General features: G+C 37.7%; 5 protein-coding genes, 1 long non-coding RNA gene and 1 pseudogene across 6 annotated transcripts in view; 5 read left to right on the forward strand and 2 right to left on the reverse strand.

The window, feature by feature from the left end:
- Positions 1 to 1953: 1953 nt before the first annotated feature.
- Positions 1954 to 4601, reverse strand: LOC110760135 (uncharacterized; annotated as a pseudogene).
- Positions 4602 to 5201: 600 nt separating this feature from the next.
- Positions 5202 to 7499, forward strand: LOC110759963 (pentatricopeptide repeat-containing protein At3g02490, mitochondrial). The gene has a single exon (XM_021962113.2). The coding sequence runs from the start codon at positions 5297 to 5299 to the stop codon at positions 7322 to 7324; it is 2028 nt and encodes a 675-aa protein (XP_021817805.1). The 5' UTR covers positions 5202 to 5296; the 3' UTR covers positions 7325 to 7499.
- A 9770-nt stretch (positions 7500 to 17269) lies between these two features.
- LOC110759741 (protein CLAVATA3 INSENSITIVE RECEPTOR KINASE 5) lies at positions 17270 to 20716 on the forward strand. The gene is made up of 11 exons (XM_021961857.2): positions 17270 to 17711; positions 17834 to 17966; positions 18096 to 18167; positions 18255 to 18398; positions 18487 to 18558; positions 18662 to 18721; positions 18818 to 18915; positions 19045 to 19191; positions 19312 to 19653; positions 19746 to 20125; positions 20204 to 20716. The coding sequence occupies exons 1-11, from the start codon at positions 17609 to 17611 to the stop codon at positions 20522 to 20524; spliced, it is 1872 nt and encodes a 623-aa protein (XP_021817549.2). The 5' UTR covers positions 17270 to 17608; the 3' UTR covers positions 20525 to 20716.
- A 132-nt stretch (positions 20717 to 20848) lies between these two features.
- LOC110759749 (F-box/FBD/LRR-repeat protein At1g13570-like) lies at positions 20849 to 23063 on the reverse strand. Its single transcript, XM_021961870.2, has 4 exons — positions 22866 to 23063; positions 21615 to 22552; positions 21333 to 21491; positions 20849 to 21203 (listed from the first exon to the last, which is right to left on the reverse strand). Exons 2-4 carry the CDS (start codon positions 22428 to 22430, stop codon positions 20928 to 20930), a joined length of 1251 nt encoding a protein of 416 aa, XP_021817562.2. The 5' UTR covers positions 22431 to 22552; positions 22866 to 23063; the 3' UTR covers positions 20849 to 20927.
- Positions 23064 to 26481: 3418 nt separating this feature from the next.
- COL2 (CONSTANS-like 2) lies at positions 26482 to 28865 on the forward strand. The gene is made up of 2 exons (XM_021961881.2): positions 26482 to 27365; positions 28272 to 28865. The coding sequence occupies exons 1-2, from the start codon at positions 26565 to 26567 to the stop codon at positions 28629 to 28631; spliced, it is 1161 nt and encodes a 386-aa protein (XP_021817573.1). The 5' UTR covers positions 26482 to 26564; the 3' UTR covers positions 28632 to 28865.
- A 21569-nt stretch (positions 28866 to 50434) lies between these two features.
- On the forward strand, positions 50435 to 51595 carry LOC148296066 (uncharacterized). Its single transcript, XR_015834770.1, has 2 exons — positions 50435 to 50633; positions 50978 to 51595. It is a non-coding gene; the product is annotated as an uncharacterized LOC148296066 (long non-coding RNA).
- Positions 51596 to 71889: 20294 nt separating this feature from the next.
- Positions 71890 to 71899, forward strand: part of LOC148296067 (uncharacterized) — a 378-nt gene continuing 368 nt past the window's right edge. Inside the window, exon 1 of the mRNA XM_088250094.1 lies at positions 71890 to 71899. This exon is cut by the window's right edge and continues 368 nt beyond it. Coding sequence (XP_088106220.1) covers positions 71890 to 71899 — 10 coding nt within the window.

A 71899-nucleotide genomic window follows, 5' to 3' on the forward strand; every position in this document is an offset into this window, starting at 1 on the left:
TAAAGATTATGTAAGTACGGGGTCGATCCCACGAAGAACTTGTCGGCTTCCTATAAGTTCTAGTTTGAGTACGTAAAGAACACTAATTTAACACACCACAAATGCACAAATGCAAATTGGAAACTAAAAAAGAGTAAAGAAATGTAAAAGAAATGAAACAACACAAGAAACCAAAGAAAAACATAAACAGCACTTTCTATCACCCTTTTATCACCTATTTATCACCTGTGAACAGTGCCATGAACAGTGAAAATGAACAGTGACGACCGGTCGTGAACAGTGATGACCGGTCGTTTTTGGGCAGATTCATGTGCGACCGGTCGCCTGAACAGTAACGACCGGTCGTTTTTGGGCAGATTCGTTTCTCTGTTTTTCCAGTTTCGACCTCTGTCCAGTGTTTTGCCTATAACTTTCCAACCGTTTATCCAAATTTCACGTTCTTTATACGGTTAGATTCAGCACACAAAAACAAAGAACACAAAGCGGACCAAGACCAGTACGAGTGGCTCAAGACGCATTAATTCTCTCTAATATACGTAAAGTGCAGTACGAGTGCTACAATGCTTGTGCCTTCCCTATAACCGAATCTAGGTGTGCTTAGTACTTTGATTCAATTACAAGAAAAACCCATTAAGCTCAAAGAGAATATGAACACCACAAGAACCCTAATAGCATGGTGTTTACATTAGGTATTCAAGAAACCAATTCCACATGGATGATTCTTACTTCATCCATTTATTGCTTAGGATAACATGAAGATACACATAATCCCAACAACCTCAAGAAGCATGCTTTCAAAGGTGATCAATCAAAAAAGAACATACATTAAGGATAGATTAATTTGGTGAATTGGAATTCATCAACAATATATAGAAATTCATACACTCAAGCATCAAAACAATAAGGTTTTCATGTTTAGGGCTTCAACCTAAGCCCTAGCTAAATAAGAAGTTACATTGAGACTAAGAAATTACAAGAAACAAATAAAATGAAAGAAACTAAGAACAAAGAGGAGAAAGAGAATGCATCTTCAACCCCTTGGATCCTTGCCTCAAGGCTCCCCAAGGTTCTCTCTAATTGTTATGCCATTCTTCCCTCCCCTTAGTTGCTCCTTGCTCTCCTCCTTCTTGCTCTCTAGCTCTCAAAATCTCTGCAAAGTTTGGAATGATAGATGAATCAAATCCCCCACGTTCAAAAGCCTCTCATACTTCAGATTGCACTCACCTTTCCCTTGCCCATCAATTTACAGCTCACACTTTGAATATAAAATTCATTCTTTCCTCCAAAGCCTTCACCCATTGTCCCCTTGCCATGATGAAGCTTTGTCATTGAAAATATGCTCTTTGCCTCTGAAAATATCTCTTAACCAAGGTAATTTCTTGTTACCAAGTGTTATGGTAACAAGAAGAATCAAGATAACAATATGGAGGTAAAAGCTGGAGCACTTCGGATTTCTAGAGCTGTGGTAACATGCTGGATTGGTTGGATAGGCAATACTTGTCCAATGGAGCTCAAATTTGGATATGTTGTAGTTAACATCCATTGGAACAAGTTTCATGAAGATCTTCATCTCATCCGAGCACCAGAGCATGTTGATCCCAGGCCAAGAAGTTGACCTACGAAAATGAACAAAAACAGAATTTATAACCAATAATGCACTTTTAGCTCAGTTTCATTCTAACCAAGGTAAAATCTAAGAAAACACAAAAAGGAAGTAAAAAGCTATAAAATGTCAAGAACTAACTCAAAATAATAGGTGAATAACATGAAAAATCATGTGTAAAAATGAACCGAACAATTAACAGGTTGTTTAGGCTCATCAAAAGCTTGTTTTCTTGTCTTCTTAGGCCTACCAGGCTGCTTGTGGTATTTTGGAGGGAGTAATGGAGCTAAATTAATCTTCATCCACTGATCTTGGCTAGTCATAGGCATAATCATTGGTTCATAGGCTCTCTAATAAGCCTTTTTCTTGTACACTGCGTCACAAAAGTCCTTTGGATTCCCATGGAACCAACTTATTGCAGCACAAGCATGCAAACATGGTATTCCATTCAAATCCCAGCCACGGCATGAACAAGAGTGGGCATTCAAATCAACAGCAAAGTTGCGGCCACTATGGTGCATCACTTCAAACCTATTCTGTCCAGCAGCCTTAGGAATGCACCACTGAGCTTTTCCTTTGTTTTTCTCTAATATTTTTCTAATTCTTGGCCCAACTTGTCCATGCCATTTTTCACAGAAAACCCTTCTTCCAGCACATCAACAACATTATGTACAAACGAATTCTTTCTAGCATAGTCAAAACAGGCTTTTCTCTGGCATCCATTATGCTATGGTTGAATGCCTCATAGAGGTTGTTCATAAGCATGTCACACTTGGGATCAGTCTTGAAATATGCCCTACTCCAATGCCTAGGATCTTTCTCTGCAAGCCAATCATGTGCAGGTTTAGACAATTCCAACATCTTTCTCATCTCTGCATGAAACCATGGCACTGTTGTTGCCCTAGCAATTGCTTCCATTTGATGTTGCAAAGCAAGACCTCTATGTTCCAAATAGAAGTTTCCATATAGATGTTTCAAACAATGTCTATGCTCTGCATGAGGGAATAGAGCATCCACAGCATCTATTAAACCCTTTTGTTTGTAAGTCATAAATACATAACCATGGCTATTCCTAATATTCAGATCACCACTCAATAATTCTAAAAACCACAGCCATGTTGAATTGCTCTCATTCTCTACATATGCATAGGCAAGTGGAAACATACCGTTGTTTGCATCAACTCACATTGCAGAAAGCACTTGCCCGGGGTGAGGCCCTTTGACATGACACCCATCCAAGCAAACCACAGGCCTACAACCATATAAAAACCCCTTCTTGCAGGCTGCAAGACAGATGTAAATCCTCTGAAATCGAGGCCTATCACCTTCCATTTCAGATTTAATGATAACTGTACTTCCAGGATTTCTGGTTCTTAACTCATGACAATAATCCCACAAAACTTCATATTGTTTACTGTAAGACCCCTCTACAATGTCAACTGCCATGACTCTTGCTCTGTACACAGTTGCTCTAGATGGTCTGTAACCATAGTCTTGGTAAACTTGCTCTGCAAAAGAAGAAGCAGTCCAATTTGGATTAAGCCTTAACTACCCAGAATATCTTTCAGCCAACCAGCTAGCAGTGGCATGTATATTTTTACTCCCTTTACTACAAACATGTGTAGGATTAAAGGTTTTCACCTGCAGATAAGTGCTACCACTAACACTTGAAGCATGGATAACAAAAGGACAGCCCTCTTCACAAACTACTCTTATTTTGTTACGGTCATTACTCATAAATATCAACTCCCTTCCACAATTAATGGAGTATATCCTCACAGCTTTTCTAAATATCTCGGCAGTTGCAAACTTCAAACCTGTTTTGAAACTTGGGTTTGCCATATCAATTTCAGGTCTGAAATCTTCACCTTTTGGCATTTTATTCTTCTTCCTTCTTAGTTCACCTACTGCTTCATCTTCACTTGAAGAGCTATTTGGGCAGGTAAGTGTAGGTGACTCTTCTCCATTGTCTGACTCATCATTTTCCTCTGCATTTGGATCATTGTCAGTACAACTATGATCCACATAACCTTCGAACCACTTATCATCCTTCTTCAATAAGTCAATCTCTTCATCACTCTGTGCATAGTCACTGTCTACAAAGTCTGGATCACTGCTATCATCATCCTCAGAACAACAATATTCTGGATCACTGCTATCATTCCCCACTTGGCTTGAAGTCAGACTCACTACTTTCAAGTACAAAACTATCACCCTGCTATTGCTTTTAGGTACCATGCTCATACAAGCTAAAAACATACTATCTGATATTATTTGAATAAGTCTTCCAGCTCCAAACTCTTCACCAAAAAAACTCACATCATACCCATCGCCATATCCCAAATCTTTAGCCATTCCAAATAGCTCTAACATGGACATATAGTCAACCTCACAATAATCAAACCAACTGACTTCACCACCCAAATAAGACCATTCACTGTCCCTTCTATTTTTAACTAGTTTACCTCCATGGAAAAACTTAAATGTAACAACCTCGTCAGCATCTTTATCTGTGTAAGAGGAAGAGTCACTTAACAAGTCGATAAAGGTAACAAAGACAAAACAACTATAATATTTGGCAGATTTTAGTTCAATCTGAATACCAAGGTGTTTGCAAGGTGCAATCTAAATAAGCCATAGCACAGAGTAAAAAAGTACACCATAAAACAAAAATTATATTTGGCAGATTTTAGTTCAGTCTGAATACCAAGGTGCTTTGTAAGGTGTTTGTAAGGTTCAGTCTAAATAAGCCATAGCACAGAGTAAAAAAGTATACCAAAAAACAAAACAAAATCCAGCAACACACAAAGACCAGACAAGGAACACACAAGGGACCACACAATGCTACACCAGACCAGCACAGAGTCAAAAAGTATACAATAAAACAAAAAAAACTCCAACAATAGTCCAATGCACATGCCAAAATCAAGAAAATCGACTGAGAATGGGTCCACTTACATATGGGTTGACAACCTCCAGATTCTGTAAGCACCACCATCTTTGCACTTTCTAGCCTTAAAGTCTAACGCCAAAGAGTGATTTCTTCTCCAGATTCTCCAAAATTCGAACCCCACCTCAGATTTTGCAAAAGCCCTAGTTTCACAGAGACAACAACTGAACCTCCAAAATCGTGCGACCCAGTTCCCCATTTTCTCCCAAATCGTGCGACCCGTGATTTCTTCTCCAAATTCTCCCAAATTTCGAACCCCACCACAGATTTTGATAAGCCCTAGCCTCCTTCTCACCCAAATACCCTATTTCCTCTCTTCATCTGAAAGTGAAAAAGCCCTTATTCGCAGAGGTTAAAGATTAAAACGAAGTGGGGCCCAAAGCTTGTAACGGAACGTCAATAATCCTGACGGAAAGGGTAACGTGAGACCATTTTTAAAAGGTTGGGGGGTACTTTGAGACGTTTTAAAACCCGGGTGGTAATCTGAGACAAGTTGCAAAGCACAGGTGGCATGTAGCTAAATAAGCCTTTTTGTTTGTTGTGTGAGTGGACATTTCAAACTTAAATGAGGTTACTTTTGGTATTTCAAAAACTTTGCTATTTTATTTGAATATTACAAAATAAAAAATTTCAAAAATAAAAAACTTTGCGATTTTATCAACAAACAAAAAAAGGGTTAACCAAAAACCCTAATCTCCGTCAGACGCACAATTCATCCTCATCCGGAAACCCTGATCCTAGCAATGAGACACCAATGGCGTCTGCTTCTTCTCCGAGCTCACCACCGCTCTTCGCCTAACGTGTTCGTAAAGTCTTCTTTCTCTCAGGTACACTCCCAACCCAATCTCCATTCACTTAGCTCTCTCACTTCTCACTTCCACACTCACACTCTCGACCCAAAGCTTTCACCTTCACACCCCATTTTCAATTCCCGTCTCACGAACCCAATAAACCCTAGAAACCCCTTGTCCCGCAACCTCTCATCTGAACCAGCACTTGAGCTTAAAGACTCCGATCACGGGGCCATAGCTGAGATTTTCGCTAAACCCAGGGGTGTGGATGATATTAGGAAAGACTTGGAATTGAACAATGTTGTGATTAGCCATGATTTGGTTTTGAGGGTTTTGAAGAGCCTCGAATCGAACCCTGATGTTGCAAGGAGGTTTTTTGATTGGGTTTTGGCATGTGAAGGTGAGAGATTGAGCTCCAAGTCGTATAATTTTATGCTGGGTATTTTTGGTGTTAATGGGTCTGTGAGTGAATTCTGGGATTTGGTTGATGTTATGAAGAAAAAAGGGTATGGTGTATCGAAATGGGTGCATGATAAAGCTTTAGAAAAATTTGAGAAGGATGGGTTGGGTGGTGATGTTGAGAAGTTGAGAGCGGTGTTTGCATCAGGGTCTACTGACAATTCCCCAGATAAGATTTGTTCAAGAGTGTGCAAGATTGTTAGAAATGAGGTGTGGAGTGATGATGTTGAGAGGAAAATACTTGATTTGAATGTTGCATTGTCTAGCGATATGGTTAAAGTGGTTTTGGAAAATCTTAGTACGGAACCAATGAAAGCACTGATATTTTTCCGGTGGATGGAGGAGAGTGGGTTTTTGAAGCATGATCAACAGACTTATAATGCTATGGCAAGGGTATTGGGAAGGGAAGATTGTAAAGACAGGTTTTGGAAAGTTGTTGATGAAATGAGAAGCAATGGATATGAACTGGAGTTGGAGACATATGTTAAGGTTTTAGGGCGATTTTGCAAGAGGAAAATGATTAAGGATGCTGTGGACTTGTATGAGTTTGCACTGACTGGTGCAAATAAACCTTCGGTGCACTGTTGTACCTTTCTGCTGAGGAAAATAGCGGGTGGTAAGCAGCTGGATATGAGTCTATTTTCTAGAGTTGTTAGGGTTTTTACAGAGAATGGGAATGTGTTGACAGATTCAATGCTCAATGCAGTCCTTAAGGCTCTAAACGGTGTTGGTAGACATGGAGAGTGCAATAAGGTTTTCAAAGCAATGGAGGAAGGTGGGCTTGTAGCTAGTGGTAGTTTACAGAGTAAGATTGCATTCCGACTTAGTAGTGCTGGCAAAAAGGAGCAATCAAGTGAATTTATTAACAATATGGAAGCTTCTGGGCGCAGCTCAGATTACAAGATATGGGCGTCCTTAATTGAGGGTCATTGTGTAGCTGGTAATCTCAACAATGCTTCCAATTGTTTCCAAAAGATGCTTGAAAAAGAGGGGGCCGCCTATGCTGGTTATGCTTTTGAATTATTGGTAAATGCATATTGCAGAAAGAACAGGGCAACAGATGCATACAAGTTACTCCACGATTCAGTCAATGAAAGGCAGCTCAAGCCATGGCATACTACATACAAATTGTTGATTAGTAAGTTGTTGGTTCAGGGTGGATTTAAAGATGCTCTGAATATTCTGGGTCTGATGAAAAATGATGGGTTTCCTCCTTTTGTTGATCCTTTCATCGAGTATGTATCAAAGTCTGGAACAGGTGATGATGCTATAGCTTTTCTGAAGGCGATGACTTCAAATAGATTTCCATCTACCTCTGTGTTTCTCAGTGTATTTAAAGCCTATTTCAAGGCTGGACGGCATACTGAAGCACAAAATTTCCTTTCAAAATGCCCGCGATTCATTCGTAACCATGCTGATGTTTTGGATCTCTTCCTTTGCGCTCAATCCGGAGAAGGTGCTGCTTCCCCTGCGTCTGCGGTTGCTACCCCTGCAGCAGCTACCCCTGTGGTGGCTGCTTAGGTTTTTTTGGATTGTATCTTGTACTGTATTTCACGAGGTTAATGTAGCAGAGAATTTGTTCAAAAAATTTTGGTTTGAATATTGTCTTTGCTCCTACCATTGATATTAATGATTATGGGAGTATTTTCAAGTCTTTTGGCGGAGGAAAATAAAATATATGGTATTCAAGTTTCCAGATGTTCTTTAAATTTTTCTTGTCTTTTTCTTATGATATGAGCATGGCTATGGCATTTCAAGTTCTTATTGAATGACCGGATTGCTGATGATATCACATAGATCTAATGTGCCTCAGTGGTCTATGGCATCACACTTTTTTGGGTCAAGTTATGTTGTGTGTATTAAGTCCAGTCGTTATGGTTCTGTTTTGTGGGTTTGAGTTGTCTTGGATTAGGCTTTCAAGACTTTTCATCTCCGTCGAATGCTTACCTCTTGCAAAAGCTCTTTAGCCAGTACCTTATATGTTTTCAGCGATGCTTTACAAAGGGAAGTTAAAATGACAATGACAAGTTCTTACTCTTCTGTGAGAGGCTGCAGGAGAAGGTTGCAGACTTAACAGTCTCAAATTTTTATAGTAAGATGCCGAATTCCTAACTTGATTCATTTCTACTCGGTTGTTTTCTAGAGCTTATGGAAGTTGTTTACAAGCTGGTTATATATGCATTAGAAATCAACAATTAAAATTCAAGTTGGGAACATCTGCATTTTTAATTGCACACGCATGTAATCTTGATATGCCTTTCTTATTCGTACTGAAACAAGTTCCTGTCCTGCTGCCTTTTTTACTTGTGCTCTTATTCTTTTTGTTCATTTCAAGGCCATGCAATTTATTATTCTTTTCTGTTTCCGGTTTCGTCTTCGAGATGTTAAATCTGCTCTATTTTTTCCTTCTTCCTTTTGTATTCTATAAGATCTTTTTCAGTTGAAGACAGGCATGCCAATCTGGTAGCCAAATGGATTGAAAAGACTTTTCAGTGAGCAAAACGTGATGACTGCGACTGAACATGCCATTCAGTGGATTCTTGGAGTTTTGTCTCAGTTTGCACATTATAAATTGATACACTTGAGCTATCTTCATGAAAATGAGAAAATTTTTGTTGGAGTTTTCTGTTTGAATTCTTCAACCCAGGAAAGAAACAAGACAACTGATATTCGTACACCCAATGTGACAAAATACCATCTTCTTGTGATTTACAACAAGTTTTGTGCAGTGAAGGGACCAAGATGTGGACAATTGAAGCCTGCCTTTTTATCTTTTCTGCAGAATTATTGAGCCACAACTTTGGTGCTCCCTTATTCTGCTGACTTTGCAGGAGACGTGCCATATCTCTCAGTCGAGGTGCCAAAGCCCAAAGCTTCCACATCAAATGCAATGCAGAGCAGTTTTACTGTTTATCCACACAAACACACATCTCTTTTTAGGCCCATTAACTCAGCAATAACGGCTATAATCTTCAAACCCCTTTGACACAAGCAATATTGGGGGAGGGAGAATCGAACCCAGGACCTCGAATGCAAAAATAAATACTCTTAATCACTTGAGCTACAAGCCCGCCAACTCCATAACTTATTAAAGTGCCAGTAACTATTTGGGAGGCAAATTTTCCCACCCAAAAAGGAAAAAGAAGCCACAGTCAAGGTGGGGTTGAAACCAACATTATTATTTGAACAGTTTTTTACAGAGATAAAGAGTAAAGAGAGACGCATGGGCTCATAGACAAAATAATTTTCGTAAAAGGAAAAAAAAAAAAAAAAAAGTAGGATGATCAGATCACTGATGAATCTATCAGGTTCTTAAAGATGTTAAAAACACCATCCATCACAAAAAACACAAAGTGGAAAAAGATGGGGCATCGTGTTCCCTCAAACTTAACTTTATCTAAGCTATTTTGTACCATGAATGTCTTTCATCTTGTGAACATTTTGATCGCTTTAGATTTCTTGTGAACGACCCCACTTCAAATAACTTCAGGAAATCACCTTCTAGAGCCTTTGGAGTTTTAGAGTTTCGCATAAGGCCATGTTGATTCAATCAGTGAGAAAACCAGATGACAATAAAAATATCGTCTCAGAATCTAGACGACAGTGCAATGCTGTCGTTGTTAACGTATCTATCAATTTTATAATATACGTATAATACCAAAGTAGTGCATGTTGAAGGATAATGTTTTCTTTTCATAGCGTGGTATCTTATGTTGTCCGACGCTGAATCGTAGACCATATATTCAAGCAAGAATTCTATCTAACGGGACAACATAATCAACTCAATACCTTCATATGATACGAATAAAGGGAGGGGGGGTCTCTAGGGTCTCTTGTTTGCTATTCATTTGGAAATTTCAGAAAAAAAGAGTTTGGTTTTCTTCAAGATCAAACCATTCCTTACAACAGAAAACACAAGTGGAAAAGGGGAGAGAAAAAGAAAGAGCTTATCGCAATTTGAAACAATTGTTAATGGGAATCATTATTGTAATGAGGAGGGCCAAAGGGCTCTCTCTTAGGGCCACACAAAAGATGCCCATTGTCCCTCAGAAAAAGCACTTTTAATACCTTCACACAGCATGATTGCTAGTCTTCTGCACAATATACAACTCTATCAAGATGTTTCTAATAGCACTTCTGATATCAGCCATTAATTATACATTTAGGGCTCATTAATATAATCCTGTCAATGAAGCATGAGCATTGCCATCATTAGTTTGCTCTTGGATTCTATAGCTTAGACACTAAAAAAAATATGAAATCATGAACCCACAATTTTCTTTTTGGTGACCATTTGTAGTGGGCATCAGATTTCTACTGTCATAAGTACAAAGCTTGTGATATATGGAGACATGCCATATAGGTCTAAATTTTCTGAACCCTAGCTTGTTTGCTCTGTAATTTCGCATACTCAATGGCATTAGCCAAAATCACAAAAGCGAGAAGCATGTGGGCTTGTACTTTGCTTGGAGATCAAAAGGGGCTCTTCTTCTTCCATTGAATTTGTTCAAACCTCACCAACTAACAATTATTTCCTACTCATTTGGCTGATGCACTTGTTTCACTCTCTCTGTTTGCAAACCACCACACCACATAAAAACAAAAGATAAAATATTTAAACATTTTTCCATATCAAAATATTATAATTCTTGTTTGAAAATTCTCATGGGTTTAGTTTATGAATAAGGAATTAAAAGAATGACCAAATTTTTATTTTTTTTTATATTTTTTTTCCAGAATTTTCTTCCCATGGGCATAGAAACAGTAAACAATGAAAGTCGGATTTTGTTTTTGGTTGCAAAATCATGAAACACGTTAATTTTCGTAATGGTTTGAACGTGTTCAAATTAATGATGGTTTTGAGAAAAAATGGGGGTTGTTGCTAATGATATTGTAAAACCCTTGCGGAGTGCATAAGCAAACAAAGTAGGCACAACAAGACAGCTTGCCCACAATTTAAAAGGGACCCTACCTAGGTGATGATCTTTATAAGAGAATCGTACTAAGTTAGATTATTACTTTACACAAAATCGTAAATGATAGATTATTAAAACAAATGACAGATTAGCACTAGACACGAATAATTAGATTTTGGCACAGAATATTTGGTTAACTTGGCCAATGATCATTCGAATTAGTATCATTTATGAATTCAAATTTCACGAACGATATTCAATTTGGCCTAAACCTAATTAGGTCGCAAACATAAAAGATATACGGCTAATTGCCTTTATCATGCAAATATACATATCTTGTTCAATCAGCGTCACACAACTAAATGCCCATTTCATGCCCAAAGTTATTCAACTATGTCTGCGATCCTCATGACTATGCTTTCCTCTTGATGGAATTCCAATTGCTGATTGTGATTAACCTTCACCAAAGCCAATCACAGGATGCCACATGTAAAGACTAGCAGCCAAATCACCTTTCTGTGCACTTGTCCAGTTTCTGTGGGCTGTTCTTGATCCAGTATCATAGAGCACCCGCATTGTATCATTGTCTCAATGTCAATTTTCCGAAAGGAAAAATAAAGGGAGAAAAGGGCATGCAATGCAGACAAAGGGTGGGTTAAAACTTTATCTTGAGGTATTTGGATTCAAAATCTGAGGTTATGGTCCTGAGCAATGAGAATCTACTACTACTAGTGGGTATGCCTTTTTTGGGGGATTGAGGTGATGTCAAGAAAGGGACAATAATGCCTTATGTCACGGATCGCACTTGAGCGTGTGCTTTCGTGACTCCGTTGGGACATCCATGCGCTTATGAGGTAGTCCAAGTGTGGAAGGGGCAAGGACTTAAGAGCTAGAATGGTTGGTGTTGGCCGGGTTGTGCGTGTGAGGGGTATTTTGGGTATTTCGGAAGGTTACGGGAGGAACCTGAAGAAACTCAGAACACGAAAGATGTTCGTAATGACGAGATACACGCTATGCAACTGACGGTTCGCCATTCGGAGTTCGTATGAAGAAGTTATGCCCAATTATGACTCCTCGTGCATAGGTGATGTTTCCTCCTGGCAGAAGGCTAAATGCATAAAATGCTATATAGGGGGTGACATGGTGTCATGCTCTCCACCACCCCTGGTGCTTACACCCTTGTGGCACTAAGCGAGCATCCTTATGACATTGGAGGTTGTCATAAGGGCGGGCATGAGATTGTTGAAGGATAATCTATGTCTCCGAGGGAAAGGACTTCCCGAGGACAGTACGAACACGCGGGGCCGTTCGTATTGCGCATCGTTGGAAAGAGTGAGGTCAACGTATGGCATTCGCTATGCCGTCGGCTAGCGAGGCATTTGACGAGACTCGATGGACTTGGCTTGGGTTCGGCCTTGTCCAAGATGGAAGGAAGATATTCGGATGCCGGTACGCATGGGTTGCGACTCCATGCAAAGCATAGATGGTTATGTGGGACATTCGGAATACATATGTCGCCAAGGCTTGGGCGACATGCGAGTGTGACAGCTTGCGTGGATAGCTTGAGGATGTGGGCTATCGTGGTTGCTAACGGATGACCGACAGAAGTGTGGGTAAACCGATGGTGTGTTGGATCGCCATGTCTCGACTTGGACATGAGCGAGCCACGAGTTTGGCATGCGACGTGGTCGATGCAGTTGACGTGTCTTATGCAACGCTTGATGTATGGGCGTCGAGGGTTCGTTGCCGGATGCGGGGTGATTGTGTTGTCACAAGGAAGTGTGACTCGTTGTCTAGCCATAGGGCTTGGCGCCTATGGGAGACGACACATGATGGCGAACCTCTCGCGGAGTTGTGAGAGTCATGAAGTGGGGAGAAGGCTGACTGGGATTCGAAGGGATCCTGGGCCGCACGGGAGCGTTTGTGCGAGCGAAATCTGTGATTTGCTTCCGCCGCGCCGCGTCGCACGCTCGTCCCGTGACAAGTGGTATCAGAGCCGATCGATTTAGATGGTGGCTTCTGCTCAAACGATTCGCACCTTGGATACAAACAGTGAAGCTCTGATCCCGTGACAAGTGGTATCAGAGCCGATCGATTCCGAAGGTGGTTTCTGTGTGAGGGACTCGTACCTAGAAGAGATTGGTGATGGAGGAACTTTGATAGCAAGGTAGCATGTCATTGCCTGTGATGGGTAGTGGACTTGCGAAGTTGGAAGAAGACCCCAACGTCACTGTGGATGATTGTTGGAATCAGGTTGTGTGACGGTTGTTGGAAACCCGTCCTGGTGCTGGATCCTATGGAAGGGTGAAGGTATCCAAAAGTTTGTCTCGAAGTTGTGAGAAGACATCAAGCAGGATGACTCTAAGATGGGGGATGATGGTTGGTTTTGCTGCTCGGTTGCCTAGTTTTCTAATCCGTGCACCAAGCGCCCGGAAGTCGGGTAGGCAGGGGTTCTGGCTTGTGACGAAGTGATGTTGCTTGTTCAGTTCAGGATGTGGGGAGGATGGGAGCGCGAGTTTGGTGAGAGTGTCAAAGATTGGCTTATACTCGAACCATAGCATACCATTGAAGGTTGTGGTAAACCGAGTTGGTGACGTGTGTTGGATGGAAGGTGCAAGACCTTTGTTCAGGGAAGAGTTGTGGGAGCTGAAGACCGAAATGGTGCAGTCTTCGAAGGGAGTAAGTCGCTGACGGACTGGGCTCCATTGAGGGAGTGAGTCGCTGACGGGCTAGGCTTTAATGAAGGAGTCACTTAAGTGGTTGCTCTTGCAATTGTGGAGGACGTGTGGGTTACGCATAGTGTTCGACACAAGGCTGCTGACTAACATTCGGAACGAGGGAAGTGTTCCAAAGGTTGATCCCAGAGTTTTTCTTGTGAGGATGGTGGCTAAGGACGTAGGATGTCCGCACTTAAGGGCATGCAAAGAGTTGGAGTAGCTTTGGGGAGGATGTCTTACTTGTTCCCTTGTGGATGCTGCGGAAGTAGGTTCTGCCAAGTCCAAGTGTGGGCGTTGGTTAGGTGGTTCTACTCGTAGTAGGGAGGATGTCTTACCATGGTGAATTGTGAATGCCTAAGTGTTATGGAGCTAAGCTTCGGAGGCACGTTGACGTGAGGGTGCGTTGACGAGATAAGTGGGGGAGACCCACGAACGCCATTGAGGTATGGCAGCGCATATGCGCAAGGGAGTTGGTGACGATTGTTGGACAAGGAGGTGCGGGACCTTGTTCGGGGGAAAACTGGTAGGAGCTCAAGACCGAAATGGTGCAGTCTTCGAAAAGAGTATGTCGCTGACGGACTAGGCTCTATTGAGGGAGTAAGTCGCTGACGGACTAGGCTTTAATGAAGGAGTCACTTAAGTGGTTGTTCCTACAATTGTTGAGAACAGATGGGTGGGGCACAAGGTTCGACATATGGTTGCTAACTGAGATTTGGAAGAGAGTGTTCCAGAGAGGTGGATCCGGAAGTCTCACTAAAGGCATGGGTTCCGAGGACATGGGGTATGTCCGCACTCGATGGCAGAGGGCCTAAGTGTTGCGGGGCTTTGCTGTGGTGGCACCTCGAGGTGGGGGTGTGCCAACGAGACAAGTAGGGGGAGAACCTCGAATGCCAGGAAGTGGCAGTACAGGAGCACAAACAAATGGAGGTGCCGTGGAGGACACACGGTTGGCTTCCGAGTCACACCCAGGTGGGGTGCATCTCTTTGAATGTGGAAAATGTGGAGGTACTTGACCAGCGGGCTATGTGGTTGTTCAGTGGTCGAGTGCGACAAGAGACGGAGGTCTCGGCCCAAAGAGGGAAAGACGTAGGACTTTGAAAGAGAAGTTCAAAAGGGTGAACACAGTGGTGCATTGTGGTCCATGGAGCGAAGAGAAGAGGATATTCCTATATGGTGTTGTTATGCGGCAGTGCAGTGGGCACGTCGACGAGGGCGTCGACACTATCAGTGGGGGAGAATGTCACGGATCGCACTTGAGCGTGTGCTTTCGTGACTCCGTTGGGACATCCATGCGCTTATGAGGTAGTCCAAGTGTGGAAGGGGCAAGGACTTAAGAGCTAGAATGGTTGGTGTTGGCCGGGTTGTGCGTGTGAGGGGTATTTTGGGTATTTCGGAAGGTTACGGGAGGAACCTGAAGAAACTCAGAACACGAAAGATGTTCGTAATGACGAGATACACGCTATGCAACTGACGGTTCGCCATTCGGAGTTCGTATGAAGAAGTTATGCCCAATTATGACTCCTCGTGCATAGGTGATGTTTCCTCCTGGCAGAAGGCTAAATGCATAAAATGCTATATAGGGGGTGACATGGTGTCATGCTCTCCACCACCCCTGGTGCTTACACCCTTGTGGCACTAAGCGAGCATCCTTATGACATTGGAGGTTGTCATAAGGGCGGGCATGAGATTGTTGAAGGATAATCTATGTCTCCGAGGGAAAGGACTTCCCGAGGACAGTACGAACACGCGGGGCCGTTCGTATTGCGCATCGTTGGAAAGAGTGAGGTCAACGTATGGCATTCGCTATGCCGTCGGCTAGCGAGGCATTTGACGAGACTCGATGGACTTGGCTTGGGTTCGGCCTTGTCCAAGATGGAAGGAAGATATTCGGATGCCGGTACGCATGGGTTGCGACTCCATGCAAAGCATAGATGGTTATGTGGGACATTCGGAATACATATGTCGCCAAGGCTTGGGCGACATGCGAGTGTGACAGCTTGCGTGGATAGCTTGAGGATGTGGGCTATCGTGGTTGCTAACGGATGACCGACAGAAGTGTGGGTAAACCGATGGTGTGTTGGATCGCCATGTCTCGACTTGGACATGAGCGAGCCACGAGTTTGGCATGCGACGTGGTCGATGCAGTTGACGTGTCTTATGCAACGCTTGATGTATGGGCGTCGAGGGTTCGTTGCCGGATGCGGGGTGATTGTGTTGTCACAAGGAAGTGTGACTCGTTGTCTAGCCATAGGGCTTGGCGCCTATGGGAGACGACACATGATGGCGAACCTCTCGCGGAGTTGTGAGAGTCATGAAGTGGGGAGAAGGCTGACTGGGATTCGAAGGGATCCTGGGCCGCACGGGAGCGTTTGTGCGAGCGAAATCTGTGATTTGCTTCCGCCGCGCCGCGTCGCACGCTCGTCCCGTGACACTTAGCTGCCCTGCCTATATGATTAATTTACTCTGTTCTTTTCTTCTGCTTGGTCAATTTCATTTCTTGTTGTTGCTTACAATACGTTTAGCTATTTGGTACATGGGGTCCTTAACACCAATAACCGGGATTAGAAAATAAAAACTCCAATTCATTAGTCGAAAAAAATTAGATGTAAACGCTTATTATATATAATTAAGTGTGTCTCTTTTTCACTGCGTGATATAGACTTATAGTTATATAACCTCTTTCTCGTGACATGCACATAAAATTTTCATATAAATCCGAAAGTTACATGTATATTGCAAGATGACGCAGACAATAATTTTTCTTATCTTGAAGTTGAGCCATTTAGGTGTCTAAACTATACATGGTTTTGGCTTGTCATGGTTCTTTCTCGTACTAGTGAGAGATGGATGACATAGGAAGAGTGATTGATTCCCGGGATTTGTCTACAAAATAATTTGGATTGGTGCAAAAGATTAACACTTTCTTGGAGAGCTTGAAATTTGAAATAGTATCACCATTTGCTGTGATAATAATTTAGAGGGAGAGAAGTGTCCTGGAGAAAAGCGTTTTTGATGGCAGCTTTTACTTTTCAAAGTTTTTCTCTTTTTGAACAAATTTTGGGGAATGACTGTCTGCTGAAGGGCAAAGAGAGTGAAAGCATGTGTGATTTGTTAGCTGATAGTGGTTTGTGGAATCTATAAAGCACATCCAACATTTCCAGCACAAAAGAAACCAAATTATGATTAAAAAAACCTCCATAAAAAGTAATATTTAAGCTATACAACAAATAATATTATTTGTGTGTGTGCTGTGTACATTAAAAAAATCAAAAACAAAAATTCTAACAAAGATCCTCTAATGGTCATGGGTCATCAGTCATGGTGGTGGGTGACCAAATCCATTATCAACCATCAGTGTTCCCCTCGAGATTCTCACATTCTCATTTCCTTGAAAGAGAAGACGACGTTTTTGTAACTTTACTGAATGGCCAAGCTCAAGGAATGTTGGATTCCCTCACAGTCTCAAGCAAGGCATTTCCCAGTTTCACATACAAATACAGACTGATCATTTTTGTGACCAACTTTTGAGAAACTTAAATCCAATAAAATACAAAAACACACACTTATAATAATAAGTAACAACACCCATCTCTAGGTAAATGATATATATGACTCAAAACTGGCTGCCTGGCTAACCAGAAAATGTAAAAATACAAATCTGCATTTCATTTTCTGTTTTTTTCTGGTACAAAACACTGAACTTTACTACAAGTATGTGTGTGTCATCCTTTATTCTTAACATAAAATGTATTATCGCTAAAGGCTTTGATTTGCATACTAGTGGTCTCAGATTCGAACCTCTTGACATACATGTACTATCTTGAATTTCCTATTCTCTCCTTGCCTTTCAAATTGTTCTTTTAAGTTTAGGAGTAGCTATTTATATATTATTTTCTTCACAGCCTCATGACTCAATGACAGGCATGCTAGTTCTTTCTTTTTATACCACCAAAAGAAGTGGCTTTTTTTCTTGGGTCTGACACAAAGATTTTCGGTGAATGGGATTCTCGCATGGAGAGAGAGCAAGAAGAGTTGGGGTTGCAATTTGAAGATCAACTTAAACAAAAAGAAATAAACCCAATTGAGGTTTTGTTTTTCTAGTAGCACTACCAGCCACCATAAGCCGCCTTCAGCATCTGGGTTTATCTGGTACTTGTGATATTTGATATACAATGACAATGAGGGGAGCAAAAGCTGCTCTCTGTTTCATGGCATTTCTGTGGTCTTGGACGTATGGAAATGGATTGCTTTCTCCTAAAGGTGTAAACTTTGAAGGTAACTTGGCAAATTTTTCTTCTTTCATTCCCTCATGTATCTGCAACAGAAAGGCGCATTTTTTATATAGCTATAATTAGTAGGAAAGTGCAGAATCCTCATCTGGGTGTTTTTCATCTCAGTGCAAGCTTTAATGGACATAAAGGAATCTCTGGTGGATCCTCATGGTGTGTTAGATAATTGGGATGACGACTCTGTTGATCCATGTAGCTGGACAATGGTCACTTGCTCTCCTGAAAGCCTGGTTATTGGCCTGTGAGTCTCCTGCAATTTTTTTTTGTTGTTCTTTAAATTTAAATACATTTGAGAGCTACATGATTACTAGGAAATGAGAAAATATAATGAATGCATTATGAAGTAGTTAAAATGGTCTTTATCTTGCAGAGGAACACCTAGCCAAAGTTTATCTGGCACTCTTTCTCCAAGTATTGGCAACTTAACAAATCTTCAGATTGTGTAAGTTCTCCAACAACTGGAAAAAATTTCAGTGCTTCTTGTTCTCATTGTGTTTAATAAGGTATGGTGTTCTGCTTTACTTTTCAGGCTCTTACAGAACAACAACATAACCGGAGCAATCCCTCGGGATATTGAGAGGCTCTCAAAGCTTCACACACTTGATATTTCCAACAACTTCTTCACTGGGGAAATTCCCTCCTCTCTTGGCCACCTGAAAAGCCTTCAATACTTGTAAGTATCTGTGATCCGTGCACTTGAATTGAAGTATTGTCTCTATTTGTTTGTAAAGCTAATACAGATTGTTTCAATTGGGTTTTAGGAGGCTTAACAATAACAGTCTCACCGGAGCATTTCCGGTGTCCTTGGCTAACATGAGCCAGCTTGCCTTTCTGTAAATCTCTCAACCATTCTTAGTGCGGTTATATGTATATGTATCTAATTAAACTGTGGTTCTGAAGTAAGATTTTGTTATTCTGTGATCTTGTGCAAGTCAGGGACTTATCCTACAATAACCTGAGTGGCCCTGTGCCTAGATTTGCTGCCAAAACGTTCAAGTAATCTCTCTCTCTCTCTCTCTCTCTCTTCTCTCTCATATAATAGAGAATTTATTTACTAAGTTCTCTCCACCCCTCTCGTTGTTGTTGTTTCAGCATAATTGGAAATCCTCTGATATGTGCAACGGGGGCTGAAGCAGATTGCAATGGGACGACACTGATGCCAATGTCCATGAACCTGAATAGTACACAAAGTATGGACTTTGAATTTGTGCTGAGATTTTTTTTGCATAAATTACTTCCAACTTCCACAGTTAACAGTTTCAATTGTTCATGTGATATTTGGTTTTGATTCTGACCTTAGTTTTTCTTTTCTTCTCAAGCTACTCTTCCTGGAAGACCTAGAAGTCACAAAATAGCGCTTGCGTTCGGTTTGAGCCTTGGGTGCCTCTGCCTCATTGTTCTTGGATTTGGAGTAGTTTTATGGTGGAGGCAAAGGCGCAACCAACAGACATTTTTTGATGTTAAAGGTACTTGCTGGTTGATATATAACACCGTTAACAGAAATACTAATACAACAATTTTTGTGTACTGGGAAAGTAATTGAATAACCAACCCTCTACTTAATGCCCTATCTTGTCAAATTTCAGACAGGCATCATGAGGAAATTTCCCTTGGGAACTTGAAGAGATTCCATTTCAGAGAACTTCAGATTGCAACACACAACTTCAGCAGCAAGAACATACTAGGAAAGGGTGGCTTTGGACATGTGTACAAAGGAACTCTCCCAGATGGAACTTTTGTAGCAGTCAAGAGGCTTAAAGATGGTAGTGCACTTGGTGGAGAGATTCAATTCCAGACTGAAGTTGAAATGATCAGCCTAGCAGTTCACCGCAACCTTCTCAGGCTATATGGTTTTTGCATCACGCCAACAGAAAGACTTCTAGTTTATCCATACATGTCCAATGGCAGTGTTGCTTCTCGTCTCAAAGGTAAGACATCATAAGTTAAAACTAACAGTAATTAACCATTCAGAGTGCCTATTATGTGTTGCTAATTTCGAATCTCACTGATCTTCTGACAGGGAAACCAGTCTTGGACTGGGGCACTAGGAAGCGGATTGCCTTGGGAGCTGGAAGAGGATTATTGTACCTTCACGAGCAGTGTGACCCAAAGATAATTCACAGGGATGTGAAGGCTGCAAATATACTTCTGGATGACTACTGTGAAGCTGTGGTGGGAGATTTTGGGTTGGCAAAGCTTCTAGATCACCAAGATTCACATGTCACCACAGCTGTGAGGGGTACCGTGGGGCATATAGCCCCTGAGTATCTTTCTACAGGCCAGTCCTCTGAGAAAACAGATGTCTTTGGATTTGGGATCCTTCTACTTGAACTAATCACAGGCCAGAGAGCACTAGAATTTGGCAAGGCAGCTAACCAGAAAGGAGCCATACTTGATTGGGTAAGCACACAACACCACTCCTAGGTAGTTTTGAATTTCATATAGTACCAACTGACAGTCCAATTTATCTGATCACAGGTTAAAAAGATTCATCAGGAAAAGAAGCTTGAGATGCTTGTGGACAAGGATCTCAAAACCAACTACGACCGGATTGAGCTTGAGGAAATGGTTCAAGTAGCACTCTTGTGCACTCAGTACCTTCCTGGCCATAGACCCAAAATGTCTGAAGTGGTAAGGATGCTTGAAGGTGATGGACTTGTGGAAAGATGGGAAGCCTCTCAAAGAGTTGAATCAACAAAGAGCAAAGCCCCTGAGTTTTCATCCTCAGACCGATACTCTGATCTCACTGACGACTCTTCATTATTAGTGCAAGCAATGGAACTCTCTGGTCCAAGGTGATTTCCTACTTGAAAATTTTATGCTTTAAAAGAAAGCATATCATAGCAACAAGTTATAGTTGAAGCTATTAGGTTACATGGATATTAAGAGTTTGTGTTGTATATTAGCAGGGTGTCAGAGCTTCAAAAAATTTTGATGTTTTTTTTCCAATTGTACAGATTCTTCTTCAATAAACTGACATTCTTAGATTCAGAGTTTTTGTTATATTGCTAAACAAAGAGTCAAGCACGCTATGTTGCCGAACTGCCCAGCATGAGAACATAGCTCCATCCCCAAAGACTGGCACTAACATAATCAAGTTAATAAGCAAAACTATTGAAGAGCTTGTTTTATACTAAAAGAAAGGTGCCCAGTATAAGTTGAACCAAAAAGAAAAGTTAGAATGTAACAAGAGGAGCTACTTTCACATTGATAAGTTGAAAATTTTCACATCTTTTGAAGCTGGCACAAATTGCTGCAACGATTCTCCAGGTAGCCTTTCACTTCCATAATGCACTATAGTCATTTTTTCGAGCACAGGCGATCGAGCCAATAAAAACTGAATCAATATCAACTCAGGTATAACGCCTTGTACAGCTCTTATAGATGCTTCTTTAAGTTGTTCAAAGTAGAGATTTGACAAAGACTGTGTGATGAGAAATTCCACGCTAGGTCTGGAATATGCAGTTGTACCAGCAACCTATTAGTCAAAAAGTACAAAATCACAAATCAAAAAAATAAAAGAGAAAAACCAAAGTCTTGTAATTCAAAGTCCTTGAACAGATGAAATATGCTTGAATTAAATTGCTAGTTGTCCAGAGAAACTTACTGAAAGGAGCAGTTTCTCTAAGTTTGGAGCGCTTCTGAAAATACAGAGGCAAACCATCACTTCTGTCATACTATCCAACCTTACATCCTTGAGTTCAAGAACTGACAGATGTTGAAGCATAGTAGGAAGTCTGTCTGGTACGGTAATATTACCCAGAAACTAGGAAGTAGAAACAATTGCAAGCAACAATCATATAAGATACAAAAAGTTGTTAAGCCAGCCAAATTAATAAAAAAAAAAAATAGAGGCCGAAAAGCAACAGCGGAAAATGAGAAAATTTACCCTCAGGAAGGCACTGGATAGGGTAAGTTTCCTAAGAGCATGTAGACAGCCAATAATCCTGACCAACTGGCCTGCTCCAGAATCAAAGAATCGGGGTGCGACCCCAACCCTCAAGCCAATGTCAACAGTAGCCAGTAATGGACTGTGCTCAAGAAATATATCATCAAAGTTGGAATCTACTTTCAGATACTTGAGATTCGGGTTGCGGATTCGAAGAACAATTTGATGATCAATATCCAACAAAATCAATCTTTCAAGAACAGGGGAATTGCTAACTAAACACTCTAGCATATGACCACTTATACAAGCTTGATTGAGCTGGAGGGTTGTGAGACTCCTAAATTCAATGACTGCAGAAGATGGCTTGAATCTACAACCAAAAAGCTCCAACCGGTTCAGTAGTGGACTAGAGAACAGACAAAATGGCAAGTTGAAACGTTTTATAGAGTCAAACTCCTGCAGGATCAACTCCTTGAGGCCTTTGCTTGTTAAAAAACGAATCCACTGGTCTAAATCAGAATGGTCTGGCCGGCAATAAGCAGCAAGCTTAAACTTCTCTATAGCACCGTCGTGACATAACTGAACTTGACGGATGATTTCCATAACGGATCCCCATCTTGCCACCTTGTCCGATATCCGTTTTGGTATGCATTTGTCATGAAGAAAAAACTGTGAAATGCCAGTCCATTTATGTCTCCAGTTACTGGATAAGATACTAGTCCTCACAACTTCTTTTAAAGGCAAGCGAACGAGGATGTTGTCCAATACATCCCAAGGCAGATAGCTAATCCTATCTCTATTCTTATGCGTTCCCATCTCACACAGTGGCAGAAGAATGATTCTTGAGAAGTAACTCTGATGGAAGATTTGTAAATTAGTGCTTTCACAAGCAGCTCTCTGAAACTAGAAGTGCAGTTGGAAGTTGATATCTCTCCAACCTGCACATCATTATATGCATGTCATTCAATTTCTCATATCCTCAATTTGTTTTAGAGAAGTTCATGATTTTGGCATCAAATAACTGCATACCATACATTGCTTTGAAGGCAAATACTACACACAGATAGCAACAATTAATTTGTAAAATTTACTGAGGCAGCCAGAACCCAGAAAAAAAGACAGAAGAAAACTCCAAATACTCAACTAAACAAATCATGGTGATCAAATCCCAACACAAAATGCTCAGTCTTCCATATCAGTCAAGTCAAGTATATACAGTTTATCATGTATATATAGGAAGAAGAAGATTACCGGCAAAACAGAGTGATCGGCGGCTGTTTATGGTTCGAGTGTCATCATTTTTATGGATGAGCTAACATGCTACTGCAACTGATATCAAATATTAAAATCCAAATACATCTGTGTAAAAACAAGAAATGAGTAATTAATTCCTTAACAAATAAATAAATAAGTTCCACGCTGACATATGCTCTTACTCGATAAAAAGAATCTTAAGTCAATAAAGCCCTATTATATAGTGGAAGTGGAATATATTCTATGTTTCCATCCAATCAAAATTCGAAACGTTACATTTTGTAATTTGAAAATTAAGATTATGAACATTCAAAGTTAGAGTTCATAAAAATAAAAATAAAATTTACAGTGTGTGGCTGAAATAGACAAAAATATTTTTTAGGGTAGAGAAAATGTTCACAAAGAGCAGTAAGTATTTAAAATAAAAATTTATGAATAGGGGTGCAAGTTGGATTGGAAAATCTAATTCCATTCCGAAAATTTCCGATTTTGGCAAATCCAAATCATTCTAACATCTGAAATCCTAAAATTTATGATAAAAATTTAATTGGAGTTGGAATGCATCTAGAGATTCCGAAAAATTCCGAATTCCGAAATATATTGGGGTTTCAAGCTTAGACTACACACAATTACTAATTTCATGTTGAACTAAATATAATTTGATGACCAAATAGGCATAGACAAGTTATTTCATAATGGATAACAACATATGAGTACTAGCATATAATAGTTTTCCAAGCTTATCGTATGAGTTTTCAACTTTGAGTCAATTTTACTCCAAATGGTTGGGCATGTTTAGAAATTTGAACTAGTTTCCGAAATTTTCTAAAAAAATTCCAAAATATGTAAGCTCCGAATTTTCTGAATTGGAATGAATATTGAAATTCTAAATTTTTTTGGAATAGAATTTTCATTCCAAATTTTTTTGGATTGGAATTGGAATTCCCTTATTCCTATCCGATCCGTCCGAAAATCAGCCTATTCATGAACCTATTACAAAAACCTTTATTGGGAAAAAAGAAAAGAAAAAAGATCAAACATACCCTTAAAATTCCGTTCTAATTTTTCAACCATAAAAAAAACATGTATTGGTGAAATGGGGCCAGAGCCCAACAACAAAGACTACAAACAGGCTCGAGCCCTTGCAACTCCTCAAAATCCTGAACTAGTAAACCCACCCACACAAAGGGCTGGGGCAAACAAAACAAAGAAAGAAAAAACATGAAATCATGAAAGCACAACATACCCAAATTGCTGAAATGAACTTTGTGTAAACTGAAATAAGAAACTATACCACAACTGAGAAGAATATTTATAAAATCGTGTAAAAATTTACTCAACTGAACTACAAAGCATCTTACCTTTATTATGTTTTTCGTCGCGGTCCCTTCGATATCGATAACTTCTGGCATCTTTTGAGTTATAGTTTTTGTTGGGCTTAATGCCAAACCCGATAGTTCAACTAACCCAACCTGATAATTCAATCAACCCAAATCGTTTGTTTGTCAAGAAAGATTGCACATGTGATTTAAAGTGATTATTTTATGCTCTTTAATTAGGGTAACTCCCAATTTAACATCCATGTAACCCAAAATTTATGTAAACATGAGAAATCAGCTTTCTCTTTAAAATACTTTATCGTTAAAGATATAATCGTCACATAGGATAAGTTTTATCTTCCAGACAAATGGCCGGAAGTTTCTTAATTTGGTTGAGTTTTGATTTTGATCACAAAAGGTGATCAAGACAAGAAGGCGAACAGATCATAGATTCATATGTACAATTTTAATGCAAACAAAGACTACGGAATCATACTTATGGAATGGTTAAGGAAAAAGACCAGGGCAAATCAAAATATATGTATGTCTCTCCAGCTGAAAGGGATGGATGCAATATTTATTTATTTAATTTAATTTTTTTCTTGGTTCCAGTCTCCAGAAGCTATATACACAACTTTGTGGTGGAGGTGCATCCTAATCCAGTTTCTGGCATGGCAACTTCCTATTGGCTGCAGGAATTTCCCCCAGAGGCTGTCTGAGTCAGCATCTACAAGTCAGCATCCAACTGAGTTGTACACGTGTTCACTGCAGAATTGCAGACTCTCAATTTAGCTGCTCCCTTTTTGTTTACTATTTTTAATCTTTATGTCGACCACCATCAGTTTAGTGACTGATTGACTTGGTGTGAAGTAGTTGAATTTAGCAAACCCCAGACTTTCAAATTAGCCACCACACATATGATATGGCTTCCCTTTTGGAAAGTTTTTTGCACAGCGGAGTAATTGAACTTGTCACATATTCCAACATTGAGAAAAGAAGTATGAGCGGACTAACAACTACTTTAGTAATTTCTTACAAGTTAGTTGGTCGTTTATTTCGTGGTCGAGAAATTATAATGGAATTACCTTACTTTAAACTTGCTTTTGGTAGCTTTCATGAGGGGATTCATCTCTACCTTGTGATTGATGTCTCTACCTTGTGATTGATGATGGGTAGGTACTATTGGTTATATGACAGCTACAGTTACTCATGACCATCCAAACAAAGCAAATTGGCATTGCAGATGCATGTCTATATCATTCTTAGTTAATCACATGTCAAATAATCAAAAGAACATGTATAAAAAGATTAAAGATTTATGAGCACTAGGATGAGAGAGAGAGAAAAAAAAAACTAAAATCTGATATTTCTTGGTATAAAAGATTTAATATTTTATGATGAAGTAGTTTAGTGCTTACCTTATGGAGGTTATGTAAAGAAAAAATGTTGTAGTTAGTGGTGAGTAGTAAATTGGAATTGTCAATCCAAACTAATTAGGACTGATAATTCGTGGTTAAGTGATGAATTATGAGTAGTCATATTTCGATTGTTGCTCATACTTCAATCTCTTGATTCTTCTACGGATAATCCTCGTTTACTTAGATTTGTTTTATTTATCGATAATTATATGTCTCGGAGAGAGCTCATTCTTCTACTGCCCGCCCAATGTCAGCATTCAAATCGATTGTCATCCCTGGCCCTGAAAGGTGGACATCGCCCGCCTTGCCCATATACATTGGATTGGAACCACAATTGAACAAGAGGGCAGGGTAAGTTTTCTCTCTGCTCCTTCTCCATTGTGCCACGTGTACATGGTGGAGTGAAATGTGAAAGAGGTTTCAAAGGGGGATGTCTTTTGGTGTTACATTATCCAGTCAGCAAACACAAAACCTAAAACGTACGGGCATTATTTCCTTGGCATGAATCATGATAGAGGCAGGAAGGAGGGAAGGAGGGAAGGAAGGGGTCTTGTCTTTGGTAGTAGTTATGTTCGATCCAACAGTAGCAAAGGCAAAACCCATAAAGCTTTCTCCACCACGTCTTTTATTATTTTTGCCACGTGTATCCCCGAATCTTAGCTACTCATGGTGGGTCCAGATGGGCCAAAAGCCTATCAGCATGCCCTTGGGCCCCACAGGAACCTCTGACTCAGCCACGAGGGCCCCACACCCCACAATGCATAGCCAACCACAAGATAACGTAACAACTTTTCTCCGCCACTTGTTGTTGGCCACGCGTCGCTTCCTGGATTCTTTCCCGCCCCACTGGGCATTTGGCTCTCTGCCTACAGTTAGACCCCCCCAACTAACATCTCCTTCCACACTCCTCAACTCAATTATTACTCAAAAACTTAAAAGAGTCTGAGAAACCGAGAGAGATGTTGAAGGAAGAGAGCAATGGCGCTGCTGCCAACAACAAGTGGGCACGTGTTTGCGACACGTGCCGGTCCGCAGCTTGCACAGTGTACTGCCGTGCAGACTCTGCGTACCTGTGCTCTGGCTGCGACGCCACTATCCACGCTGCCAACCGCGTGGCGTCGCGCCACGAGCGCGTGTGGGTCTGCGAGGCGTGTGAGCAGGCCCCGGCGGCTTTCTTATGCAAAGCCGATGCGGCCTCGCTCTGCACTGCCTGTGACGCAGACATCCACTCTGCCAATCCGTTGGCGAGGCGCCACCAACGTGTCCCAATTCTGCCCATCTCCGGTTGCCTGTACGGACCACAGGCAACCGACTCAGGCGGGATAGTGGTGGGGTCCGCTGCAGCGGAGACAGAAGATGGGTTCTTGAGCCAGGAAGGAGATGAAACCATTGATGAGGAAGATGAGGATGAGGCAGCATCATGGTTGTTGCTCAATCCTGTGAAAAACAATAACAACAACTGTAACAATAACAATAATCAGAGTAATGGGTTCTTCTTTGGAGTGGAGGTTGATGAGTATTTGGATCTTGTGGAGTACAACTCATCATGTGGTGATCAGAACCAGTTCACTGATCATCATCAGCATAACCAGCAGCAAGAGCAGCAGCAGCAACATTATGGTGTGCCTGTGCCACACAAGAACTATGGAGGTGATAGTGTTGTGCCAGTTCAGATGCAGAAGCAAAGCTTTCATCAGTTGGGTTTGGAGTATGAGTCTTCAAAAGCTGCCTACAGTTACAATGGTTCTCTTAGTAACACTGTAAGCTTCTCTCTCCACTCTACTGTCCATACAAATGGTTCTGTTTCTTTGCTTAATGCTAGTTCAATATTTTGTTCAAATCAAAACCCTCCTAGTAAAAATTACTACCAGTACTAATTTACTAGCTTTTAATACTATAATTTAGTTCTAGCTGTTGAAAATCCTGGTGGGTTATTATCCAGTGAATCAAGTTCTTGTGCTGCTACAGTAGTGTAGTGCTTTCTTTTTATCTTGGGAAGCATGATTTGGGTTCCAAATCTCATCAAAGTCCCATTTCTGTTCTCCACTATCACACTTTTTTTTTAGTGGTTGTCTCTGTGTAACAGCTTTAAAGGTAAGTTTCCTTTCAGTGCAGCAACAACTTCTGAGCTAGATAGATTCTCATGTAATTCTATCTACAAGTACAAATATTCTTCGAGTATCTTCAGATAAATATATTTTTATCTGCACTTTTTTGAGCTTTTTTGTCCCCTTTTCTTTGCTTTTCTTCTTAAAGCAAAGAACCCAACAACATCAGTGTTTCATTCCCTTTGTTTTCCTTCCCCTTTTTACTACGAGTCAAAAGCGTTACACCATGAGGTCATATTTTGTTGAGAAATTTGACTTTTGAAGTTTCTCTTCTTGTGTAAATACAAGGAAATTTGAGATCAGATGATTTTAATTCTTCATTTCTATTGTTTATGTGGCTTAAGGATTTATGGTCATTTGGCTGTGATCAACTCAAGTAGCTCAAAATCCAAATATAAAGAACAATCTCGCATACATAAATCTTTGTTCCAAAAATTCCTGTATCAATCTAAATGATGAAAATAATAACTTATGGTTCTGGTTCATGAAATAGATTTCATTTCCACATATGTTGAGGTCTTCATCTTGACAGCCATTTTCTTTGATCATGTCACACAGGTCTCTGTTTCATCCATGGATGTTGGTGTTGTGCCAGACTCAACAATGAGTGATATCTCAATCTCACACCCAAGAACTCCTAAAGGGACAATTGACCTTTTCAGTGGACCTCCCATTCAGATGCCATTCCAACTAAGTCCACTGGACAGGGAGGCCAGGGTCCTAAGATACAGAGAGAAGAAGAAGACAAGAAAGTTTGAGAAAACAATTAGGTATGCCTCAAGGAAGGCCTATGCAGAGACCAGACCCCGGATCAAGGGCCGGTTTGCAAAGAGAACAGAAATGGAAGTTGAAGTGGACCAGATGTTCTCCACAACACTGATGGCAGAAAATGGATATGGCATTGTTCCATCATTCTAATTACAGCAGAAGAAAAGAGGACCCTCTTCAGATAACAATTGTACTGGCTCTTAGTTATAATTAAAGATCTGCTACTGATCCTTACTGTATCTTTCCCACTTATATATAATTGGTTTAAGGTAATGACATGTATGGCTGGTAATTCTGTATACTGTCCTCTTCTTGCCATTGCTATGCTGTAAATGCATTTGCATCCTTTTAACTTATAATATTTGACTTTCTCATAAACTACAACTTCACTGTTTGGAGTAGTAGGTGTTTCCTATTTTAAAGTTAGCAAAGACCAGGCAGGAGATGGCATTTGTAAAAATATATAGTGAATCTTTTCTGCTTAGAAGTTTCAAGTGATTTAGTACTATGTCTTTCTGGAGAGGGACTGGTTTGTTTTGTTAAAGCACAAGGAGCATTCCTGCTTTTGTTTGGGCCCTTGCTCTTTTCACATGGAATATCCCATTTCCGTCGTGCCAAGAACTTTTCTGGAGGCATTTTACTGCAGCCAACTTATACTGCCAAAATGTTCACCGCTGCATACCTCGATGATTGATCTGTTATTGGAACTTTGCTACAAAATAAAGACATGGTATCCAAGAAGCACATATATTTTCCGTCCATATGAAATTCGGAAGCAGATATAAGTGAGGTACAGATAGAGGGAGTGAATTCCATTTTAAAATCCACAAATGACATTCCTCTGCAAAAACATAGGACATTCTAGTGGCAGAATGAACTAGTCATTTTTAAGAATTAAGTTGTTATTTCATTGCTAGCATAATCTGGGTATGTTCCTTATTGGGAATATGATGGAGATCCAGTCTGCTTTCTTTGCTAGTGGCATAGTAACTGTGCCATCTACAAGTTAAAATGCTTACTTTGTCTGAGAAAGCAAAGCTCATATTTCATCAGTAAGTGCTGCTCCTCCTCATCAATACGGACAAGACTTTGTTTCCATCAACCTTCCTCAGTAGTCTCAAAATTATAACTTTGCTACACTTATGAACATTCAGTTTTCGATGGAAGGATTTTCCATTAACATTGGAACACTTTATATGCGCAAGTATATGTGAAACCAAAGTTCAGCCGCTGAAAGTGGAATGAACATATGGAGGCTATTGAAGCTTTAAAGCTGGATGCGCTTTGGTTGCTCCGACTGTTTTCCAATAAACCTCAAGAAAAAATACTGTGATCATACTATTCTTGGGCCCCAGTATATCAATTCCTTAGATTTAATATGTTGAGCATCTGCGATTTGCTTTCACTCCTTTTAGACAGATTCTAACTTCATCACCACCTCCACAAACTCCTAGAAGGTAAACAAATTCCGAGATACATGTTGATGCAACTTTTTTCACCAAGGGCTAAGATTACTTTATGTGCAAGAAGGGCCAGCAAAAGGAAGGAAAGCAAGAGTGAGATCTTAGAAGCTCCGGCGGTGGTATGGTGTGGACTGACATAGAATCTGGTCCTTAAGTGCATCACAGAAGGCATGCAAGCATGAGATGTAATATGTGAGGAATATTTTATCTCAATATCTAAAAGAGAACACCTTTGATTCCACTGAACATCCAGCAGAAGCTGCAAATTGATCATCTTATTCAATGGTTTCCACTTTTTTTCAAAATTGCCAGCCATTAGCCATGTGTTATGCTCCAACTTCTTTTTAAGTTGCAGGACCATGCAAAAAGGCAAACCAAGTCAATTATAAGAGTGCATAGAAAAAAACCGAAGAGTAATTCTCCATGAGTAGGATCTTCATCAACAAAGACATGCTGCACTTTTGCTCACCTTTTCAAAAGATGTGCACATCAAGCACATGGGAGAACAAAGTGCTAAAACATAGAGAATATTGAGAGTAGAGAGTGGAAAGTGTAGAGAGAATGAGAGTTGTAGAATATTTTCTGATTTTTCACTTATGTTTCATTCCTTACAATCAACACATATATATACAAGTTCCTAAGACATTAGTCAAGCCCCCCAAGTTAGGCAACCAAACTAATTAGGCAACCAAACTAGTTAGGCAACCAACCTAGTCAAGCCCCCCAAATATTGTAGGTGCCAAACATTAATTGACTACATAATTAACACATTAATTGACTACATAATTAACACATTAATTGACTAAACATTGTAGGCTACCAACCATTGTAGGTGCCAAACTAATCCTCATTAATTGACTATTGCTAACACTCCCCCTCAAGTTGGTGCATAAATATCATCAATGACCAACTTGCCAAAAGAGAGACTGTCGTTATTAATATTTCCGCATCAAGCTTCTTCTTAATAGAATGTCGATCCACTTCAACATGCCCCCTCACGTGGGACCACTACATGGTGGGCCACACGTGGAGCAAAGGCCACATCGAAGTTAATCATTTCGGTCTGTCGGTGGCAACACCAAATCCAAGTGCAGCCGGTTGGTTGGTAGATCACATAAACCATGCGAACAAGGCAAAGGCAAAGCAAAGAACATAGAAACCCTGTGAACACGGTAAGAACACAGAAACCCTGTGAACACGGCAAAGGTAAGGTAAAGGACACAGAAAACCTGTGAACACGGCAAGGATAAGGTAAAGGACACAGAAACCCTGTGAACACGGCAAAGGTAAGGTAAAGGACACAGAAACCCTGTGAACACGGCAAGGACACAGAAACCCTGTGAACACGGCAAAGGTAAGGTAAAGAACACAGAAACGCTGTGAACACGGCAAGGACACAACCAAACCCTAAAATAGGGAAAGGCACGTCAAGGTAAAACCAAACCCTAAAAAGAAAGGGTAAGGCAAGGTAAGACAAATAAAGGCCAAGCAAAGGCAAAGGCAACCAAACCCTAAAAAATAGGATAAGGCAAGGTAAGGCAAAGCATGGTAAAGTGTGGCAAGGTAAAGCCAAACCCTAAAAAATAGGATAAGGCAAGGGTACGGAAAGTCAAGAGCAAAGGCAGGGTCAATGGGCGTGACCACAACGGAAACACACCAGCAAAGGCATGAGCAACAATATTGGCACCATAACATGCAGGATCAATACAAGGCACTGGCACCAACAAGAGTAATACAAGGCACTGGCACCAGCAAGGGCAACAAGGCTTGGACATAATAGGCATCATCAACAGCAATACAAGGCACTGGCACCAGCAAGTCAAGGTAGGGCAAACAACTGTGGCAGCAAAAACATCAGAGACAACTTCTCTTCACTCCCTCTCTCCCCTTGAAGAGAAGGGGTCGATGGAGCCATATGATCAGTGGCACTGGCACCAGTGAGAGAAATCTAAGACACTGGCACCAGCAAAGGATATAGTAAGCAGCAACAACAATACTAGCAGCGTCACAAATACTTCCATTATTGCAGACACAACTTCTCTTCACTCCTCCTCTCCCCCTGAAGAGAAGGGGTTGTCAGAACCATAAAAGCAGTGGCACTTGAGAAACAGAAGCTGACTGAAGCTCAGATGTAGAAGAATCAGTCATGGCAGATAGGTAACTGAATTGCAGGCAGCGGAATAGATGAGCAGCAGTGTCACTCCCCCTCAAATCCGACGACGTATGAGAGTCGAGATTTGGAGAAAGAAACACCGGTAATGACAATAAAGTTGCAGCACCCAAATAAAGTTGCATCTATCTCCCCCTCAAATCTGACACTGGTAGAGGGTCGAGATTTGGAAGAAGAGAAAATGAAATAATAGTAAAGAGACTCAAACATGCCAGTCTCGTGGTAGAAACAAATGCAAGGAAATGTGGAATGGAGATGGGCATCCGACAACTGGAGAAAAGGAATAAAAGATGGAAAAGAGTCAAAACATTAGGCACAAATGTGGTGTGCATGAGAACGAAGAGATGAGGAGAAAACACCTTCACTTGGGTAACACAGAGAAAAGTGTAAGTCAACAAGGGAGAAGAAATATACCAGACAAAAATGGGATGGAAATAGAGTGGAAGAAATAATTTAAGGAAATAAAAGGGAATAAAGTAAGAAGTATGTGATAGGTGGTGAGAAAAGAAACCATAAATAAGAAAACACAAGATGTTGGCGTGAGAGAGAGAAATAGTCAAATTGAAAAGGAAAAAGAGGTAGACAAGGTAGAAATAAGACAAGAAAATAAAACACCCTTGGGCCAACAAGTTGGCAAAAGCAAATAAAATCAATAAAGAAAAGAAGAGCAAATTGGAAGAAGAAAGGATAAGAACGGGAGCTAAACAAAGAGAGGGGTTGGAAAGAGAGATAGTTGAAAGGAGAGCTCGTTAGAGAGCAAAGAGAGAAACAGATAGGTTGCTCAAAAAAGGAGAAGGAGAAAGGCAGCTCAAGAGAGCAGCAAAGAAGACAGAGACCAGCAGAAAAGTCAAAGAAAAACATAAGGGAGCTCGTTAGAGCTTGAGAGATGATGCAAACACCAGAGTGGCTGTGCAAAGGGAACATCGTCAGTAGTGTAGCTCGGTATGACAGAGACAAGGCCGAGTAGGAAAAGGCTCAGCGAGCGGTGACGAGGCTCGCGGAGGAAAGGAAATGGCTCGGTGAGCGATGACGAGGCTCACGGAGGAAAGAGATCATGGTGATCAAGGAACGTACTGCCCATAGGAAACAAATTAGGCCATCGTGGCCAAGGGACTTATTGCCCATACAGATAAAAGAGAGGAAATTTAATAGAAACAAGAGAATTTACAGCAACATGAAAAAATGCCAACGACTCTCAATTTGATAGAGGATCTTAAGGATTAGCCATTAGGCTCTGATACCATGCTAAAACATAGAGAATATTGAGAGTAGAGAGTGGAAAGTGTAGAGAGAATGAGAGTTGTAGAATATTTTCTGATTTTTCACTTATGTTTCATTCCTTACAATCAACACATATATATACAAGTTCCTAAGACATTAGTCAAGCCCCCCAAGTTAGGCAACCAAACTAATTAGGCAACCAAACTAGTTAGGCAACCAACCTAGTCAAGCCCCCCAAATATTGTAGGTGCCAAACATTAATTGACTACATAATTAACACATTAATTGACTACATAATTAACACATTAATTGACTAAACATTGTAGGCTACCAACCATTGTAGGTGCCAAACTAATCCTCATTAATTGACTATTGCTAACACAAAGTTCATTCTCAGAGAAAGAAAGAAAGAAAGAAAGATAAATATATATATATATATATATATATATATATATATGTATGTATCATTGTATAGTCTCTCAAGTAGGCCATTATCTATTGCTGTAAGATGCTGAGCTTTTGGTGGAAGTCATTGTTATAAACACAACGTTGCAAAATCTGGTTCTGATGATGGTGTCTTCCAGCAGATTGTAGAAAATGGTTATAAGGCGCCTTATATTTGTTTGGTTTCTACTTCCTTAAGATTTCATTTAATCCCCACTGTTAGTTTCATTATGGTTTCTACTTTCCTTAAGATTGCAGGAAACCAGAATATATCTTAGTGCACAGTTGACAAAATAAAAAATATCCCATCCTGAATATGCTAAAACATTCAAGGTTTGCATTAACATTCTGCAATTTGGATTTGAGGTGGAAATTTGATGAGGAAGAAAAAAGTCAAAGTGGTTGAAGAGAGAAGCAAAAGTGCACATCAATTGTATCTTGTGTGAGAAAAGTTGACTGCACTTTTCACTTTTCAGTACAAAAAGCAGTGTATAAAGGGTAGCAAATTTAGAGAAAGAACGAATATGCCTAATAATGCCAAGTTGCCAGCCCTTTTGCAAAAGCTGGTGTTGGATTTGGATACCCCAGCCAGAAGCTCACGCACCCTCTTGCTTTACCAAGCATTGCCACTTGGCCATGCCTTTTTACCCTCTTTTTTTTTTTTTTTTTTTTTTTTCTCTCTTTTGTTGATGAGAAGAGAAAAGCACCAAAAAAAGAGAAAAGCACAACCACACAACTCCTGCTTGGGTAAAACTACTTGGCGTTGTCTCTGTTGACTAAGCATTGTGACCCACTTTTCTACATCAGCATGAATCATATATAGTCATCATAGAAAGAGGGTTTGACTTTAGAAGAGAGGGTAACCTAAATAAAACAGAGTGAAAGCAAAGATATACTAAAAAGACCACCTGTGAAGAGTATAGACAATTGAAATGGGCCTTCTATTTTTGGGCCTTCTATATGGGCCAATAGTAAGGCCCACCACCCTAACAACGTTAAGAAGTCCCAATTGGATACAAAAGCAAATGTGGCTACTCATCTTTTTTTTTTTTTTTTTTTTTTTCAAGGCTTTTCACTCTATAACTTACTGGTAAGCAAGGTCTTAAATATCGAGGGTTTCGGAAATATCGTAATTCAAAAACACGGAAATATCGATGAAAATATCGATATCGATAAAAATTAGATAAAAACCACATGGAAATTTTTAATGAAACTTTAGAAGAAGTTTATTTAGTCAATCGCCTATTATTTTGACACCAAAAATTGGAAGGAAATGCATTGCATAGTGAGTTTGAGTGATTTAAATTGATTATATTGCGAGCTGACAAACTCTGTGACTTAGAAAATCTGGAGTAATTAATGAAAGAAAATTAAACACCATCTAGTAATTCATTTATCGTTTATACTACAATATTTTACACTTTATAAATTGCATGGTAAAATATATGAGTAATCTTATTTCACGTTATTCACTAGCCATGGTACACGTCCTTATGTTTATTATTTATCAAAAATTGAAAAATAATTAAAGATGTAAACCAACTTGATTTGTCATGAAAATTAGGCACTTTATCATGCTTAAAAAATAATAGTGAAGATTGAAAATTAAGTAAGAACATAAATAAATTTATCCAAGGAAGAATTAAATAAGAAATAAAGAAAATGATTATAGAGATTTAAGTAATTAAGCAACAATTTGAAGGAGAATTTAGTAATGTAAATACTTATAATGAATAATAAAATAATCAATAACATTAAATGGATTAAATAGGAAAGAAATAAATTATATTAAGTAATTAATCAACAATATAAAACAATAAGAAATTATGTTAATTTTTATTTTGAGAAACAGCTCGCAAGAGTTATAAATACGAGATTTCATAAGTAATAATCACAAAGTGATGACTAGCGTGGTGGTTAAGTGGCTCTAGAACTTGGAAGGGGGAGGGGTTTGAACCCTTTTGTGCGTGAGTTTAAGTGAATTATTTCATTTTCGAAAGTTCATATCGTGATAATATCGATAATATTGCGATATATTAACTGTATTATCGTGATATATTGACTATTTGTAGCTGCCACTTGAACTAAATTATCGATAAATAGAGGGAAATGTGCTAAAGATTTTTTCTGTCAGATGTAAAAGAAAAAGTGTACATGGACATGCCACCTAGTTATGGGTTGTCTAATAATAGTGGGAAGGTGTATAGGCTTCGAAAGGCACTTTATGGATTGAAGCAGTCTCCGCAAGCATGGTTTGGGCGGTTCATTGAAGTAATGAAGAAGTATGGATATCATCAAGGTAACTCGGATCTTACCCTATTTATCAAACGTAGAGATGGTAAGATTACTTTACCGATAATCTATGTTGATGATATGGTAGTTACTGGTGATGATGTTGTTGAAATGGGTAAATTACAGAAGTACTTAGCCTTAGAGTTTGAGATGAAGAACTTGGGGGCTTTGAAGTATTTTCTGGGAATCGAAGTAACTCGCTCTGCCACTAGTATTTGTCTCTCTCAAAGGAAGTATGTTTTAGACCTGTTGACAGAAACTAGTATGTTAGGGTATGCACTAGCCGAAACCCCTATTGTGCAGAATCATCACCTAGCAATCTATCCTGATCAAGTGCCAACCAACAAGGAGAAATATCAGAGGTTAGTGGGAGGTCTAATTTATCTTTCGCACACTGGACCATATATCGCATATGCAGTTAGAGTTGTTAGCCAATTTATGCATTCTCTTAGTAAGGATCACTTAGCGGCAGTTATGAAGATTTTGAGTTATTTGAAGAAAGCTACATGTTGAGGCTTGATATTCAAAAAACTGGGACATTTGGACGTCAAGGGTTATACAGATGCAGATTGGGCAAGCAATATAACACATAAACGTTTTACATCAGGTTACTTCACTTTCATTGGGGGTAATTTGGTTACATGGCGAAGTAAGAAGCAAAATGTAATGGCTCGATCTTTAATTGAGGCAGAATACAGGGGCATAGCACAAGGAGTTTGTGAGCTTTTTTGGCTAAGGATACTCCTGTCCGAAATTGGTTTCCATCAAAGAAATTCATGGAGCTTTACTGTGACAACCAAGCTGTGAGAGAGATAGCAAATAATCCAGTTCAACATGACAAAACGAAGCATGTTGTAGACAAGCTAATTGATATACCAATTACAAAGTCAAAAGAACAGTTGGTAGATATCTTAACGCATGCTGTGTCGATAAAGGTTTTTCATGACTCACTTGACAAGTTGGGCATATGAGATATCTACGCACCAACTTGAGGGAGAGTGTTGGCATGAGCCATAATTCAACGATCCCATGATCCCTGATTTCCTTGTGTAATTCATGTCACCTAGTTAGGATTCCTTGTAATTAGCTAATTACTTTTTCTTAAAGTCAACTTGTACTTGTATATATATCCTTCTCTTGAAGAAATATAATATTCACAATTATTTAATCCTTTTGTGTTTAGTTTGAGTGATATTGCGTTTCCCGATGTACAGGTTTTTCACTCTATAAGTTAATGGTGAGATATTGACTTTTCACTCTATAACTTACTGGTAAGATATAGGCCTTTCACCCTATAACTTTCCGATAAGAGAGGCCTTTCAATTTACCGTCAAAACTGAAATCTTGGTGAAGGTTCTGCACATCATCTCAGTTTACCGTCTAAACTGTTTATTCATTTATGGCAGAAATAGTTAGTGATTATTATACTTTTGATCATTTCCTAACTTTGGATCTCCCTGCAGTATTTGATCGTTGCTCGGATGGTTTGTGCGAGATTTTTTGTGATATTCCCTTTGGGGTTGAGAATTTGTTTTACAAGAAGCCAAGCCATTGAAGAATTTCTTTTTTCCTGTTTTGGGGAAATTATTTTGGTGAGTATGTTATGACAGTGTTATGATCTAAAAGCCAATCAATCATTTGGGTACACATATTATTGGGAAGCCACTTGAAGGTTCCAATGTAGAAAAGTTCTAAGCATATAACTGACTTGACCAGCTCAAAAATCATCTCCAAAATAATCTTCTTTCTTCTTCTTCTTACAAATTTGACAAAAAATATTTAACTAGGGAACATTCACTTGGAGATGTCATGATCAGTGAGGGTATTAAGGGGTAAGATTGGAATTAAAAAGTTAGAGCAGATTAACCTAAAGAAACTTCTATAATACTCAATGCCCAGGTGGCCAATCAAAGGAGAAGAAAAAAACCAATCACACAATCACTTTTTATGTACAACCAAGGCCATATGTGTAACTTCCTATAAAGCTAGATCAAACAACTTCTTTGTTCTCATCAGATCACTGTGGTGCTATATATAAAGCTTATAACTTCTAAATACACAACATAAATGGTTTGGAAGAAAAAAAAGAAAGAAAAGAAAAACTAGAGAGAGAAATTATCATTATTAAACACTATAGTGATCTTAGAGCAATGATGCCTTCAGCAAACTCCACCGCTGCGGCTACTGGCCATGATGCCGTGCTCAGAAACTGGAAGTCTCCAATACCATACCTCTTCGGTGGCCTAGCCCTCATGCTGGGGCTCGTCGCGGTTGCACTGCTGATTCTTGCTTGCTCCTTCCACAAAACGCCGTCGTCCAACAGCTCAACAAGCAGTGATGCAGATCAAGATCAGAAACCAACTAGGCCAGTGGACATAGAGGCTGCAGATTCTGAGCCCAAGATTGTTGTCATAATGGCTGGAGAGAAAACAGCAACATACTTGGCCAAGCCAATGTGTTCCAATACTCACCAAACTGATCAAAATGTTTGAAATCTCTGCTTCGAAATGCCTTTCTTTTTGTTTTGTTTTCTATCTTGGTTTCTTGTAACTCTATTAATTTGTTAGTCTCTCTTAGTACATGCTTGTTAACTGTTGCGGGAATACCTAATCGAAGAGAGCTCTATATATAAAGAGTATATGTTAAATCATAAGAACTTGTTATACAATTCATTTTCTTCTCTTTTCAATCTGTTCTTTTGTGAGGATCTATCTATAGCAAGCTAGTTTACAATCCGGTTCTCAACTTGTTAGGCTTCAAAGTTTAGGACATTGGCCTTGATTCGAAATTAATAAAGATTTATTTTTCCTGCTGGGTTATTTTCTTTTTCTTTTTCCTGCTTTGTGATGATGGTGCTGTAATCTTTTAGCCAAGCAAACTTGAAATTGGACAAATCTTGGGAAGCAAATTAACTTGAAGGTTTCCGTAGAGAAAAGTTCAACAATATTCCACTTGGGATCACGCGACATGGTATTTATTTCATATTTTGCAGCTATGATAAGAATCACTTACTCATTTGGGACTGCTTCTCTAAGAAGCACTTCTAACAAAAGTGTTTTTATTATAAAGATGTTGAAATTTTCATAAAAAATCGAAGTGCTTTCTTGAAAAGCACTTGGGAGTGCTTCCTGAAGAAGCACATGACAGGTGCTTCTCCAAAAAAGACTTCTATGACCTAAATCACTTCTAAAATTTTCTGCTAAACACTGTAAAAAGAGCTTTTGATTGTCAGAAAGCGCATTTAGCCATTTTAGAAGCACTCTCAAACGGAATTAATTAAGGTTCTTAATTATTTTTACCTTCAGGTTCAACCATGCTTTTCCCCAAACAGCTTTTGCCACTGAATTCCAACCACCATATCACTTGAACGAAGGGATAAATATGAAGAAGATTAATGTTAATTACAAGGTGGTATATATTATTATATCCATCAATAAGCTGACTTAATTAGAAGAAGTTGGACCCCTGCAGTCTGCGCAAGAGTCTTCCACCAATCCCATAATTACCAACTGCGGTCTTTTAATACGCTACTTTACCACATCTGAAGCCAACTAAGTTTGACAGAAATGCAAAAGCCAAAAGAAGTAACCAATGGATTTAGATTAAACAGAGAAGTGGCTTCTCGGAGATGTATTTTTGGAGTGCACATTTTCTTGGATAAGACACAAATTAGTCTAAAAGGAACTCAATTTCCATTTTCGACGCCATTAAGTCTAGAGGTGTGGACACATTTTCATTTTCTGTGAAGTTTCACATGAAAGTGTTATAGAAATTGACCAAACCCATATCAAAATCTCATTTTCTTGATGGGAATAGTTTAAATCTTTTTTTATACAAGCACTACTGAAGGAGAGAGGATTCGAATACCGAACCTCGACTGTGGGGACCTGTTCTTAAGCACTTAAATTATAAGCCCTATACCAATAGTTTATATAAATTAGTTTGTCATCAATTATACTTTCTTGATGGGAATTTATAATTACCTTAATGCCGGGGGCACAAGGTCAAAACCACCTCAACCGTCTAGTACATGATAGATAAACATGAAAACCCAATTTATATAAACTAATTAGTTTAATAATTATTAATGGGAGTTTGGCAGAATGCATGGAGTCATAGTCCATGGTATTGGATTAGGTGAAGGAGAAGTGGCGTCTCGGAGATGTATTTTGCCTACTGTTACTAATGGAGAAGACCTAGAAATTTAGATCCATACATGCAATATTAATAGTAAAAGCAAAAGAAGAAGGTGGTGGTTTTCTTAGTATTAGAATCTTGGATATGGCAAATTAGTCTTAAAGGAAGTGCATTTCCACATCATCTTCTTCTTTAGTGGGAAACATTGGACATCATGTATGAATATGCTAATTTTCCACTAGGTTTTTTGTATTATTTATGTTAGAATATGTTTTGAAATTATAGTGTGAAACTCATTCGCATATTTACAATCGTACATGTGCACATGAACGACTTTGCTAATTCCCTTATTCTTTAGCTAATAATCGATGCCTCAAACCTATGATGTACTACTGCCTGCCACTATTTGAAGTGTCGAGACTGTACCTAGATAAAGAAAATTGTTTCTAGACTGTAGGGTTGATGTGTCTGTGGATGCAGATATGCGAGGGCTTGAAAACGTACGCATGTAGGGTTTACAATATTATACATGTGAATGTTATGAACCCAGTCAAATTGAATACCTTTTAAAGTTGAAAAAACAAAAACATGGGGATTTTCTTTTCACCCTCATCTGTTTGAAGTTGGCTAAACAAAATTGATGGGAGGTTGAAAAGTTTTCAAAAAGTTGGTTCTCCATTTCAACAATTCTTTGATTTGTGGGACATCAGTATATATGCTGCTGTGTTAGTGTTTACATCAACATTTCGTGCTTAGATTTTTATATAGAAAACGAGGACACTTTTTTGGATGTCACTGAGAAATTAAAGGGAAGATGTAAACATGCATATAGCTGGAAGGATTGTGTTGTTTGACGTCTATGTCTAGGGGCCTTGATTTCATGGGAACATGTTCACCTCAACAAGCTGATTGAAGCTGCTTTACCACTTGTAATAACCTAGACCACACAATTTCTTCATGCCTATCCATATTTAATTATCTGAAAAAAGTTGTACGCAAATGTCTTTTTAACAATAAAGTTTCATTGATCAAAGAAACCCTAAAAACACAGATTGCACAAACAAAACCAATTGCCTCCTTTCCTTTTTAGCAAGTTTTTTTGTATAATTAATTTGTGAAAATCTCTTTTAGATCATGAGGTTCTCTTTAATTTTAAGGAAGAGTAGGTATGTGATTCGAATTCTAGCCTCGAGTGCTTGGATACATGCTCACTAGCTACCCAGTGAACCTGCCCTACAAGCCCTACAACCCCCTACAAGCCAGAAGCATGAGATCCTCATTTGATAAACAAAAAGAATGATCAAATTGCGTTCGAAGTGTCTGCATGCGTTGGAGTAGATCGACACATAGCTTGCTTGGAAACCCAATTAGTAAAAGTGAATGTTCATAATTATTATGAAGTAGAATAAGAATGTGGAGTTGAGGGTCCAAAACTTTTTCTTTTTTCTTGCTCCTTTTGGTTCGTTGAACGAAAGCACATGGCTTTGGCACTTAGCTTTGGTGTGCTGTGCTGGGAGGGTGAAATGCTTTGGTGGGCTGCTTCCAATCCAAATATTGGAGGGGCCGCTATTCAAATATACATATATAGCATATTTTAGTGATGCATTCAATATTGCACTAAATGTAAACAGTTATTCTCTTATTTGGATGTTCGCACCTTCTTATTGTGCGGATGTCATTATAAACAGAGAGGAAAGTAGAGTGGGATAGTAAAAAATACTTGGCGTTTGCACGATAATAACGTCCGGACATCCATATTCATTATTGGTTGTTCAATCTTTAACGTACACCTTAAGTGAAATTAATCGTCCTTTTCAAACTGAACTATTTAAGGTACGAATTGATAGCTAGCTTGTACGTGGATCACCAAGGACTGCATAAAAACAAAACTTCCTTACAGCTAAGCAGAAAAAGAGTATAGTAACTTTGGGACCCTATGTTCCCTCTCCTAAATCTTTCGCTTTCCCCATGGACCCTGGCAAAGGAAAAAATTGGCAAGTTTGGCTTAGGCCACAATTCTACTAATTGATGATGCGTTTTCATATGAGGGAGAAGAAGACTAAAATAAATAAATAAATAATCAATTATAAAATTTATCATCTCAAAAATCGAAACCATAGCACTTGTTTTCAGGAAGTTATAGCTGCAGCCTGCAGGCATTTTTGGACCACCTTATCACAATTTTTTTGAGTTAAAACCTCAAAAATTCTTTAACTCTGTCACTTTTTTTGTTTGGTTGCCGATGTATAAAAAGAAAAGTCCATATTGTCAATTACAAAGAGAATAGAACCTGCAAAAGACCCACTAGTGTAGCGGTTAGGAGCAATTACTCCCTCATGCAAGATCTTCGGTTCGAATGATCTTAGCATCCGTGTAGTGTGTGTGAGTTTAGTATATTATCGCTCCTCTCAATAGAAAAAGTCCTTTAAAAAAAAAGAATAGAATATAGCTAGCATATCTTCCCATTTTGTAGAAGACATTGGTTTAAAATTCCAATATATATGCAGACTCATTTTCCCATTTATATCTTTTCATGTAAGTGTTTCTCCTTTTTCTTATCCTTACGTCCCCTCAGATGTCATACGCATATTATTAATTAGGACATAAAGCATATCCCAAATTAATGTTGTCTAGACAAGACCTACACGGCTCCCACACAGCAACATCTAGCTACTTCTGAAAATTAGAAATTAATTGAAACCAACAACATGAGCATATATACATATTTACAGAAGAAGGTAAACAAATATTAAGAGACCAACTTTTAAAACATTCTCTATTAAGGGAAATGGGAACAATTTTGTGATCAAACGGAATTTGACTAAGTGGGTCCTACAAATTTAGGACCCAAAAAGTCTAAACCTTGAAGGGAAATTTTGACAAACCTCAACAAGCTCATTTTCTTATGTTGGTTGACATCTTTTTTCCACCACATGATGAGTTTTCGGATAATTACCAATGACTTGAAATCTACCCTTTTTGAGTTTTGATTGATATCTCATAGTACCTACTTTCTTGAGAGCTCTATGAAAATTAAGGAAAAACCGACCCCTAATAAACCCATGCCGTTGCCCCAATTAGTACAAATATTTTCTTCTTTCAAATGATTGATGAGGCACAAAGAAAAAGAAGAGAACAATTCGAAAGCATATTCTTTTGGTCTTTTTAGGAACTTGGCATAAACTAAATTACCCCCATTTTTAGTGCCCCAAAAACCCAAAAGTTCATCATGTTCATTAATATTTTTCTAAGAGCAAATGGCATGCACTTTTTTAACACCCAAATCACTTTTGGCATCATCAAAGTACTAGTACTTAAGCATCTGAGAAAAGCACCAAGAAGCTAAAATCTTCCTCTTAAACCCATAGGGGCAATATTGTCATTGAAAAGTTGAACCCCCATACCTCTCTATAAATTGTTGAGGCACCAACCTCATTTCTTCACACTAAACAAAAGAAAAAAAAAAGGCAAATTACCAAATAAGAAGAGAGAAAATGAGTTCTGCAAGTTCAACCACAAGCCCCATTTCATCACCAGCCAGAATCCACCACCTATGGAAATCTCCATTGCCTTACCTCTTTGGTAGCTTAGCCCTAATGCTGGTTCTGATTTCTGTTGCACTAGTCATCCTTTTTTGTTCATACCGCAAACCGTCTTCGAGTGAAGATGAAGATGAAGAGAAGCCGGCCAAACCCATGAACGCAGTGCTTGATGATGAGAGAAAGATTGCAATTGTCATAATGGCAGGGGAAGACAAGCCCACGCACTTAGCTACAGAGATCATCATCACCTCACCAACTTGCTACTGTTCTTGCTCTTCTGAGACTGATCAGAAAGCCTAAGGGATCATCTAGCAGCTAGAACTAGAAAAAATTAAAAAGTTTTGGTCTACCCCTTACTTTGATTTGATCTTTCTTTCAATTTGTTGTTTTTTTAGTTTCGTTAGTGTTGGCGGGAATATGTAAATTGATTATCAGAGTTTTTCTGAGCAAATCGTTATAACCAAGGAGCTCTTTATATTAACATGTATGCTATTATTTTTAGCATAACTTGGTTCTGATATATTAACCAAGGAGCAAAGTTTTTTCCTTCTTTTACTTGAGATTGAGCAGAGAAACCTTGTTTTGTCTAATGAGCATTCAACCATTTGAAAAGCTACACGTTATCCCAACAGATTTTATATATAAAAATGTGTGAACAAAAAAAGGACCATTAGAAACTTTTCTGAAGAAAAATAGAATATAATATTGGTTTTGTATGTGTGGAGATTATATGTTTGTCTCAAGATAATTCAATTGTATAAATGGTTATGTGGAGATTTATTTATTTATGAAGGTTCAATATATATTGTCCTGATAATATGTTAACTATAACCATCTTTAGCGGTGATAACATCATGTGCGTCCCAACTGAATCATCGACTCTAATACCACTTATTGAGATCTACACTTACTAAATCTCATACATGTTAATAAAGATATTGTTCCCGACTTAACTATTGTATAAATTTTCAAGTGCATAATCTCATTGAAAAGCTTTGTAACCTATGTTTTTTCCTAGCACATAATGATTTGATTTTTACTTAGAATTCCTGAACTTGGACGAAAAGAGGAGCAAGGTTCATGAACTAGATCATTCTTTTAATTGAGATTGAGCAGAGAAACCTCGTTTTGTCTAATGAGTATTCAACCATTTGAAAAGCTACACGGTATCCCAACAGATTTTATATATAAAATTGTGTGAATCAAAAAAGGACCATTAGAAACTTTTCTGAAGAAAAACAGAATCTAATATTGGTTTTGTATGTGTGGAGATTATATGTTTGTCTCAAGATAATTCAATTGTATAAACGGTTATGTGGAGATTTATTTATTTATGAAGGTTCAATATTGTCCTGATAATATGTTAATTATAACCATCTTCAGGGGTGATAACATCATGTGCGTCCCAACTGAACCATCGGCTCTAATACCACTTATTGGGATCTATATACTTATTAAATCTCATGCAAGTTAATAAAAATATTGTTCCTGCTTAACTATTGTATAAATTTTCAAGTGCATAATCTATAATCTCATTGAAAAGCTTTGTAACCTTTTTTTTTTCCTAGCACGTAATGATTTGATTTTTACTTAGAATTCCTGAACTTGAACGAAAAGAGGATCAAAGTTCATGAACTAGATCATTCTTTTAATTGAGATTGAGCAGACAAACCTTGTTTTGTCTAATGAGTATTTAACAATTTGAAAAGCTACACGTTATCCCAACATATTTTATATTTAAAATTGTGTGAACAAGAAAAGGACCATTAGAAACTGTTCTAAAGAAAATTAGAATTTAATATTGTTTCTGTATGTGTGGAGATTATATGTTTGTTTTAAGATAATTCAATTGTATAAACGGTTATGTGGAGATTTATTTATTTTTGAAGGTTCAAATTGTCTTGATAATATGTTAAATATAACCACCTTCAAGGGGTGATAACATCATATGCGTCCCAACTGAACCGTCGTCGGCTCTAGTACCACTTATAGAGATCTACACGGACTAATAAATCTCATACATGTTAATAAAGATATTGTTCCCAACTTAACTTTTGTATAAATAAATTTTCAAGTGCATAATCTCATTGAAAAGCTTTGTAATCATTTCTTTTCCTAGCACATAATGATTTGATTTTTTACCTAGAATTCCTGAACTTGGACGAAAAGAGGAGCAAAGTTCATGAACTAGATCATTCTTTTATTAGAAAATCCAAGGAATTAAAAGACTGATCAAAGAGGCAAAACTAGATGTGATATTGGGAGGTGCAGGTTTGTCGATGATCCTCCTCATCTTGGTCCTATTGCCAATCCAAGTCATACATAATGCCATTGGATAACAGAGCATCTGGGCATGTGAGGAGCTTCCCCTTTCTGCTGTTTCCAAACAGTCTTTCATCAACCACTGGCTATGAGGCTATGAGCCCACGAGCCTAAAAAAAAAGGAAGAAAAAACAAACCATGACATAGCTTTGCACTAAAAAGTTGTTTTTTGTTGCTGATTAAATTTTTATGTTTAGTGGGGCGGACGCGGCGGCTTGGAAAATACACAGTAGGATAAAATGATGGCTTCCACTGGGAAGAATGGGGGACTTTAATTTGTGAGGCTTATTTTTCAACCATATATATATATATGTGTGTGTGGATATATTCTAAGGATATTCCAGGTCAAAAACTAGGGTTTAAATTGTGAAACACTGTGGCATGGACAACTCTTTGGTCATATCAAGTCCAGTGTAGATTGTACCTTTCGCAACAGAAGCTTTTGTTTGCGGCTAGGAATGTAGATTGATCATCTTTGCATCACCTTATCTGATCAATTATTTTTCTGTGCAGATTGCAGAACAAACTAATGGTAGCTAGGCAAATGCACTATTTGGAATGATCTGAGGGGGCCTCACCTCAAAAGGAATGGCTAGGTCTCTCTCTCTCCCAATACAATTATACAAATATGAAATAACTTCTTACATTATTTTTTTTAAAAAGGGTTTTGGTTTATTGTTGGAACATCTCCAATCATTCTTCTAAAGCCTTTATTTATTTATTTTATGTATTGCATATTCAATTTCCTTTTATAAGCAAAAATAAAAGGAAAATTTGCATAAATATCATATGAACTTTTAAGTATGTGTACAACCACCTGAATTTTTAATTTTAACTATTAACCACTTGAATTTTGTAAAATGTTACAATTAACCACCTATGTCTAACTTCGTTAAAATTTCCATGAAGTCAAGTGGTATGTGATATTTTGTGAAAGGCAATTTCGTCAATTCACTATAACTAAATAATAAAAACTAACCTAATTCTCCGAGGACCTCCACAATCCCTTCCAACACTGTTCTCCCCCACTGCCTAGAACTCTCCTCCCTACTCTCCATCTCTCTCTCCACCGAATTCAATGTTATAACATGGTTATGCATGAGTTTCTATTTTGAAAATTTTATTATATACCCAGAGACTTCAATAGATTAGTAAGTAACCACACCCAAACACTATTGTACAACCAACATATCTGTACCTTGAGAGAGCCGCCAAGTTGTTCATCAATGTGATAAGGATTTGATCTTATGAACAGATTTAAGGTTTAGACGTAGGTGCTAATTACTTGACTTAATGAAAATTTTAACGGAGTTAGACATAGGTGGTAAATTGCAACACTTTATATAGTTCAGGTGGTTAATAATAAAAATTAAAAGTTCAGGTGGTAACCGCGCAAGTGCCTAAAAGTTCAGGTGGTATTTATTCAAATTTCCCAAAATAAGAGTAAGGGTATACTAGTGATTTGCCCCCTGAACTTGTACCTAACTTTCAATTAACCCTCTATCCTTTTTTTTTTCTTCTTTTTTTCAGAAAATTAAGGATATAAACTTTTTTTTTCTCCAAGTTCCTCCCTACCGTCTAAATCCTCAACATTTCATCCAATTTTCAGTTAAATGATTTTAAAATTTTGAAGAAAAAGAAGAAAATTGACCCCAAAAAGAAAAAAGAAAAAAAAGAAAGACACTGAACCAGCAACCCTATCGACCCCTCCCCTAGCTCTATCACCTCCAGCACATCAACCCCATCACAATATAGCCAACTTCTTCAAGGTATGGCTCTCAGTCTATCTTTGTCTATGTTACTGCTTTGCTACTGCCAAGTTAGTCCCCAAAGGTTGCACAAGACTCCTTTATTTGCTTCCAATTGTGTGTCTCTTTCTCTATCTTCCTATCTTTCTCTCCTCCATGCATCTTGTGGGCGTTACATCGTTTTTCATTTCTTGGCTTGCCAACTTCAAGCTCTTCCTCTTAGCTTTTGGTAAAGGACCTTTGTCTTCTGACCCATCAATCTCTCTTGGTCGCTTTGTTGCTGTTGCTTGCCTTCCCATCAAGATCCAAACACATACCCACCCCCAAATTCATTAGGCAAACACAAAAACACCCAAAATGATTCAATCCCATCTTTACCAAATCAAAATAACCAATTCAAAGAAAACTTCTCTCCAGCAAAATCACACCAAAATACCCAAAATGAAAATAGCCAACAACAACACAAAGAAAACCCACCTGCAAATCACCAAAATGGTCCCCAAAAATCACATATTGATGGCCAATTCAAACAAAACCCACATCCATCTCCACCAAAATCACATATTAATGGCCAAATCCATCCAAAGGCCCTATTGCTTCTCTATTCTATGCACATATACTTGCTCCTCGGACTCATCCTAGCCATCTTTGCAACCCTGGCTCGAGCCCTCCTAGCCATCGAGCTGGAGCCACAGTTCAACGAGCCCTACCTCTCTACCTCACTCCAAGACTTCTAGGGCAAACGATGGAACCTCGTGGTCACCAGCATCCTACAACCCACCGTTTATGAGCCCACCCTCGACATCTCCCGACACGTCGTTGATCGCAAATGGGCACCACTGCCTGCAGTGCTCGCACTAGTATACCATTAATTTTATTTTTCATTTTTTATTTATTTTTAATGTACAAAATGACCATTTTGCCCTCATTTTTAATTGCAAATGAGATGAAATGTTGTGGATTTAGACGGAGGGGTGAAATTGGCGGAAAAAAAAAATTATATCCTTAATTTTCTAAAAAAAAGTATTATGGGTTAATTGAAAGTTAGGTACAAGTTCAGTGGGCAAATCACTAGTATACCCATAAGAGTAATATTTTCACTAAATTTCTGGACTCCAAAGTCATTGACCCTCAAATTTCATGTCCTTACAAGCCCCAACAGAATGGTTTGGCAGAGCGAGAGAATTGACACTTGTTTGAAACTGCTCTTACTTTAATGGCAGAGGCCTCACTTCCTCAACATTTTTGGTTTCATGTTGTGGCTCATGCTACTTACCTCATTAATCGAATGCCAAGTAGGGTACTCGCAAATCACTCCCCTTATTTTAGATTGTTTCATCAACATCCAGATATTCAGCATTTATGAATTTTTGGTACAACTGTGTATCCTTGCCTTAGGTCTACCAATCAACATAAGCTTCAACCTAGAACTACTTTATGTGTTTTCTTGGGATATTTATTGGGATATAAAGGAATTTTGTGCTTTAATATTAGCATTGGTCAGTTACTCGTCTCTCGAGATGTGATTCATGATGACACAGTCTATCCTTTTAAAACTAGCAGTATGTTCAAGTGTGTATCTTAGCTCGAGTCTTCTTCAGTATCTACTGCTACAGTTTCTGTGCATTTTTGCCTCATATTTCTCAAGAAGTTTTTCAACTGATCACACTAGTTCTGAATCATTCTCAGCCAGGGATTTAATTTCTTCTCCTAATGGTGTTTCGCCTCATCTAGTTGATTCTACTCATTCTTCTATGCTACCAGTATTTATTGATAAACAATTCGAGGTGTTAATTCCTCCAATGGCTTCTACTGGTTCTACTACTCATTCTGAGGCAAGTTCTAGTTCTTCTTTTAGTATATCTTATATGGATGATCCGCCTTCTATGCACACGAGATCTAAGTCTAGTGTTGTACAAGGGAAAATATTTTCTGATTATGAGTGTTATCACACAAAGTTGCTTGATATTTCAGCATTGGATGAACCTACTAGTTACAATGGTGCCTCTCACTCTCCTGACTGTTAATGCTATGAAGGAAGAGATTACTGCACTTACCATGCAGGGTACATGAATTCTAGTTCCTCCACCAAGTGGTGTTAATATTATGGGCAGCAAATGGATATATAAGGTGAAACGCAACTCAGATGGCACTATGTCTCGGTATAAAGCCAGACTGGTAGTACAAGGCTTTTGTCAAACACATGGGTTTGATTATACTGAAACTTTCAGCCAGTGGCGGATCCACGTAGGGGCAAGGGGGGTCAAATGACCCCCGCAAGCCCAGAATCTTCCATTGGAGTTGAAGAACTTGACCCCTGCAAATGCCCAGAATGTGTTCGATGAAATGCCCCAAAGAGAGGAGCAGCCATAGCCAAGCTGCGCAGCGCGCGCGCGCAAGGCCAGCGCTTCCTTTTCTTTTTGGGTTCCTGACGTCAAAACGACGTCGTTCTACTTAAGTGGTTTTTTTTTTTTGTTTCTGACGTCAAAACGACGTCGTTCCATTTAAGTGATTTTTTTTTTTTTAAAACCTTGCATAAACCACGTCGTTTTGGCTCATGTTTAACCAAAAAAAAAACAAAAAAACTTACAGTAGCCCAGCAAATCGATAAAACAGATTGGAAATGGGTTTTTCACTCATTCCTCTCATTCAAACCCTAAATCCCCAACCCCAACCCCTAAGTCTACTCAACTTTCACTCAATCTGAAGGCCTCTTCACGTGAATCATCCTCCGACGCCGGCGTTCTCCTCATCAAGTGGTGGCAACAAACCCCAAATTCAATTAGCTTTGAAATTTGCTCTCAAAATTGAAAGTATGTTATCCTATTTCATAATCTTTTTATGCTTTGATAAGATTGATTAATATGTTGATTAGTTTGAATGAATTAGAGTTTTTAATTAATTATATGTTAGTTTGTTAGTTTGTATGATTTAATTAGTTTGTATGTTTTAATATGATGGATTTTATCCTTCAAATTGAAATTATGTTATCCTATTTTCTAATATTTTATTATGCTTTAATTGATTAATAAAGATTATTGTACATTTTTGTTGTTGTTGATTGTATTTGTTTGAAGTTTTTGATTATTTTGGTTAGTTAGAAAAATTCTTGGCAATTTAGATTATTAATTAGTTTGTATATTTTTTGCATATAAAGTTATGGAACGATACTTTAAGAGAAAGTTCTCGTCAACTACTTCTAGTTCGGATAATGTGGGTAGTTCGAACTCAAGAGATGTGGGTATTTCAAGAGATGTGGATATTTCAAGAGATGTGGGTAGTTCAAAAGAAAGTGAGTTGCAAGATCTTATGAATAATCTTCCTGCAGACCCTGGACTTCGACCTCAAATATTAGATTATGATCCTAACATAAGAGACGAAGTTCGAAGAGCATATGCGTACGAGGAGCGATTTTTCTCAATTGAAAGGGATTGGTAGCCTTGCAAGAAAAATGGTGGAGAAAGGGTTGCATAGAACATTTAATTATGTTTATTTGCTTCTCACATTAGCCTTAACTTTACCGGTTGCAACAGCTTCTGTGGAGAGAGTATTTTCTGCTATGAATATTGTGAAAGGTCCACTTCGCAATCGAATGGGAGATCAATGGTTGAGTGATAGCTTACTTGTTTACATTGAGAAAGATGTGTTTATTTGTATTGATAATGACTCTATAATGCAACGTTTTCAGAGTATGAAAACTCGTCGTGGACAATTGTAATGTGATTTTTTCTATTAATTAAGAATTGTAATATTATCGTTTCATTTTTATTGGTTCTATTTTGTATAGAATTTTTTTGCCTTTTAGACGTTGACCCCCGCAAGTAAAATTCCTGGATCCGCCACTGCTTTCAGCCCCGTAGTTAGTCATACAACTGTACAGATTATTCTCAGCTTAAGACTGGTAGTACAAGGCTTTTGTCAAACACATGGGTTTGATTATACTGAAACTTTCAGCCCCATAGTTAGTCATACAACTGTACAGATTATTCTCAGCTTAGCTACAATGCATGGTTGGTTCTTGAGGCAATTAGATGTCAAGAATGCCTTCTTACAAGGTGATATTAAGGAGGAAGTCTTTCTGAAGCAATGTTGTGATGTTTTAGACAACCTACAAAACAGAGATTATTTCAAACATGCACTATACTCGCAAGTGCACCAACCGTTGGTAATAAAGTTTATATAAGTGCGAGGTCGATTCCACAAGGATTGGATTGCCTAATTCCATTTGATTTCCTAGTGAACATAAGAAAAGAAAAAGAAGGAAAAAGAAAATTACAATGTCACACAACTCCAAGGCTAAAATTACACTTTAAACACCCAACACATAGGGGGATTTGAAATGAGAAACTAATTCTAGAAACACTTACGAAAAAAATGCTAACTAAGAAGATTAACAAACGTAAGTGACAAAACGTAATCTGAGACAACTAAAACTAGAACACTTGGAAGTCATCCCTACACTTTTAATTCATGTTGTTGAATACTCAAAGCAAATAAACTCTAAACAAATTGATGAAGATGTTCACAATTAAGACCGGGTTTAGTGGCTCAAGACGCATGATTCTTTCTAAAATAAGTAAGGTGCGTGTTTAATGCTACAATACTCGTGCTTCCTATAAAATCAATCTAGTTGTACCACTAGTACTTCGATTTAATCATATGAAAAACCCATTAAGTTTAAAGAGAATATGAACATCACAATAACCCTAATAGCATGATGTTTACATTAGGCATTCAAGAAACCAATTCACATGGATGATTCTTACTTCATCCATTAGTTGCTTAGGAAAACATGAAGGTATTTATAATCCTAACAATCTCAAGAAGCATGGTTTCAAAGGTCATTAATCAAAGAAAAACATACATCAAGGATAGATTATTTTAGTGAAGAGGAATTCATCAATTGTTGTCAAGAAATCAATTCACATGATGCTCACTTAGAAAGGATTCAATCATTTGTTGCTAATTAGAAATTATGTTCTTGAGTATCTTATACAACTTCTCAACTTTCGCTAGATACATATGACCTAAGGTGATCAATCAAAGGAAGTAAACACATAGCATATGATTAATTTAGTGAAAAAGAATTCATCAACAACATATATAAATCCTTAAACTCAAAGCATCAAAACAAAAGTGTAATCATGTTTAGGGCTTCAACCTAAGCCCTTGAAAAATAAGAAGTTACATTGAAACTAAGAAAATACAAGAAAGAAATAAAATGAAAGAAACTAAAAACAAGGAGGAGAAAGAGAATTGCATCTTCAACCCCTTGGATCCTTGCCTCAAGGCTCCCCAAGGTTCTCTCCAATTATCATGCCATTCTCCTCTTTCTTTGTTTGCTCCTTGCTCTCCTCCTTAGCTCCCTAAAGTTAGAAATTGCAAAGTGTAGAGAATGATTCTTCTTGCTTGGCTGCTGCCCCTTAGATGCCTTCTCCTCTTTCTCTCTTCCTACTCATTACTCCATAGGATACTTCACTTTCTACCCAAAGTTCTTTGGCCTTTCTCTCCACTTGTCATCACTTTCATCATTTGACTTTCAATATCTTGAGAGAGATTCCAGCTTATCTAAGTAAAATATTATTACCAAGTGGTGTGGTAAAATATTATTACCAAGTGGTGTGGTAACAATTAGAAAATGAAGGGTGACATTCAATGGAGGTAAATGTGGTCCAAATCACAATTCCAAAGTTAGGATCAATGTTGGATCGGTTGGATAAGCTACACTTATTCAATTGAGCTCAAATTTGGATATGTCGTAGTCAACATCCATTGGAACAAGTTTCATGAAAATCTTCCCCTCATCCGAGCCCTGGAACATGCTGATCCAATGCCAAGAAGTTTACCTACGAAAATGAGCAAAAACAGATTTTATATTCAATAATGCATTTTTAGCTTACATTTATTCTAACCAAGGTAAAATTTACAAAAACACAAACATGAAGTAGAAGACTATAAAATGTCAAGGATTAACTCAAAACATTGGGTGAATAACATGATAAATCATGTAATGAACCTAACAAGCAACCACAGGGATTTGTTGATTCTCAACATCCTCATTTTGTTTGTCAATTAAAGAAAATATTATATGGTTTAAAACAGGGCCCAAGGGCCTGGAATGCTAAGTTTGCTAGCTATCTTTCTGCTATTGATTTCAAGTCTTCTTCATCTGATCCAAGTCTGTTTGTGAAGCACAATAGTTCACATATCATAATTCTGCTCTTGTGCGCCGATGACATTATTCTTACAGGCTCTAGTTCTCAACTCATTCAAGCTATTGTTGAATATTTAAGTACAGTCTTTGAAATGAAGAATATGGGACGACTGACTTATTTTCTAGGCTTACAAATTTCATATTCCAACTCAGGTTCTATTTTTGTTAATCAACAGAAATATGCTAAAGAATTATTAATCAAGGCTGGTATGACAAGTTGCAAGGCCTGTTCTGTAAGATGACTTATGTGAGTTGGCATAATCACATGTTGTGTTTATCATATTAGAACAAGATAATAGGGTTTGTATTTATCAGTTGTACTAAGACTCCTAGTTTTGACAGACTTGGTAGCTATATTATATTGATAAGGACTCAATTGCTTACGTTTATCAGTTTGTTTAAACACTAACTCTATCTATAATAGGAGAGATATGGTTAAGGTTTGATCAATATAAAAGGACCTGATCCCTGCACTCACACGTCGCCAAGTTCTATTTTGGGCTTGACCTATTGATAGCTAGAACATATTGAGACTTGCAGAGAGTAGAAGATCGTTCTTGTTTCATCTATGTATTCCTTGACAATTATGTATCAATAGTGAATCTGTTATTAATATTGCATAAGTCTTATGTTGTAATCCTTTGTGATGTTGATATGCCGCTAGAGGTGTATTCTTACATGTGGTATCAGAGCCAACTCAACATCCTTAGGGTTCAATTTTTAATATCCTTCAATGAAACTCAAATGAGATGGATAAAATGGCATGGGTTTTGTTTTTGATATTAACATATCGTCTTTTTATTTATTTATTTATTTATGATTCTGGTTTTGCTTCCGCAAATTATTTATCATTTCATTCACCAATTTTTTGTTTTGGCTTATCGTGTAGTACTATTTCCACAACTCGACCTCTGGGTTGAGATTACTTTGAATTTTGGTTTCAATTTTCTGATTCAAAAGTTTGGATCTTGATGGGTTTTGGCTGTAAATTTAGGGTTGCTCACTTTGTAAAATTTTATTGGATGTGGATTTGACTTGAAATGATTACTTAATACTTCAAATCTGTTGTTTTTGTTGTTTAGATCTTTTCTGTTATATATTTTGACAATTTAACTTCATTTTGTCATTGTTGCGTAGATTTAGCTCCACCAAAATGGATTAAGCTGCATCCTCAACTTGTGATACTCGCAAGTGCACGAACCGTTGGTAGTATAGCATATGTAAGTGCGAGGTCGATTCCACAGGGATTGGTGATTGAATGATCCAATTTAGTTTCCCTACACAAAATAGAAACAAAAACAAAGAACATAAAACAAGGAAGAAAGAAATAAGTAACTCAAGCAAATAAGTTCCCAAGTTCAATTAGATTAATGGATTGATTCTAGCTAAAGTATGATTAAGCCATGGTGTGTGGTCATAACCTTGTGTTCCTAATTCCCTAATTTGATCATTTGTTGTCTAACCTAAAATTAAGCATTAGGAACCCATTAAGCATAGAAGAACAATTTAAACAACCAAGCATGTATCTAATCCCTGTTGTCGAATGTCCATACATACTCTTCCTATTCATAGTTCAATTCGAATTAAAGCATGGTGTATACTCTTAATTCAAACCAAGATAGCTAACATGCAAGCCTAAATGGTGATCAATCATTCAAACTAGCATATTAACTTATGAGCATAATGAATAAGAACAAAAACCATAATTGAAACTTGGAAACTAATTCAACTTGAAAACTTAAGAAAAGAATTTACATAACAAAGAAAAATAAATTACAACTAAGAAAACATTAAGGAAACTAAGAGAACTTTGAGGAACAAAGGAAGTGTTTGAGAACTTTGAGGAGGGAGAAGAAAGTGTTTGGGAACTTTAGAGAATTTTGGAAGAACATGTGTTTGAGAGCTTTGAGGATTTTGGAAGGGAATGTGTTTAAGACATGGGGAATTTGGAAGAGAGTGTTTGAGAACTTGGAGGATTTGGAGAAGAAAGTAGAGAGGTGTTTTGAGAGCTTTGTGGATTTTGGAAGAGAGTGGTTGAGAACTTGGAGGATGTTTGTGAACTTGGAGAATTTGAGAACTTAGGGAAGGAAGAGAAATGTGTTTGTGAAGTGTTTGAGACATGGAGACTTTTGGAAGAGAAGGGAAGTAGAGAGATGTTTGAGAACTTTGAGGATTTTGGAAGAACATGTGTTTGAAAGCTTTAGAGAATTAGAAGAAGAGAAAGGAAAAGTGTTTGATATTTAGTACAAAGAAAATTTAATAGAATGATCTTATTACAACAATTGAGAACTACAAAGGGAAACTAAGAGAATTTGAGGGAGAGAAGGGAAGGGAGCTCTAGAGAAGTGTTTGAGAGCTCCCCCCCCTTGGGGTGTTTTTACAAGCTTGGGAAACCTCACTATATATAGGCCTAAGGAAGCTGAAAATCTGAATTAAGTATGGCTAATGCATACAACACTTTGTTTTATAAAATCTGAAATGGTTGATGCACTTCACTAATGCATACAACACTTCCATTATAAAATCTGAAATGGTTGATGCACTTCACTAATAAATCCCACCAGCAGCCCTAGCTCATCTTCATGTCACCATGACCAAGCTTCCAACCAGAAATAATAGCTCATCCTGAGGTCAGCATGACCAGCAACTTCAAGGGCTTACGAATTGGGCTTCCCTTAAGCAAATTAAGACTTTAAGCACTCAAACTTGAAGTTCAGAATGTCTTCTTTCCAGCCATATATCATTTGGGCCAATCCAAGGTCGGAGGAGGAAGTTAAGGCCAAAACAAATTGCTAACTCATTTTGCGCGCTGATAAAATCCATCCTGAGCATGGCTCTGTGTTTGCTAGGTAACAGACTCCATATTTATCCAATGGGGCTGCATTTTGGATATGTTATATTAAACACCCATTGGAACAACTTTCATGAAGAATGTGGCCTCATCCGAGCTATGTAGGTTGCTGAAACAAAGCTTGCAATATGACCTACGAAACTGGGCTGGCAGGGGACTGTAGCCAAAATTGAGTTTGTCTTTAAGCTCTTCATCCATTCATCCAAATTAGGCCCTAACATGCATGGATTGCATCATTTACTATCCAAAGCCCTCATTATTACCTAAAGCTCAATGAACTGAAAAATAAACACAAAAAGGATTAAAAGCACAAGTTTAACTCAAAAACATAACCAAATCATAAGCTAGAAGGGTACAAAATGATATGTAAATATGCACCGATCAAATACCCCCAAACCTAGATTTTGCTAGTCCTCGAGCAAAACAAAAGGAAAACAAAGATAAAAACAAACAAGAAGTTAACTAGACCACTTTCGTAGGTAACTCGATTGCATTGAGCATATGCAACAAGCCTTTAAACCTCTAGGCATCCCTAGTAGGAGGAGTTGTGTCTCCTGAGGGTTTAACAGATACGATACCCACAAACGTTTTACTGACTCTGTAAAACAAGGTAATTAGAAAACTTAAAAGATTGTTAGTCCTTAAGCAAAATAAAAAACAAAAACAAAAACAAAAAAAAAAAAAATAATTACATTAACAAAAACAGAACAAAACAAAACAAAAAAAAATTACAAAAATAAAAAGAACTCAAAACAATCTTTCCGAACATTTTCTGAAGAGAAATGACTCATGCACATGACTCAAAAGTTTTAACAATAAAAGCTCAATTTTAAACATTATTCACAAAGCGGCAAAGTTCAAAACATAATATGCTCAAAGTGTGGTAGTGTGATAGCCAAATGCAACAAATTCCCCAATCTTAGTTTTCACACAATTTCAAAAATCATACAAAGCACAAGTTCAACTTCAAATCTCACCAAAGTTGTCCTCTCACAAATGAATCACTCGGAAGAAGGCTACAATGCAATACTCAGTTATAAACATGAGGTTAGAGTTAAACCATAAGGACTTAACTCGAAATAAAAAGATGAAGGACTTGCATTAATATGATCTCAAGAAGGATGCCAAACACTTAAAAGTAGAAAAATGAATGCAATTCAACCACATGACATTTAAGATCAATTTAGGTCTTTAGCATAGGTTGTAATGGGGCCAAGGGTGTAAGGTGAGTAAGAAATGAAGGGTATGGATAAAACAAAGTCCAAGAAACTCAAAATATAAGAGCATAAAACAATTGTTTACAAGACTTCGAATCATCACGATTAGATTTTTTCTTTTACACGATCAAAACTCCTTATACCTTCATTTACAATGATTCATACTCCTTTCCTTGAATTGAACAAACACCAATTTATTTTGAAGGCCCAAAAATGAAACCCAAAAATGAAATTTCATTCAACCACCACTTAATCACAACTTTTCTCGTTTCTTTCACCAATTGTGTGATTTTTTTTTTCAAAATGTAACACCAATTCCCAAACTTAGTATGAAAAACACATCCCAATTAAAGCTCATGAGTTCCTTAGAAAGGTAAATATTTGTTTTTCAGGCTAAGGCGAGGAAATATAATTGGTAAAATGAAAGAAAAGGTTTACATGTAGGCTCAAAATGGTTAACAATGGAAAGTCATGCTTAAACATGCATAAGGTTAGCTTGAAAGGCACAAACGATCCAAAGAGGGCCTTAATATCATTTCTTAAATGTCATGAGATCAAATTGCAAAAGAATGAATGACTTTTAAGTGTTCAACCAAATCAATGAATAATGAGATCAAACAACAACTTAGATGACAAGAAATTAAGAGTATGTGTATATAACACTCATGAAATGAAGTACAAGGCTCAAAAGCTCACATTATAAAGTCTAATTTATGATTCATACAATTCTTTAGATCATGCAAATCCTTTAATTGGAAAATTATGAAACAAATGGCAAGTGCAAAGAAGGTTTCGAACATGTCATGCTAGAACGATGCCAAATTAATTAATTAATTAATTATTATTTTTTACAATAAAAATTTACAAGGAAAAAAAATAAATAAAATTCAATTTTTTATTTAAGTCATGCAACATTTATCACAATCTCATCAAATGTGTTCGGAAAGTGACTAAACAAAACAAGATTCAAAACAAAATTATTTAATTTTTTTTTTTTTTATTAATAATTTTAAGAAAAACCAAGTTTACTTGCTAAACTCCAATACCCCCAAACCTAGAAATGAACATTGTCCTCAATGTTTAAAAATTAGCCACAACCAATGTCATAACAACAAATGAAGGGTATTAAAGCAAATAAAAATCACAAAACATACAAAAATAAAATAAAACAATTACAAAATAAAAATTACAAAACAAACAATCAAATAAAATAAAATAAAATAAATAAATAAAAAAACACGAAACAGTAAAACACTCAAAACAGTAAGCCCTAACAGATAGTCTTACACAAACTGAAACCCAAACAATTGAAAGCCCAACCCAAAATGAAATTAACCCAACAACGGTAAAACCCGACCCAACATGAAATCTGAAGCCCACACGTTTAAATTTAATTTTTTTCTTAAAAAGATAAAACGTGAATTATGAGCGCAAAGCGGGATTTCTAAAAAGAGGGAATGTGGTCCCTGATGTCGTTTCATGGATAGTCACGGGCAGAAAGCAGGAGCCACGTGTCGACGCATAGAGGCGCCGCAGATCCACAAGCGAAAATTACGGGCTCATGGAAAGGCGCGACAACTTTGCTGAACGCGTCCGTTCAGACAAAGCAAGTCGTGACAAATGTGTTGGAAACGGTTGGAAAGTGAGAAGGTTGTGGGACTCGAGGAACGCTGGATATTCAGAAAACGCTTAGACGCTGCAACGGCTAGGGTTTGTTTGTCAAAGACTACATCTATAAGAAGGAAAAAGAAGGGAAAAAAAACAAAAAACAAAAAACACACAAACTCAGAAACACAAAAGAGAAAAGAAGCAAGAAAAAGAAAAAAAAAGTGAGAAATCAAATGGCTTCTTCCTACCCCTTTTCGTTAGATCTCAACCTAGCTCCACCGACTCAGACACGAGGCCAAGCAGTAGCACCAGTATGGATGCCCTACTTTGCCTCCGCATGGGGGCCTGTGACTGTCAATGACTCAATACTCCTAGACAACGATGTTGCCATTGGAGTTTGCAGAAATTTAGTGACTCCCAAAGATATACGTGTGTTCGGGACAAGGGATGACAACCGGGTCACGAGTGATGCCCTGGCACTGAGCGTGCAGAGTACAGCATGTGTCGCAAGTTTGGGTCATCGCCTACTTGCGAAGTCCCATGAGGTAGAGGTGCTTAAAGCTCAGTTGGCGGCGGAGCGAAGTTTGGTTGAAGACTGTCAGAGTGCTATAAAAAGCTTGAAAAGGGAGAGGTCAAGGATTGTGGAGGTGAATCGACACCAGCTAGAAGTATTGCGAGACGAGAATAAAAATCTATCAAAGATGGTAGAGTTGTACTCTCGCGACATGAGAAAGCAACTGGAGGACCTAGACCGACCGGGTAAACGCAAGCAAGCGGATCGCGAGAGTAGTTACGCTCAAGCTAAGATTGCGATCTTTGGGAGCTCAAGTGATGAGCCCCAAGAGGCTGTGCGTGAAGCCCCGGAAGAGGACAGCCAGAGGGCCAAACTCAAAGCTCCTATGGTCGAGACACCGAGCGCCAAGAAGAAATGATTTTAGTTTTTATTTATTATTTAATTTTAAAGTGTATGTGTGTTTTTTTTTTTTTTTAATTGGGAAATAAAAACGTTAGCTATCTCAAAGAAACGATTGACCCTAAATGTAAAGAACGACAATCAAACAAAAACACGAAGACCCAAACAAGATTTTTTTTTATTTTTATTTTTTATTTTTAGTTAAGTAAATACACAAATAACTGCTTCTTCTTTTAAGAGAAAAACTTAAGGATGACCAGTTAAGGGCCTCAGAAAACACAGCCAGGGGTTCCGGGAAGGTTGGAGGGGTCACAATGGTCCCGCTTAAAACCCTAACTTCTTAGACACCGAAGGTGTCGCCTTAAAGAACTCCTAGACACTGTATAGACTGCGGTTGCTCACTGGAGTTACCAAAAATTTAGCTCCTTCAAAGAATATCCTATGAGTTTTAAATTATACTACCTAATTAAATAAAAAACAAAATAAATAAATAAATAAATAAACTGAAATAAACACGCAATTCAAACAATAATTTAAAGAGAAGAGTTGGGATTCTTGCACCAGGTGTCCAAGACGCATCTTTAATTTTGTGTCTTCTTCCAACTACATTATTAAGAAACCAGTCAAACAAGAAGAAAATAATTGAAAATAAAATAAAATAAAATAAAATAAAATAAAAACTGAAAAAGCAAAAACACAAACATCAGAAAACAGGGAGGCAAAAGTAAGTGAAAGTGTAGACATGCTCCCTTTTAAAAAAAAAAACGTGCTCGCAATTTGCGCCAGAAATGAAGGGATCCGAGAGAAAAGAGCACAGGATAGCACCCTCGAGATCCGAAGTGCTTTCGGCTCCCTCATCTGCATAAGTCTATTTAAACTCATCTCGGTGAAGTAGAAGAGCACCCCGCATTTCTTCCTGCAAATTTAGAGAAAACATCAAAAAATCCAAAAACAAAACAATGGCATCCTCATGCACTCACCTTGATGATCTTAGCCTTGAACTGTCCCTTGCACCACCGAATGCGCAGATAAGGGCTCCTCAAAACCATGTCTTCCCAAACTCCACATATCATCACGGTACGGCCTCAAACTTTGCTGAGGTAATACCGAACTTTTCTGAGGCAATGCCGAACAGAGCAGCGCTGCTTGGAGGCATGATTGGCAGCAAGCTCACACCGACAGATCATCTGCATGTGGCACAGAGGTCTGACAAAGCAGCGGTGGAGGAGTCCAATAATTTAACTGTTCTCCATGCGGTCTCGGCTACCAATTTGGGTATGCGATTGCTGGCGAGAACACGGGAGTGTGCCGCGATGAGCGAGGAAATAACTTCCTTGAAGGCTATGGTGGCGGACTTGCAGAAGCGGCTCTACTGTGCCAATCAGCACGTGGAAGCACTGCAGAGAAAAAATGAGGACCATGTGGAGCTGCTGCAGATTCTGCAAGTAAGAGACAATAGAGGCATGCCATGAAGATGAAGATGAAGATGAAGAAGTTGTTTTTATTTTTAATTTACTTGAATGTTTTTTTTGTTTTTTGTTTTTTTTGTTTTTTTTTTGTTTTACTTTTTTTTTTCTTTGTTTGTAATGTTTGAAATGAAATAAAAATGTGTTTTTAACACTCAGAAATAAACTAACTAACCACACCACGTAAATAAATAAACTAACCTAACAAAACAAAAAAAAAGAACATAAAAGAAAACAAAGAACTTCCAAATTGATTTTTTTTTTTTTAAATTTATTATTATTTACAACTAACTGACCACACAAAGAAAAAAAAAACAACAAAGAAGTTCCAAATTGCAATTTACAAGGAAAATTAAATAAAAACTCAAATTTCAATTTTTTTTTAAACTTTTTAATTTTTTAATTTTTTAATTTTTTAATTTTTTTTTTTTTTTTTTTAAAAAAAAAACACACAAATATACAAGCAACTCATGGATGACCAGTTAAGGGCCTCAGAAAACACAGCCAGGGGATCCGGGAAGGTTGGAGGGGTCACAAAGGTCCCACTTAAAACCCAAACTTCTTAGACACCGAAGGTGTCGCCTAAAGAACTCCTAGACACTGTATTGACGGAGACGCTCACTGGAGTTACCACGAGTCAGCTAATATAAAAAATCTTTTTTAATTTTTTTTTAATAAAAGAAATAGAAAATTAAAATTACTGAAGTAATAACAAAACAACTAAAGAGAAAGGATTGGAATACTCCCCCTTGAAGCGATTAGGTCGAGCATGATGCATTTGGAGGTCGCGACTTCTCCCACTGCTCCACCCTCCCCATTCTTATGATTGAGGTTGCCATCTCTCTCCATTTTTATTAAGCTATCATAAATTGCTAAAACGAACACAAAAAACTTGAAACAGAATTAAAGGATTACGAAATATAAAAAAAAAACTAAAAATGAAAAGGAAAAATCAACACATGTCCAATTCCATGCTTCAAAGCAACAAGCACCAATGGGTTGTGTAAGCTGGGACTTAAACCCAGTTCTCTTGCTTGTTGGGCAATTGTCCTTTTCTGTTGGACTACAAACACAACTTGTCCATTAATGTCATTAACTTTAAAACTTGAAATTGTCCAGTTAAGAAAAAAAAAAATAAAGTAGGAAAGCCAAATAGAATCAAACAATGTTACCGATCCCCGGCAACGGCGCCAAAAACTTGTTGCGTAGATTTAGCTCCACCAAAATGGATTAAGCTGCATCCTCAACTTGTGATACTCGCAAGTGCACGAACCGTTGGTAGTATAGCATATGTAAGTGCGAGGTCGATTCCACAGGGATTGGTGATTGAATGATCCAATTTAGTTTCCCTACACAAAATAGAAACAAAAACAAAGAACATAAAACAAGGAAGAAAGAAATAAGTAACTCAAGCAAATAAGTTCCCAAGTTCAATTAGATTAATGGATTGATTCTAGCTAAAGTATGATTAAGCCATGGTGTGTGGTCATAACCTTGTGTTCCTAATTCCCTAATTTGATCATTTGTTGTCTAACCTAAAATTAAGCATTAGGAACCCATTAAGCATAGAAGAACAATTTAAACAACCAAGCATGTATCTAATCCCTGTTGTCGAATGTCCATACATACTCTTCCTATTCATAGTTCAATTCGAATTAAAGCATGGTGTATACTCTTAATTCAAACCAAGATAGCTAACATGCAAGCCTAAATGGTGATCAATCATTCAAACTAGCATATTAACTTATGAGCATAATGAATAAGAACAAAAACCATAATTGAAACTTGGAAACTAATTCAACTTGAAAACTTAAGAAAAGAATTTACATAACAAAGAAAAATAAATTACAACTAAGAAAACATTAAGGAAACTAAGAGAACTTTGAGGAACAAAGGAAGTGTTTGAGAACTTTGAGGAGGGAGAAGAAAGTGTTTGGGAACTTTAGAGAATTTTGGAAGAACATGTGTTTGAGAGCTTTGAGGATTTTGGAAGGGAATGTGTTTAAGACATGGGGAATTTGGAAGAGAGTGTTTGAGAACTTGGAGGATTTGGAGAAGAAAGTAGAGAGGTGTTTTGAGAGCTTTGTGGATTTTGGAAGAGAGTGGTTGAGAACTTGGAGGATGTTTGTGAACTTGGAGAATTTGAGAACTTAGGGAAGGAAGAGAAATGTGTTTGTGAAGTGTTTGAGACATGGAGACTTTTGGAAGAGAAGGGAAGTAGAGAGATGTTTGAGAACTTTGAGGATTTTGGAAGAACATGTGTTTGAAAGCTTTAGAGAATTAGAAGAAGAGAAAGGAAAAGTGTTTGATATTTAGTACAAAGAAAATTTAATAGAATGATCTTATTACAACAATTGAGAACTACAAAGGGAAACTAAGAGAATTTGAGGGAGAGAAGGGAAGGGAGCTCTAGAGAAGTGTTTGAGAGCTCCCCCCCCTTGGGGTGTTTTTACAAGCTTGGGAAACCTCACTATATATAGGCCTAAGGAAGCTGAAAATCTGAATTAAGTATGGCTAATGCATACAACACTTTGTTTTATAAAATCTGAAATGGTTGATGCACTTCACTAATGCATACAACACTTCCATTATAAAATCTGAAATGGTTGATGCACTTCACTAATAAATCCCACCAGCAGCCCTAGCTCATCTTCATGTCACCATGACCAAGCTTCCAACCAGAAATAATAGCTCATCCTGAGGTCAGCATGACCAGCAACTTCAAGGGCTTACTAATTGGGCTTCCCTTAAGCAAATTAAGACTTTAAGCACTCAAACTTGAAGTTCAGAATGTCTTCTTTCCAGCCATATATCATTTGGGCCAATCCAAGGTCGGAGGAGGAAGTTAAGGCCAAAACAAATTGCTAACTCATTTTGCGCGCTGATAAAATCCATCCTGAGCATGGCTCTGTGTTTGCTAGGTAACAGACTCCATATTTATCCAATGGGGCTGCATTTTGGATATGTTATATTAAACACCCATTGGAACAACTTTCATGAAGAATGTGGCCTCATCCGAGCTATGTAGGTTGCTGAAACAAAGCTTGCAATATGACCTACGAAACTGGGCTGGCAGGGGACTGTAGCCAAAATTGAGTTTGTCTTTAAGCTCTTCATCCATTCATCCAAATTAGGCCCTAACATGCATGGATTGCATCATTTACTATCCAAAGCCCTCATTATTACCTAAAGCTCAATGAACTGAAAAATAAACACAAAAAGGATTAAAAGCACAAGTTTAACTCAAAAACATAACCAAATCATAAGCTAGAAGGGTACAAAATGATATGTAAATATGCACCGATCAGTCATCAACGAGCATAGACACTTTTGATATATGATTCTTTTGATGAACATGTTATTATTTTGCTTACTTTTGAGTTAATTTGTTTCTTGGCACAAGTCAGAATTTTGTACCATGAGTTTTTCCAATTAATGTACTTAAGCCTCGTACAAAGACTCACCAAATTCATGGGCACTCTCCCTTGTCCTTGTGCTCTATTTGGATCACTTTAAGATTCGCACTGAAAAGTTGCAGTTATTGAAAATTTTGTATTTGCTTAAAGCTTATGTTATAGTTCAATTGTTTTCTTCTTTTACATTTTTGTTTCTCTGTATGCATTAGTTCTTTTCTATAATGAACTAATTTTGCAAGAGTCTTTTTTCATGATTTGAGTCAATATATCTAGTATGACACATTTCCATTTTGATATTGGTTTCCTAATGAATAAAATCAACTATATTCATCAATAACGCTAATGATGAATCTGTCATTCTATGACACAAATCAACTTTTGATGTTGGCTTATTAAGTATCAAACCAACTATTATGTTATATTTGTGACTAACAGCATTGATGAATATTGTCAGGGCATGACATAAGGTATAATTTTTGTTCAGTTTGAGTTTTGCCCATTCTATTGATGTGATTGAGATGCTACTGAATTTATCTGTACTTGCTTGCATCGTTTTTTTCAATTAGCATCAAAGGACAGGTTTTTTTTTTCAATTGATTTGGTTTATCTATCCTCCTCGTTTTGAAATCGATTGAATTGGATATTTCGTTTCCCCATATTGTTGAACTCCTAGTCCAATTATCATGGTACATAGAGGCACGAAAGGCAATGTTGTTGTTTTCAATTGCTTGTCCTAGTCAAGTTTTTCATAAATTAATGTTTAGATTCTTAGAATTCATCAGTTACGGTTGCTAAAATTATTTAATATAAATTGCAACAAGCAAAGACAGAGCCGCGGAGCTCTGTATTGGGAGAAAAAGGACTAATTTGATTCTTCCATACGAACACTCAATTCAATAATTGTATATAATTTGAATAAAGATTGGATTGAGTTATAGTTATTCATGTTTTTCGATTGCTGCATTCAGGAAAATTCTGAACAATAATCAGATTATTATTATTATTATTATTATTATTATTATTATTATTATTATTATTTTGGTATTTTCTGCAACTTTTCCACTTTTGACATTAACATGGAAATAACCTGCAAGGTTGCAGTATGTATTGAAAGTTTTCACATTATCAAGAGTGCCTTACTGTCGATTCTTTATATTGTAGGACCAATTTTTGTTGTTGTTTTGTTTTTTGTTTTATGCATAAAGTAATACCAAATTATATTTTCTGGTTGGATTATGTTTGGTTAATGCATGATTATTGTTAGCTTTCCTAAGTTTGATCAAAAGGGTTTGATTCCCTTCAAATAGCAGATATGTTTTGGCTAAAGTTTAATAGCAGGATTTTCGTTTCCTCGCCAAAGTGATTTAATAATTCTCATAAACCAAAATTGTGATGTGATTATATACTTTTGTGTGTCCTTATACATTTTGTTTTGACACATATAGAGCAACATTTACCTTCTGGTTTCGGTAAATCTATAATAGTTTTTGTAATATAAAAGAAAACCCATCTCTTGATTATGTATCGCAATTAAAATCGAAGAGTTATTCATTTATTTATTTATTTTTCATTTAAAAATATATGTGTATATATATGCATCCTTTTGGTGATAGGTATCAAATTGAATTATATATATATATATATATATATATATATATATATATATATATATATATATATATTTCATGTTGTTTATGATTGGAAAAGCAGCTGTTGTCAAAATCATCACAAAATTGTTTATTGAGTTCGATTCAATTAAGTGATGATTGCTGTGTTTTTTAATGCATTAACAAACACCAGGATTCAATTGACTCATTCAATTGTTTTGGCTGGTGGCTTTATGTTCTTTTAAAGTATTAAAAGAAATTTAGTTTGTTATTCAAAAACTCGATATCTGTTTAAAATTATTTTGGACCAACTTAATAATCTACCAAAGTAGCTTATTTGATGTTGTTCTGAGAGGATTATTTAGAAAACTCAGATTTGTAGTTTATGGAATATGACTAGTAGATTGATTTCCAAAGAAATTATCTACTGGGTTCTACTATAAACTAATGTATAGTGAGTCATGGAGACCTTGAAAGGTATAAATTTCATCTTGCCTAAAGGTGTTGGAATTTGTAGTTTTGGTTCTTGTGAATTTATGCTAGGCTATGCAAAACTTCTTAGAATAGTTTCTTGCCCAAAGGTGAAACCGTATTCTATATTTTGAATACAACAGACAACCTTATGTCATAGTTTTCTGTTGTAACGGTTCTATGAAATCTAATAAGTCTTCAGTGTTTGGCGTCAATTTCCTGAATTTCATAAACATATCAGAAGTTGGAAAAGGGATATCACGGAAGATATATGTAGCAACAGCCTCCAGGATTTGTTGAAAAGGGGAAAGAAAGTTATGAGTGCAAATTATAATTTTCTTCATGGTCTTAAACAGGTTTAAAGACAGTAGCATCTAAAGGTTGATGAGGTGAAGGGAACTAAAGAGGTTGTGCAATATATAGCTGTTTTTTGACAGGAAATTAAGGTTACCAGAGATGCAGCCACTACTTTATGAGATTTCAGAATATATCATATTATGGTATGCGTTTGTTTTGTGAGTCGGTTGCATGGTACAAAGATGAGTAGTACAACACAAGTGTGAAGGACGAGGAGCGCTTCACCTCATTACTACTATCAAGCATTTCATCAGAGACACTCATTTTGTAAGTTTCTGTCTTATAAAATAAAAAAATTAAGGGTGTTTGGTTGTCTCTCCATAATTTGGACAGAATTCAATGGCCACACTTCAGCACTTCATTGTATTCTACATATACATATATATGCATATGTATATCAAGACTTGTCATTTGCACTCAGCTTATTTGTTAGTTTTCAAGCAAATCGTGATGAGTCATACTGGGTTTTAGCTAAGAAGGTGTTAAGATTCTTTGACTGAGGTTTTGGTTGTGAAGTTTTTTTTTTCTCTTAAGAATTTTGTGACGCACATGGGTCTACATGAGTCTTTTGACTCAATTTAAATGCGGAAGAGCAAGGTAATTTCTACATACCTAGCTTATTTCTTTAATGCAATGCTTTTTCCTCGTGATTATTATTTTCTTTATTGAACTTTGCAAGTTTATTTTAAGTTATGTTGTTGTTCAAGCTTGAATTTCCATACTGGAAACAATGTTAGGAGTTTCTTGGGAACTCTATTATTTGGATCAGAAATGTGGGAGTTATTTTGGTACCTAACTCTTCACTTATACCGTTATGTCTACAGTAATGTGTTTCTGGTGTATGTGTATGTGATCTTGGAGCGCTGGTACAGCTGAATTTGTGTCAAGTTTTCTAAGATTCTGCATATGCATCAGTTTCGACAACTGTTTTGGGAGTAACACTGATGGTTGATGAACCCAGTGATCACTGTTGTCTTGTTTTGATATGGTAAAATGTAATTATGCTACACTCATGTGGGAGAATGTAAGATGACTTATGTGAGTTGGCATAATCACATGTTGTGTTTATCATATTAGAACAAGATAATAGGGTTTGTATTTATCAGTTGTACTAAGACTCCTAGTTTTGACAGACTTGGTAGCTATATTATATTGATAAGGACTCAATTGCTTACGTTTATCAGTTTGTTTAAACACTAACTCTATCTATAATAGGAGAGATATGGTTAAGGTTTGATCAATATAAAAGGACCTGATCCCTGCACTCACAAGTCAGCCAAGTTCTATTTTGGGCTTGACCTATTGATAGCTAGAACATATTGAGACTTGCAGAGAGTAGAAGATCGTTCTTGTTTCATCTATGTATTCCTTGACAATTATGTATCAATAGTGAATCTGTTATTAATATTGCATAAGTCTTATGTTGTAATCCTTTGTGATGTTGATATGCCGCTAGAGGTGTATTCTTACATGTTCTACACCTAGTAAACCTTATAATCAGATTCTTACTATTGAAGGAGAACCATTGAAAGATCCTACTTTGTATCGCAGTCTTGTCAGAGCATTACAGTATCTCACTTTCACCAGACCGGATATAACTGAACTCTGTGAACATAGCTTGTCAGTTCATGGCCAATCCCACTGATGCACATTTTTTATTGGTTAAACTTATATTGTGGTATCTTCAAGGTACACTCCAATATGGTATCACCTTCACTTCTGATCCTATGGAACTCAAAGCTTTCAGTGATTCCGACTGGGGTGGCGACCCTTTAACACGACATTCAACAACTAGCTTTGTGGTTTTTCCCGGTTCTAATCCAGTTTCGTGGCAATCCAAGAAACAGGGATCCGTTTCTCGCAGTTCCACCGAAGCTGAGTATAGGGCTCTTGCCAACACAACTGCTGATATTACTTGGATTCGTCATCTCTTAGCTGATTTGCATGAATTCTTCCCTGACCCTCTATTGCTCTGTGATAATTTGTCTGCCTTGGCTCTTAGCCCCAATCCTATATACCATTCTCGGATAAAACATATGGATATCGGCTTTCACTTTGTTCGAGAATGAGTGCAATGCAAGGATTCAGTGACTCAGTACATTCCTACTGAGGATCAGACTGCTGATGTCCTTACCAAAGGATTACATGGTCCTGTTTTTCACAAGCATTGTACCAATCTCAGACTCGAGTTACCTTGCTGAGATTGAGAGGGGGTGTTAATCATAGTGTATAAACTATAAGCTCCTGTGCTCATCACGTGGGTTAGTTAGTGAGAATATTTAGCACTTAAGCTAAGTCTGGAGTATATAAACTATAGCTTAAGCTCGTAATCATTCAATGAATTGAAACCTCTGTATTTCATTCTCTCTATTTTTCTTGAACTTTCTCTAAGCTTTCTTCTTCATTCTCATTCTGTTATCAGGCCCGACCTTATTGGGCCGGGTTTTCAAACGAATGAGAGTTGACAAATTTTGAGTCCAAATTCGATAAGGTTAGCCCAACTCAGTCCTAAGTCAAAGAAGAAGGAAACGTAAACCAATCTGACCCAAACACGTTTACATCATAAGATTTTGGTACTTGTCACATCCCAGATTCCAGATTGTGTTGCTCATGGAAATCTCGATCTTTGTTTCTTGTCTTTAACATTGGCAGCCTACAAAATCACTGAGAAAAACGTTTAAAATTCCTTCTTCCTTTTTTTTTTCGGGGTGAAAAATATCCTATTTAAAATACATAGATACTATTGCTAATGCGATCGTGTGAATTTAAAATATTGCTAATGTATATGAATTTAAAGTGGTGATGTTCTTAGCAAAACTTGTTAGTGTGAATTTAAAACATGTTTCCTATTTGTGTTTGACGGTCGAAGCTTGCGTTCCACCTACATGTACTTTGTAATGATAATGTCTATTTCTTTACTTTAGATTGCCGTCTGCCTATATGTTCAATTTAGGGCACGTTCGAGATTGTTTATGGAATGACTAAATACGTTTTATGAAAATTAAAGGCATTGACAGAGTTTGATAAAGTTTGACGTAATCATGGAATGACTAAACACGTTTTACGAAAATTAAAGGCACCTTCAACAAAGTTTGACATAAAAAACTTAAAAGTGATTATGGGTCATAAAATTGTTTTATGAAAAAGCAACTCAGGCGAAGTAAGAAGGAATTGAATTTTTAATAAATTTTTTGAAGTGTTTCTAATAAAAGCGTTTATGAGCATAAGTGTTTTCTTGAAAAGTAGTTCCCGATGGGAGTTAAACTCTTTTGTTCATTTTTCTATTCAAACTACAATCCCAAAACCCTAGTTGGGTTCTCTGCATTTTATCTCCTATAGAAAGCTGACAAGTCACTGATTTCAAAGGTGGGAAAGATAAGAATGAAATGAGAGAAGGGTTTCTGTTCTTCTAACACAGACTCATGAACACGGGTCTCATATTCTTCTAGTTTGAGGGATGTGATGGGATGTAATGTATTCTATAGACAAGACAGAATTTATGTAGATGCTGAAAAAGGCTATTGATCTCTCATGTTTAAGTAAGAATAAAAATGAATGTGGGTTTTAGTTTTACGTCATCTAACAATTGTAAAATGAGTTCATCTGTATTCTGCACTAAAAGTCAGATTTTCATTTGAGACACAATGACAAGTGAAAAAATAACATTATTTTTTGAACGACCAATACACCAACCCCATTTTATACTATTTTTCCCTCCTATTAAATGGAAGCTTCATACCCTTTCACATCAAGATTTTGAGTCCTGGAAATCTACCATTTTCAACTTTGATACAATTTTAAATCCAAGAAAGTTGTCCTTCTGCTTGTTTAATTAGAGTATTAATAGTCATTGTTGCATTGGTGCATGACACATTTCATTCTAGCATCTATAGGCAGGCCTTTATTCTCTCTCTCTCTCTCTCTCTCTCTCTCTCTCTCTCCTTTTGTTATGGATCCCT

Source organism: Prunus avium, chromosome 3, assembly GCF_965620075.1.
Source record: "Prunus avium chromosome 3, drPruAviu1.hap1.1, whole genome shotgun sequence".
In the NCBI taxonomy this organism is placed as follows: domain Eukaryota; kingdom Viridiplantae; phylum Streptophyta; class Magnoliopsida; order Rosales; family Rosaceae; genus Prunus; species Prunus avium.

What these genes read in the sequence shown, in the direction of transcription:
- LOC110759741 (XM_021961857.2), top strand. Translation starts at nt 17,609, where the DNA reads ATGACAATGAGGGGAGCAAAAGCTGCTCTCTGTTTCATGGCATTTCTG. An exon ending in TAAAGGTGTAAACTTTGAAG is followed by an intron (nt 17,712 to 17,833) that starts GTAACTTGGCAA and finishes TTTTCATCTCAG; the next exon opens with TGCAAGCTTTAATGGACATA. An exon ending in AAGGAGCCATACTTGATTGG is followed by an intron (nt 20,126 to 20,203) that starts GTAAGCACACAA and finishes ATCTGATCACAG; the next exon opens with GTTAAAAAGATTCATCAGGA.
- COL2 (XM_021961881.2), top strand. Translation starts at nt 26,565, where the DNA reads ATGTTGAAGGAAGAGAGCAATGGCGCTGCTGCCAACAACAAGTGGGCA. An exon ending in ATGGTTCTCTTAGTAACACT is followed by an intron (nt 27,366 to 28,271) that starts GTAAGCTTCTCT and finishes CATGTCACACAG; the next exon opens with GTCTCTGTTTCATCCATGGA.
- LOC110759963 (XM_021962113.2), top strand. Translation starts at nt 5,297, where the DNA reads ATGAGACACCAATGGCGTCTGCTTCTTCTCCGAGCTCACCACCGCTCT.
- LOC110759749 (XM_021961870.2), bottom strand. Translation starts at nt 22,430, where the DNA reads ATGGGAACGCATAAGAATAGAGATAGGATTAGCTATCTGCCTTGGGAT. An exon ending in TATCCAGTGCCTTCCTGAGG is followed by an intron (nt 21,492 to 21,614) that starts GTAAATTTTCTC and finishes TCTACTTCCTAG; the next exon opens with TTTCTGGGTAATATTACCGT. An exon ending in TAGAGAAACTGCTCCTTTCA is followed by an intron (nt 21,204 to 21,332) that starts GTAAGTTTCTCT and finishes TTTGACTAATAG; the next exon opens with GTTGCTGGTACAACTGCATA.